We start from the raw sequence: 72089 nt of genomic DNA on the forward strand, positions 1-72089 counted from the left end.
CCAATCCCTTCACTTACTCACTCGCTCACCTTTTCATATTAATTTTGAGCTGAGCCTTTCTGAGAAGAGGCCCATCAAGAACTTCACCCTTGCTGTAGGAGCCATTCCAGGACTGGGACAGGAGCCACCCAGGGTGGAGACAGGATCCACCACAGGGGGGGGGGGACAGGAGCCATCACAGGTGGAGGGGGGGGGACAGGAGCCACCACATGGGGGGACAGGAGCCATCACTGGGGGGGGGGGGCAGGAGCCATCACAGGAGGGTAACAGGATCCACCAGGGTGGGCACAGGGGTGGGCATGCAGTATTCTAGTATCATCTTGGTCTTTTCCAGGATGGGGGAGGGCGCCTCACCCCCTCCTGGACAAGACAACGAGAAGACAGGCTCTCTTTCCAAAATGTTAGTTTTGCCATCCCCCACTGTGATGGACAGTACTTAAAGGAGATACTCCAAGAGAACTGATTAACTGATTGTCCTCCATACTTTGTTAGTCAGTGTGGGTGCGATTGGGTCATTTCTTTATTTTATTACATTATGGACTGCATGTTTGAATAACTGAGGTTTGCTTACAATTTAGTGACAGTAATTAAGCTCTGTGAAGAGAACCACGTGCTGCCTCAGTGTAATCCGGGCCGGTTCTGGGATGTTTGGGGCCCTGGGCAGGAAGGGAATGTGCGAGGCCCCTCTAAATTGCGGAGACATGTCGCATTCAGGGCTGTTTGCATCTGAATAGATGCCCCTGCGCCTGAAGCGTCAGCCCCTCCCTCTCAGTCACCTTCAAACACCTCTTAACAGCTCATCAAGGGCTGAAGGTGTGAGGGTTGCCATCCCGCTGTGCCTCTCCAATGCTGCTGGGTATCTGAGCTTTGGTACAGCATTGGAGTCAAGAAGGGAGGTGGGTGGAAGCTGTGCCGGCTTTAGGGTGGTGCGACCGGTGCCTCGTTAAAATTACGGACAAAAGAATCCGTAAAAGAATCCTTCACGGACAACGGACAGACGTCCTAAATTACGGACTGTCCGTGAAATTTACGGACGGTTGGTCACCCTACCAGAGACTGGTAGGCCAGGACCCTTCACCAGAGGCAAGGTATCCAGAGCAGAGCTGTCACGTTGCCCAAGTCCATCAGTAGCTCATCCAGTCCAGGTGTTTGCTTTGCCTTCTGGTACGTGTAGACCTTGATGTGTAAATGGAATTGCTAGACTACAAGTCCCAGAAGGCAAAGTCAAACCTGGCCTGGGAAAGCTACTCATTCGTGGACTTGGAAAGCTGACTGAGAGCTGCGCAAACACACTAGAACCCTCTTCCGTTGTTGAGGATTGATATATAACGCCAACTCGACCCAAAGATATTGGATCGCTTTGCACGAGCATTAGTTACATTACACAAGGAAGGGCACGTTCGTTTTTTTTAGGCACCGGAAGATTACGTGATTAGCCCAGAATCACAGTATGCTGAGCCGAGGATCGAACCTGGTTCTCCAGCTCCAGAGTCGGTAGGACCAGACACCACCTCCTCTTAAAATTCTCAGAAAATCGAACACCTCATAGGCCCCGGGAGCCCCGAGAGCTACTCATCAAAGGGAAAGGACACGCTGAACAAGAAATGTCCATTCCTTGTGCCCCCTACATCAAGGGGCTCATTGACGGCACCAGCATCAGGAACCCTAACCATTTGGAGGGTATAGCGCCTAGAACCTCTGAATCAAAGCCATAAGTCCCAGAGACCTGTACCTCAAGAACCCCGGCAGCTGCCAGGTCTCCCAGGGCCCTGCCTCGTGCTGCCCCACTCCAGGGTTTATCCTTTGAATTCTGGAACCTGTCCTGTTTTATAATGGAGTATACAAGACTACAAGTCCCAGAATCCTAAGAAAATCCTGGAATGCAGCAGCACATTGCGCATGGACCTGGGAAGCATGGCGGGGAATGATCCTCCCTGGTCAAACAGTTAAGCCCCATCACCGAAGTCCATGTGTGCCTCCAGTGCAGACACTGCACGTGTGTCCTTCAGTGCAGCCACTGCCAGTGTGTGTACTACAGTGCAGCCACTGCATGCATGTGCCCAGTACTGCAGCCACTGCATGTGTATGCAGTTAGTGCAGTCTCTGCATGTGTGTCCCACCGTGCATCCACTGCATGTGTGTACCCTGCAGTGCAGCCATTGTAGGTGTGTGACCTTCAGTGCAACCACTGCATGTGTGTTCCTGCAGTGCATCCACTGCATGTGTGTGCCCAGTAGTGCAGCAACTGCATGTGTGTCCCGCAGTGCAGCCACTACACGTGTGTGCCTGCAGTGCAGTCACTGCATGTGTGTGCCCGGTAGTGCATCCACTACATGTGTATCCTGCAGTGAAGCTACTGCACGTGTGTGTCCTGCTGTGCAGCCACTGCACATGCGTGTCCTGCAGTGCAGGCACTGTATGTGTGTCCTCAGTAGTGCTGTCACTGCTTGTGTATGTCCTGCAGTGCAGCTACTACATTAGTGTCCTTCAGTGCAACCACTGCATGTGTGTACCCTGCAATTCAGCCACTACATGTATGTCCCCTGCAGTGTAGCAACTGCATTTGTGTTCCCAGAAATGCAGTCACTGCATTTGTGTTCCCTGCAATGCATCCAATGCATTTGTGTGCCCTGTAATTCAGCCACTATATGTATGTGTGCTGCAGTGCAGCTACTGCATGTGTGTTCACTGCAATGCATCCACTGCAGTTGTGTGCCCTGCAATTCAGCCACTACATGTATGTGCGCTACAGTGCATCAACTGTATATGTGTTTCCCAGAAATGCAGTCACTGCATTTGTGTGCCCTGTCATTCAGCCACTGCGTGTGTGCCCTGCGATTCAGCCACTGCAGGTGTGCCCTGCAGTGCAGCAACTGCATGTGTGGTCTGGTATGAAAATGCAACAGCTTGATCCGATGACCCTACAAGCTCCGCCCCTATCGGCCAGGATGACGTCAAGGACAAGACGATTTTGAAGCACAACAATCCGCATAGCAGACTGCTCTTCTGTTAAATTGCCTAAGGCGGAAATAGTTTCGTTCACTACTGCTTCAAGGGTTCTAGTTAATCTACGTATCAGCTTACTATTAGTAACGGTACCTATATAGGGAAAGAGACCTTTATTGAAATCTGTGTATTTTTCCCATGCTGTTTCAGTGTAATCGACTATCGGGAGATCTCTCCTTACTCTATTATATACTAAATGAGTATTTCTGTGATAATCAGGAGGAGCTAGGAAAACAGGTGGCAAAAGGAATCCAATGTAGCAAGTACCATCCCAATCTAGAGGCAAACGTACATATGCCGTCTGACCACAGATGAAATAAGAATGGCGGGAAGCTCTAAATGTAGACTTGCCTTGATCACTAAATTCTACTACAGTGGTGCATCTACTATGGCCCATATATATGGAACCATTCTTTCTTACACATAATTCACCTTTTACTGGAAATATTGACATAGCGGGCAAAATTGGAGTAGCTTCGGATTCGACATTTAGGATCATAAGATTAAGCGTAAAATTACCTAATCCATACACTTCATTTTCTAGATCAGTTCCTGTTCTCTGGGGAAGTCCCTCCTTGTTAGGATAGCAGACTTTAAGCAAAACTAAGTTCAAATTTCCCCATACCCAGTTATCTTGATAAACCGCAGAATCCGAATCTAGGGAATTAATTAGACTAAACCATGCTCCACAGGAGCCGTTGTGTGTGAACGGGTATGGAAAGAGAGGTAGAATTCTTTTATAATTCTGATAGGGAGGGAGTCGGCCACATATCCAACAATTTGTAGCATTGTTAACCTGATGGGAATGATGTAACATACTAATAAACGTGTTATTGCGCAGCGCAAATCTATAAGACAACTCAAACGGAGGTAATTCACTAAAAGAATGTTCAGCAGTAACATTGTAAACATGTCTAGAAATAGGATAATATATGTGCAACAATATACTTGCAGTAATTATTAAAAGACTTAGGAAAAACAAAATTAATAACGTCACTATGCAATGACTACGCAGTGATTTACAGTACGCCTGTCGTTTCAGCATTTTTCGGGTGCTATCTCTATTCAGGTCCAAGGGATACATGTCAGAGACAATTCAACCGCTTCACCTCGGAGAGGACTTAAACAATCAAATTGCTTGACTGGTTGGACCTGAGCTTTAGTTTATAATGTTCGGAATTACTCTTTTCAACAAAAGGAAGTTTTGAGTCAATGGGTGAAGACACACGAGGTGTGGTATTCACATCCGCTGATAGTCCATGAAATTTCTTGATATGACTTGAATGAATCCAGCCTTTTCTGCCCTCGATCTTCACGGCTGTCCTTGTGGTGAGCAAGACCAGCTGCGGCGACTTCCACCTGGGATCCAGCTGAGTCTTTCGATCAAAGTTCCTCACGAGGACCAGGTCCCCCGGGACTACGTCATGGGGTTTCACCTCAGTGTTGTCAGGAAAAGCTGCAGCTACCTGTGAACGACAAGATTGTAGTGCAGACATCAAGGAAGCCAAGTAATCTGTCAGCATATTACAGTCAATATCAGTTATTTTACGGGGTATAGGCGTCCCCCACATATTTGGTGGTCTGCCGAAGATCACTTCATACGGGGATAGCCCTGTTCGAGAGTGTGCTACCATTCTCATGTAAAAGAGTGCAACTGGTAATGCTACTACCCAGTCAACACCTTTCTCTCTGCATATTTTGGACAATCTGATTTTCAGGATCTGATTATGTCTTTCTACGAGACCTGCTGCCTCGGGATGTCGGACACAGTGGAATTTCCACTGATAGCCTAACAAAAGTGAAACGTGTTTCATTAATTCGGATGAGAACGGCTGGCCGTTATCTGAGTGAACAACACGTGGTAAACCGTATCGTGGGAAGAATTCTCGAACCAACTGTTTGGCAGTAGTCGGGGCAGTGTAATCTGAAACCGGGTATGCCTCCGTCCAACGGGAAAGAGCACAAACAACTACGAGAACATATTTGAATCCTCGACATCGTTCCATCTGGATATAATCCATCTGGAGGACTTCAAAAGGATGATCAGGAGGCTGAAATCCACCCTGTTCTACGGGAACGCTTTTTCCTGGGTTGAACTGGCAACAGATCATACAGGTACGAACTTTTTGTTTGGCTGCTGCTCGTAAATGTTTATTGAACCAAATGTGTTGAATGCTGTCTAGCATAGCTTTTTCTCCTAGATGTGCGGGACTATGTACAGTGTTAATTATAACTTGGACCATTGAGTCAGGAAGGAACCACACAGACTTTTCCTTCATCATCCATCCTTGATCCGTTTGGATCCCTCCTAATTCAGTCCATTTCTTTATTTCGTCTGGTGTAGCATGTGTCTGTATATCAATTACGTCAAGAGTAGGATCTTTAACCGTCATACAATGTGTTGGCGTCGGGACTATTGTCTTTGTCATGTCGGATGTTTGAGTTTGAGCAGTCTGTTTAGCTGTTCTGTCGGCTAGATCATTGCCTCGAGAAATGATATCAGTAACTTTCGTATGAGCTTTACATTTCATGATTGATATTGCAGTAGGTAGATGTATTGCATCTAATAAGGCATGAATGAGGGGTCCGTGCTGAATGTGGGTACCGTGGGAAGTTAAATAACCTCTCTCTCGCCACAGCACGCCGAAGTCATGTACGACTCCGAATGCATAACGTGAATCAGTGTATATGTTGACTTTTTTATTTGTGGCTTGAATACAGGCTTGTGTCAGAGCGATGAGCTCTGCGGCTTGAGCCGACAAGGTATTTATGCAATTTGTTTCAATGATTTCAGTATCTGTTGTGACTGCGTAAGCGGCCACTAACTCTCCTGTACTTGTTCTCATACATGAACCATCTACATACAACGTCAGGTCTGGGTCTGACAATGGGACATCGGTTAAGTCTTGTCTGGGTTTCGTCGTGATTGTAATAACTTCAATACAGTCATGGGCTAGTGGGTCTGTTCCGATTACAGGTAAAAGTGTGGCAGGATTTAATGTGTTACAACGTCTGTTTTCTATATGTGGCTGAAACAATGTTAATTCGTACCCAGTGAGTCGCGCAATAGTCAAGTGTTGTGTTTGCGTTCTATTTACAAGAACCTCTACTGCATGGGGTACTTGAACTGTCAATGGATGTCCTAACACTATCGCATCGCTTTGTCTGATTGCTAAAGCGGTTGCTGCCACTGATTTTAGGCATGCAGGCAAAGCATGAGCTACTGGATCTAATGTACTAGAAAAATAAGCACATGGTTTGTGTGCTCCTGCTTGTTCCTGTGTGAGTACTGACAAGGCAGTACCTTCGCGTTCTGTAACAAAGAGTGTAAACTGTTTACTGTAACATGGCGTTGCTAAAACAGGTGCTTGACATAAAGCTGTCTTTAAGCTTTCAAAAGCTTGTGTATGTTCCTGAGTCCAAGGGAGAACAGTCGATGTGGCTGCCTCCTGTGTTGTCAACTGAATGAGTGGTTTTGCTAGAAATGCATACTGAGGGATCCACTGTCTACAATATGAAGTGAGGCCTATGAAAGCCCGCACCTCCTTTTGTGTCTTGGGTATTGGCATGTTAGCTATTAACTGAATGCGGTCGGGTGTAAGCTGCCTTCCCTCCTTGGACAGCGAGTGTCCAAGATAAACAACTCGCTGGACACAGAATTGCAGCTTAGAAGGGGACACCTTGTGCCCCTTTTCGGCTAGAAATTGTAAAACTGTCAGTGATGCTTTCTCACATTCGGGTTCGCTTCTCGCGGTGATCAGCAGATCATCGACATATTGAAGCAAAGCAGTGTTAACTGGCATGTGGATACTGTCGAGTTCTCGTTTCAGTGCTTGGCTATAGATGCTGGGGCTTTCTGTAAATCCTTGAGGTGCGCGTGAGAATTTAAAGCTACGTCCATTTAAACTAAATCCGAACAAATATTGGCTTTCCGGATCTATTGGGACGCTGAAAAAAGCATTCTTGAGATCAATTACAGTAAAGAATGTTGCTTCGGAATCAATAGCTGTCAGTAATGATGAGATATCTGGGACCACAGGGAATTGTGGCACAATGCATTTGTTTAATTCGCGCAGATCAATAACCAATCGATATACTGGCGGGGCCTTCGGATCTGTTCGTTTAAGAATCGGAATTATCGGGGAATTACATACATTGGAGTCTGTTTCCACAACCACTCCTTGGGTAATAAGCTCGTCAATGATTTGTAGTAAAGCCACTACAGCATCTGGTGGTAGCTTGTATTGTCGCATTCGTGGTAGTACCACTCCTGCCTTTAGTGTGACTCGATATGGTGTAATATTCATGCAACCAACATCAGTAGGGCCTTGTGCCCATAGATGTGTAGGTAAAGTCTGTAATCGGGGATCCATGTCTCTAGACACATAATGACCTTTGAAATCACGTAAAAACAATCTTACTCCTTCCGGAGAACAACATATTATAGCTCCTAGAGCTTTTAGTGTTTTTATACCTAACAAGTTTTCTGGACATGATTTAGTAAGCAATAAATCTGTAGTTCGGGTCAAAGGTCCTATCGTAAGTGGAAGAGGTTGTGACACTTCATTAACAATAGGTTTTCCTGAGAAACCAAGGGAAATATTCTGTGAGCCTGAGAGGGGTGCCCCTGGAACTTCACTACGTTTTATGGTTGTTCGACTTGCCCCTGTATCGAGTAAAAATTTTCTATCTTGGCCTAATAATTCACTATGTACATAAGGTCCTTCTTGGTCTACAGGGACCTCGATAAGGGGTAAGTCAACTTCCCTCTCTAGGCTGGTTCATGCGTATCGCTGATAATCAGGATAGTCATACTGTGCGGTCTGGTACAGTTGTCGTGTCGTGGTTTGTGTGGCAGCAACAGGCAGCGCTGGTGCAGCTGGCACAAACTGTATAGACTGTGGTGGAACTGGCATGGACTGTGCATGCTGCGGGGCTCCTTGTTCATTCTGATCCTGTCTAGGTGGCCGTGGTCTTTCTTTTGTATTACCTATGGCGATATTATGTTTCAAAACTGGACAATCGTGTACGTAATGACCTGGCTTTTTACAATAGTTGCATATCCCTTTTATAGGTCCTGTTGAATCACCGGAATGTGTCGTACCCTTTTTATGTCCTTCAGCTGGAACTGTCTGGGAGACTAGCATTTTCATTTTCGTGTCCTTCATGCGTCTTTGTTCATGTTCTTGTTCCTCTCTAATTCTATTATGATGGTACTGTAACATTTGTAACATTTGTGATGGAGTGTTACCTTGCCAGGTACTCTCGAATTTTAATACTCTATTCTTCACTTGAGGCAAGGAATTTTCAACTAATTTCGTCACGAACAGATGTGGGTATGATTCGCTACTTGCTTTTATGCCACTATTTATACCAAAACATTTTTCAAATCGGGCATAGAAATCACTAGTGTCTTCATCTTGCTTTTGTTTACAGGCTCTAATTGTACCCCAATCTTCCTTTTTCGTAGTTAATAAACGTGGCAGTACCTGTACTAGTAAACCTGGTAGTGCTTTAGTTTTATCCCCAAGTCCTGCTCCTGCAGTTCGGGCCTTTTCTTCTGCTTCTAATGCTGACCATTCTATCTTTTGGTCGCCTACCTCCCACTCTTTTTCCCTGAGTTTTTCATAAATGCCAGCAGGCATTAATACCTTTAATATTGTCATAATGTCGGGATAGGTATACTCTCCCATGAGTAACATGTCTTTAATTTCTCGGTGAAAACCTGCTGGGTCTTTGTCATGACTGGGTACCACTTTCTTCATTTCTAACAATTCTATTTTTGATATGGGCGTATATACAAATACACGTTTAAACTCATTGTCCTCGCCTTTTATTGGGTGTACTTCTCGTAAGGGATTCTGTCTGTCCATGTAATACGTGGTTCTTTCCTTGATGGGCAATGAGACATGTTCTGGGCATACAAAAAGAATGTACTGCTTTCCTGATTCTAGTATTTCTTTAATTAACTTAGTACCTGAACCTCTCCATCTATTCTTGAGTAATTCAGTCAGTATTTCAGGTAAAGGACCAGGATCTGAATGCTGACTCTGATATAGTAAGTTTATTTATTCTGGGTGGCGTAGAAAAAATATTGGTAGCACCTTCGGTAGCCCCGTCTGGGGTATCGGGTGTGAAAGGGTTCGTTGAACGTGATACAGCAACTATAGGTGTGGGCACAGCTATAGAAGTAGCTGTAGGAACAGATGCAGAAACAGATGTGCTTGCCGGAACTTGTGTCAGGACTTGTTGCTGTAGAGATATGGATACTGGATCTTGGTGTTGAATATCCCTGGCAGGCGGTCTATGTGGGGCGGGATTAGCATACTCGGGAGCTGCGTCATCTAAATATGAGGAAAGAAAAACATCTTCTGCGGTTCTAGGATGCCCCTTAGGATGTACCTTTATTGGAAATAATGGGAGTGGCAAGTCTTTTGGTATCTCCGGAGTAGCCTTAGGTAATCCTTCGGCCAGAAGGGGATACATACCATTCATAAGGGCATTTCTTTGTCTGTCTATTTGTTCTGATTTCACTCGGGTACCTTCTTCAATTAATAGATTTTCTCGGATTTTATTTGAATTCTCTCTATTTTTCTCTTCCTGTCGGAGTGCTTTTTCTGTACGTCTATGAGATTCTTTACGCCATAACTCAATGGCGTCTTTCTGTGACTGTCTGACTTTCCTTTTCCATAACTCTTCCTCGACTTTCATGATGCACTCCGCATCCCAGGTCCCAGCTGCGGGCCACCTCTGACTTTCTGGTAGTTCCTTAGTGTAGTCTACCCATAAATCAAGAAATAATATAGCGTCTAGGCCGTGTTTATGATACATGAAATACCCTGGAGTGTCCCTAGGAGGAATAGGAACAGCTTCTTCGAGTACCCCTTTTCTAGTTGTGATCTGTCTTAATTTCGAAAAGAGCGGCATATTGAAAACTGATCTGATACTTGATTTTGAACAACTTAATACAGTAAACACAATAATGAACAGTCATTCACACCACAATATGCAGAACGTACTAAAACATTTAACGTTTTAACATTTAACTGAGCAACGATGATGATGACGATCTAAGGAAAACTTAATCACTAAACATGATACTCGACTTTAACTGAATTATTCTGAATTTATATACTTGATATACTAGATATACTGCTAAACAGTACAGATACACTGCTGAAACAGTGCAGACCGGATTTGTGTACCCAAACCCGTCTTGACCGGCACAACCTATGTGCACGTCAGAACGCCTCCCCAGTAATGGTACTCACCGGGTAGCTCGGAAACGGAAGGCCTCAGAAACTGAACTGAACTTGAACCAGACTGGACTCGACTCGAACACTTCGGAAAAACTGGACTCGACTCGGGACTTCGGAAACTGGTGGGCCTCTGTATACCTCGGATCTTGCTCTCTCAGCTAGGCTCTGGTCGGGATACTTCGCACTTCTCACCGCCTCGTCTGGGTGTTGATCGCAGCCTCAGTCGCCCCCGCTTGACCGGAGGGAGATACAGGAAATCCTGCTGGTACGCGTTATTGTCCGTCCAGCTGTGGCAGGAGACCGGGCCTGCAACGCACCGCCGGCGCGTGAGATGAGAAAGTGTCCCTGTTCGGGCGCCATTCATGTGGTAAATAATTTAATTACCGGTACTTAATTTGATACAGAAACATAATAAAATAGCTCAGTAAATAAGAGGCAGAATCCGTGGTATTAGAGGTTCGGAATGGGCTTTATTCCAATGGTCGATTATAATCGGTTGCTCCAAGTTCCATCACCACGAAGGTTCAGGAAGTGAAGTACATACGTTATTGACAATCAATTACTTTTATACAATAGGCATTACAGTGAAGCAAATACAAGAGGCGTAACAATTGATAGCAAAGATAACATTTCACATGCGTAGCTGAAGGAGGCGTAATTGGGAGTAACAAGAAAACGTCATTGGTTGTGATGTCACATATGGGTGGACCTATGAAATAATTTCGCAATGTCAGCAGAAATACTTGGCAGAGATGCACGCGCAGCCGCATGACGTGTGATTGACGTGCAACTAGGGGGCGAAGGGGACTTGACATTTAGCTCTACATGTGGCGACAGAAGTCTGGAGGGTCAAGTCAACCTAATCCCAAATCATATCTAACATCCTATGTTTAAAGAACTAAGTTATCCAAAAGAGAGGTCTTCTTAGAGTAGAATCTTATTCTATACTGACTATACTGACTGTTAGTGCGTGTACAAGCGTCTAAGTGTCTACACTAGATGCGTGGGTAGAAAATCTTCCATAGTAATAGGGCTATGAATTACTTGCATAAAGACAGAGAAGCCGGGCCTTTGCTCGGTAGCTGGAAGAATGTTTACTTAAACTACTAGACAGGAATGCATCGGGCAGGGAACGGAGCAGATAATTTCGAAGGTGAAATACAGTTTTTGGCAGGCAGCAGGCTGATGTCAGGCTTCGTGAGCCGCGCAGGGAATGAGACAAAGTTCATGGTCACAGATGCAGGCTCAGACTGGAGCTTTCAGAGGCAGAAGGCAAGAAGAGCTTGATGACAGAATCGGGGCCTACTTGCCTGGACGGAAAAAATGGCATAAATGAACCATATAAAGCCGGTGGCCTTTCATACTTAGGAATGGAATATCCGGCCTATTCATGGCGGATCTGAAAGAGGACAGGTTGACGATGGACGCACATGTGTTTGCGTCTTCATAACTGGAACTGGAGGGAACATACATGTACTTGTGATTCATACATGAAACCGTTGGGGTCCAAGATAGGGGACATAACTGATCAGAAAAATCCATATTTCCACAGCTTGCAGGGCTGTTGTAGATATGAGGCCTCTCTAGGAGCTTGCAGGCCTGTTGTAGATATGAGGCCTCTCTAGGAGCTTGCAGGGCTGTTCTAGATATGGAGGCCTCTGTAGGAGTTTGCAGGGCTGTTCTAGACATGGAGGCCTCTGTAGGAGTTTGCAGGGCTGTTCTAGAAATCAGGTCTCTCTAGGAGCTTGCAGGGCTGTTCTAGATATGGAGGCCTCTCTAGGAGCTTACAGGACTGTTCTAGATATGAGACCTCTCTATGGAGCTTGCGGGCTGTTCTAGATGTGAGGCCTCTCTAAGAGCTTGTAGAACTGTACTAGATGTGAGGCTTCTCTAGGAGCTTGTAGAACTGTTCTAGATGTGAGGCTTCTCTAGGAGCTTTCAGGACTGTCCTAGATATGAGGCCTCTCTAGGAGCTTACAGGGCTGTTGTAGATATGAGGCCTCTCTAGGAGCTTTCAGGACTGTCTTAGATATGAGGCCTCTCTATGAGCTTGCAGGGCTGTTGTAGATATGAGGCTTCTCTAGGAGCTTGCAGGACTGTTGTAGATATGAGGCCTAGCTATGAGCTTTCTGGACTGTCCTAGATATGAGGCCTCTCTAGGAGCTTGCAGGGCTGTTGTAGATATGAGGCTTCTCTAGGAGCTTGCAGGACTGTTGTAGATATGAGGCCTAGCTATGAGCTTTCTGGACTGTCCTAGATATGAGGCCTCTCTAGGATCTTGCAGGGCTGTTGTAGATATGAGGCCTCTCTAGGAGCTTTCAGGACTGTTGTAGATATGAGGCCTCTCTAGGAGCTTGCAGGACTGTTCTATATATGGAGGTCTCTCTAGGAGCTTGATATGGAGGTCTCTCTAGGAGCTTGCAGGACTGTTCTAGATATGGAAGTCTCTCTTGGAGCTTGCAGGACTGTCCTAGATATGAGGTCTCTCTAGGAGCTTGCAGGGCTGTTCTAGATATGGAGGCCTCTGTAGGAGTTTGCAGGGCTGTTCTGGATATGGAGGCCTCTCTTGGAGCATGCAGGGCTGTTCTAGATACGAGACCTCTCTTGGAGCTTCCAGGACTGTTCTAGATATCAGGTCTCTCTAGGAGCTTACAGGGCTGTTCTAGATATGGAGGGCTCTCTAGGAGCTTACAGGACTGTTCTAGATATGAGACCTCTCTATGGAGCTTGCGGGCTGTTCTAGATGTGAGGCCTCTCTAGGAGCTTGTAGAACTGTTCTAGATGTGAGGCTTCTCTAGGAGCTTGCAGAACTGTTCTAGATATGAGGCCTCTCTAGTAGCTTCCAGGACTGTTCTAGATATGAGATCTCTCTATGGAGCTTGCGGGCTGTTCTAGATGTGAGGCCTCTCTAGGAGCTTGCAGGGCTGTTCTAGATGTGAGGCCTCTCTAGGAGCTTGCAGGGCTGTTCTAGATGTGAGGCCTCTCTAGGAGCTTGCAGGGCTGTTCTAGATATGAAGCCTCTATGAGGTTGGAGATCTGCTCTAAATACAGAGACCTATCTAGAAGCTTTGAGGACTGTTGTACATATGGAGGCCTCTCTAGGAGCTTCCAGGAGTGTTCTAGATATGGAGGCCTCTAGGACCTTGCAAGACTGCTCTAGATTTGAATGCCACTGTGGGAGCTTGCAGGGCTGTTCTAGATGTGAAGGCCACTGTAAGAGCTTCCAGGACTGTTCTAGATGTGAAGGCCACTGTAAGAGCTTCCAGGACTGTTCTAGATGTGAAGGTCACTGTAGGATCTTGTAGAGCTGCTCTAGATATAGAGAACCATGGCAGGGCAAGGAACCTCCCTGGTCAAACAGTTATGAGGCCTCTCTTGAAGCTTGCAGAGCTCTTCTAGATATGAGGACTCTCTAGTAACTTCTAGGACTGTTCTAGATATGAGGCCTTTCTAGGAGCTTGCAGGGCTGTCCTAGATAGGCCTCTCTAGGAGCTTGTAGGACTGTTCTAGATATGGAGGCCTCTCTAGAAGCTTGCAGGGATGTTCTAGATATGAGGTCTCTCTAGGCGCTTGCATGGCTGTTCTAGATTTGAGAACTCTCTAGGTGCTTCCAGGACTGTTCTAGATATGTGCTCTCTAGGAACTTACAGGACTGTTCTAGATATGAGGCCTCTCTAGGAGCTTGCAGGACTCTTCTAGATATGAGGCCTCTCTATGAGCTTGCAGGGCTGTTCTAGATGTGAGGCCTCTAAGAGGTTGGAGATCTGCTCTAAATGCAGAGACCTCCCTGGAAGCGTTGAGGACTGTTCTAGTTATGAAGGCCACTGTAGGAGCTTGCAGAGCTGTTCCAGATGTGAAGGCCACTGTAAGAGCATGCAGGTCCACTCGAGATATGAAGGTCACTGTAGGATCTTGTACGGCTTCTCTAGATATGGAGAACCATGGCAAGGCAAGGAACCTCCCTGGTCAAACAGTTAAGCCCCATCATCGAAGTCCTTTACTCTGCCCCAGACTGACCAATGCAGGGCTGTTCTAGATATGGAGGCCTCTAGGAGTTTGGAGGCCTTCTCTGGATACGGAGACCTCTCTATAAGCTTTGAAGACCGTTCTAGATGTAGGGGGTTCTAGGAACTAGAAGGGCAATTCTAGATGTATAGTTCTGTCTAGAGGCTGAAATACTGTTCTAAAAGTAAAATTCTCTGTAGACGCTTGGAGATCTGTTTGTGATATAGAGGGCAGTCCAGGAACTTGGAGCGCTGCTCTTGATTCGGAGGCCTCTCTAGGAGGATGGATGCCTGATCTAAATATGGAGACCTCTTTAGAAGATAGGAAGGCTGTTTTAGATATGGAGGACTCTCTAGAAGCATTGATGCCTGATCTAGATATGGAGACCTCTTTAGAAGATAGGAAGGCTGTTTTAGATATGGAGGCTTCTCAGAAAGGCAGGATAGCTGTTCTAAATGTAGAATCTCACCAGAAGCTTGGAGGGCTGTTCTAGATACGGAAGCCTCTTTAGAAGCTAGGAAGGCTGTTTTACATATGGAGGACTCTTTAGCAGCATTGATGGCTGTTCTAGGTATGGACACCTTTTTAGAAGAAGCTAAAAAGTGTGCTTTAGATATAGAGGACTCTCCAGCAGTGTTGATGGCTGTTCTAGGTATAGAGGCCTTTTTAGAAGCTGAATGGGCGGTACTAGATATGGATGCTTCTATGGAAGCCAGGACAGTTGCTCTAAATGTAGAATCCTCCCTATAAACTAGGGAGGCTGTTTGAGATATGGAGGACTCTCTAGAAACTTTGATGGCTGTTCTAGATTTGAGGCATTTTTAGAAGCTGGATGGGTGGTTCTAGATATGGAGGACTCGTTAGAAGAAGCTAGGAAGGCTGTTTTTGATATGGAGGGCTCTGTAGAAGCTTTGAGTATTGCTCTAGAGATGAGGTTGTACCTCATTAATTGAGGCCTCTCCAGAAGCCTGCAGGGCTGGCCTACATGTGGATGTCCCTCAAGGAGCATGGAGGGGTGTTCTAGATATGGATGCCTCTTTAGAAGCTAAAAGGCTGTTTTAGATATGGAGGACTCTCTAGAAGCTTTGATTATTGCTCTAGATATGAGGTTGTACCTCATTAATTGAAGGGCTGCTCAAGATACAGAGACCACTCCAGAAGCCTGCAGGGCTGGCCTACATGTTGAGGTCCTTCTAGCAGCATGGATGGGTGTTCTAGATATGGAGGCCACTTTAGAAGCTTTGATGGCTCTTCTAGACATTGAGGCCTTTTTAGAAGCTGAGTGGATGGTTCTGGATATGGAGGCCTCTTTAGAAGCTTCGATGGCTCTTCTAGACATTGAGGCCTTTTTAGAAGCTGGGTGGATGGTTCTAGATATGGAGGCCTCTTTAGAAGAAGCTAGGAAGGCATGGAGGGGTGTTCTCGATATGGAGGCATCTCTAGAAGCTTTGACGGATGCTCTAGATGTGTAGGCCAATCTAAGAGTCCTCTCTTGTAGTTTGGAGGTTTGTTAGGTCTGTTCTATGTGTGGAGGTCTTGATCAGATACTGCTGTATTTTTCTGCTAGATAGGGAAGCTTCTCTGGAAACTTGGGTTACTGAGCAAGGAACGGTGGCATCTCTGGAAGTTTGAGGGTCAGAGTAAGGATTCAGTGACCAGAATGGTTTAGCTATACTCCTGGTTCTGGTCTTGTTCTGGGTCTGGTTTCCTATCAAATCTGGCACTAGGGATCTGGCAGAAAAACGTAAAACGTGGCTCCAAAGGGTACCCTTTTGCTCCTTTTGATTGCAGACAAGGCCAAGTCGTTCTTACGATTTGTGGGTGGAACATAGGTACATCATGAAGCCCCCACCCCCGCTTAAGCAGCTGCATTGGGGGTGTTTTTTTATGGGCCTATTTTTTCTGACACGTGGCAGATAAAAGCACATAATTAACACAAGAAGGATGGGCTTATAGAAAAGGTGAATCAGGATGAACAAGTGGATGCATGAGTGGGTGAAAGTATGGATTGATGAGTGGGTGAAAGTATGGGGGATGAAAGGGTGAATGGATGAGTGGGTGAAAAGATGGTTGGGTGAAAGGAGGAATGAGTGGATGAAAGGGTTGGTAGGTGAAAGGATGGATAGATGAGTAGGTGAAAGGATGGTTTGAAAAAATGGATGGATGAGTTAAAGGATGAGTGGGTGAATGGAAGGATGGATGGGTGGGTAAAATGATGGATGGATGGCAGTGTAACCGAAACTTTATTTGAGAGGATGGATGGAGTACAAAGTAAATGGCAATCTGAGAGGATGGATGGATGTAATGATGGAAGTACGGCAGAGGAAATAGAAATATGAGATGATGGATGGATGGGTAAGTGAAAGAATGGCAGAGTGTAGGAAATCGCCTCTCTATACAGTGTTCTAAAATGAAGTACACTATGTAGAGAGTGCGTGAAAGGCAGGTAGAGGTAAAATTAGATAATACTAACTCTCTATTTGTGGTAGTGTGGGCAAGCAGCTAGGCTTATCAGAGGGTAGTGTTAAGCATTTGTTGTACTCACAGAGACAATAAATGAGACACACACACAAGAATAAATCCAACACCAATTTGGAAAACTAATGTAGACTTTTTATAAACGTTTTAGGAACATAAACACAGTTATAAGGTAAGTACCATCAGATTTACAATTTTTCAAGGTTCAATAAATATATCACTTCTATGCTTAATTGTGCACCTGCGGGAACAATGGGGAAAAAGCAGAAAAATGCATAGAAATTCAGGAAATGCTTTCAAGAAGTTCACCTTCTCATTACAGGTTGTTGACAGGACCAGGTCCAACGTTCCAGCAGGAGAAGTGCAGGAGTGTCCCAGATCAGCCAGGAGCAGAGGGGCTGAGGTCTTGGAAGCTGGTGCGAAAAGACGAAGGGGACCACTTGAAAAAGAACTGCACAGAGAGACTTACAGGTACGTCCGGTGGGTCTCTTTGAAGAGACAAGGTTGCAAGGACCTGGGGACCATGAGAGCAGGACTGGTAGGTCAGGGCTGGGGCCGGTAGGACCGGGTGCGAAGCGAACAGGTCAGCGGGCATTTGTGCATCTTGAGGTCCTCGCGGTCAGGAGCAGGCAACTTGGAGAGGTGATCTCGGGACAGCTGGGCTGCTCAGAAAGTGATTCTTGAGTGCCTCGACGTCTCTTGATGGGTGCTTGCTTCGGTAGTCTGTAGTGTGCTTTTCTTCTTGGTGTTTGCCGTAGGGGGTTTGGTACCCCGGGTATTGATACGCCGCAGCTCCAGTAGGTACTAGTGGCTCCAAACTTGGTGGGAAGGCAGATCAAACCCTCCAGAGCTGTTGTACCTTTTCTTGCTTCAGTGCTGCATCGAGGTCGATGGGGAGCAGCCTGTCGACCAACTGGACTTCACAGGTTCAGGGCCTGCGGTGTGCAGGGGAGTGATACGTTCACTCCACTGGAGCTTTACAGCGATTTCTTGAAGGTTGAGGGTGCTCCGGGGTTCTTAGAGTCCTTTCAGGTTTCAGGACGACACAGCAGCAGCAATTGTCGAGTCCTTGGAACATCAGGCATTGTTTGGCGCCTTTTCTTTCTGCAGCAGGACTTCAGTTCTCGTCCAGCAGGTCTTCTTTGTCCTGGTCTTCTTTGATCCAATGAATCTGATGCTCAGGTCTCGGGGTGCCAGCTAAATACTGGATTTAGGGGCGTTACAAGGTGAGACAGGTAGTTGCTAATGTCCTACTTACCTTTAGGGTATCTGCATCCTCTAATGACCACTTCCGTTGGGAAGAGGCACTACCCTAGCCCTGATAGGAGGTTTTCTCACCATCCCAAGATGGTAGTATTTCAAGAGAGGGGTTCACCTTGCATGCCCCACCCTAGAGGTGGCGCTGGCTAAGTGGGGACCCTTCTCCTCATCTAACTAATTTTCCTGCCTTTCGTCCCGCCAAAAGTGGAGCAGGAAAGGGACCTCGCCCACTATCTGGAGGTTCCTGGGTTGGATTTCAAAGGCGTCATTGCCTTTGAAGCTTCCCGTCCAGGAAGGCCATCTTGTCCTGGAGGATGTGTAAAGCACCTCTGCCCAGAGCAGGCTTTATCTCTGTCCTCTGAGAGCACGGGGTCTCACCCCATGAGGTCAGAAACTTGTCTGGTAGTGACAGGCTGGTGAAAACAAGTCAGGAACCACACCAATGCTTGGCAGGTTTTCAGAGGACCCTCCAAAAGGATCTCCTGTCTGGATTTATGAATAAATCCAACACTGGCATCAGTGAGGATTTGTTAGGAAAAGATGTTTGGTACTAAACACCTTTGAAATTAGTGAAGCCATCATGGATGGCATAGTAAATGTAAATCTTAGAGTATGGATGGTAGGAAAACAAAATGGAAATCTGAGAAGATGGAAGGATGGTTAAAATGATGGACAAAGGGATCAATTGATGGATGAAAGATTTTATTGATGGATGGCTACATCAAATCATGGATGTATGGATGAATGGATGTATGGTTAGATGCCTGCATAGATGTTGGATGTGTGAATGGATGGATCGATGAAATGACCAATGGAAATGATGGCATGGTGAAAGATGGAAGATGGATGAAAGAATGAATGGATGGCAGAATGTTAAGGTGAAATGGTGGATATCAGTAGGGGTGGGCGGAATTTGCGAAATTAACTTTCGCAAATTATCGCGAAAATGTTTAAAATTATCGCAAACATGCGGAAATATCGCGAAGATGCGGAAGTTTTTTTCCGGCATGTTCGCGAGATTTTCTGCATGGTTGCGGGTCGCCAACTTACCCATGTGGTTGCTTGCGGGCGCGGCCATCTTGTTTTGAGTTTTCTCGCGGTGCATGATCGCGAGAAGAAAGACGTGATCGCGCGACGCATGACGTCACTGCGGGCGCGAACTGTCGCGAGACAGCGCAAATGGCTAAAAACAATACAACATCTCATGGAGAACGCGACCGGATCAAGAAAACTTGTCGGCGAACGCAGGGATTCAGGTAAGGCGATCGCGCGCGCGCGAGAATGTATTATTTTATAGCGCGAGCAAGAAACAAATTATCGCCAAGCTGCGGAAACCGGAATTTTTGACATTTTCGCGCTCTCCGCGGAACGCGAAAATGTCAAATTATCGCAATTTCCGCGAACGGAACGAAATTTTCACCCAGGCCTAGATATCAGTGGTTAGATGGAATGGCGAAAGGAAGGATGCTTGGATGGAAAAGAAAAGGGAGCTCTTCTCAAGAGGTTGAGGTGTGCTTGCTTCTCTTGCTTGGTGCCATCAGAGCTTTGGTTCCAAGTGGGGGCTATTTTAATTTTCTGGCTACTCACTTGTTGGAACACACAAGTTGAGCAGACATCGTTGCCAAAGGGCATTGCTCTCCTCTCTGGATCTTCATAAGATGGGGCCATGTCAGGATCTCAGGTAGGAGATTGCGGGGTAGGGGGTTAAAAAGTTGGAGTGTGCCACTGTCCCATAGTGCCTTCAGTATGGCAATTATTTTACAGCAGCAGGGCCTCCTTCCCAGTATCCTGCCTCACACTCCAAACCAAGAATAGCTTGTGCCTCCAGAAGGCATCCATCTGCAGGCTGCCGTCGCTATAGGTAATAAGGTTAGTGCGTGAGGACTGCACCAGGTTGCATCTATGCTGTGCACTAGGCAGGTCACGTGTGTGTAACAGGAAGCAGGAAATATAACTTCTCCAAAAGGGAAGACTATTCAAGTGCCATGGGATGATGGGTTCCTGTGTACTTGAGGGTTGTGCTGTGATCTGATTGGCTGTTTGCAAGTTTGTGGTAGAACACTCATGGAGTTTAGAGTTGGTAGGGTAGAGCTTGTCTCTGAGGAGAGTGGAGTGATGCTCTTGATGGCTGCCCAGCATGACGTCTGCTCTTCCTTGCCCCATGGGTGGCTGTTATGACCCAACAAAGACCTAATTCATACAGTAAGCATTGGATTGGGCTGTATATGAAGATAGCAGAGGCAGGAATAAAACAAGCATTGGCAAAGCCAGTAGGTCTCGCCTATGCAAGAGCTATTGTCTTTGCCAATGTGTTTTAGCCATGTTGTACACCAGAGTGGCTGCTGTTCAGCATGGCTAAAAGTTACTGGCATGGAGGAGAGTGGCAGGAGTGGAGTGGAGTGATGTATATGTACAGTAGAGTGGTGAAGAATGGAGTGTGATGGACTGGAGTGGAGTGGAGTGGAGGGGCGTAGAGTGGAATAAAATGCTGTAGGGTGGTGGTGAGTGGTGTAGAGTGGAGTAGAGTCAGAGAGTGGAGTGGCCTAGAGTGGAATGGCCTAGAGTGGAGTGGCCTAGAGTGGTGTGGCGTATAGTGGCACAGAGTGGAGCGGCGTAGAGTTGAGGGGTGTAGAGTGTCATAAAGTGGAGTGGTGTAGAGTGCCATGGAGTGGAAGGGGGAACAACCTTTACAACGCAACTTTTACAACGCACTACACTTACAACGCATTTTTTACAACGCACAATCCATTACAACGCATGACATTACAACGCATGACACTACAACGCATTTTTAAAAACTACCTTTACAACGCATTCCATTACAACGCATACTACCATTACAACGCATACCATTACAACGCATAATATAGTAATTTTTACCCCTATACTATCCAACACTTACCCTACTATTGCACCCCCTGGAGTTAGAATAGTAATTTTTACCCCTATACTATCCAACACTTACCCTACTGTTGCACCCCCTGGAGTTAGAATAGTAATTTTTACCCCTATACTATCCAACACTTACCCTACTGTTGCACCCCCTGGAGTTAGAATAGTAATTTTTACCCCTATACTATCCAACACTTACCCTACTGTTGCACCCCCTGGAGTTAGAATAGCAATTTTTACCCCTATACTATCCAACACTTACCCTACTGTTGCACCCCCTGGAGTTAGAATAGTAATTTTTACCCCTATACTATCCAACACTTACCCTACTGTTGCACCCCCTGGAGTTAGAATAGTAATTTTTAACCCTATACTATCCAACACTTACCCTACTGTTGCACCCCCTGGAGTTAGAATAGTAATTTTTACCCCTATACTATCCAACACTTACCCTACTGTTGCACCCCCTGGAGTTAGAATAGTAATTTTTACCCCTATACTATCCAACACTTACCCTACTGTTGCACCCCCTGGAGTTAGAATAGTAATTTTTACCCCTATACTATCCAACACTTACCCTACTGTTGCACCCCCTGGAGTTAGAATAGTAATTTTTAACCCTATACTATCCAACACTTACCCTACTGTTGCACCCCCTGGAGTTAGAATAGTAATTTGTACCCCTATACTATCCAACACTTAACCTACTGTTGCACCCCCTGGAGTTAGAATAGTAATTTTTACCCCTATACTATCCAACACTTACCCTACTTTTGCACCCCCTGGAGTTAGAATAGTAATTTTTACCCCTATACTATCTAATACTTACCTTAAATGCAATTTAATATTATGCGTTGTAATGGTATGCGTTGTAAAGGTAGTATGCGTTGTAATGGAAATGCGTTGTCAAGGTAGTTTTTAAAAATGCGTTGTAGTGTCCTGCGTTGTAATGTCATGCGTTGTAATGGATTGTGCGTTGTAAAAAATGCGTTGTAAGTGCATGCATTGTAAAAGTGTGCGTTGTAACGACATACATCCAGTGGAAGTGGAGGGGAATGGAGTTGAGGGACATGGAGTGAAGTTGCGTAGCGTTAAGTCGAGTAAAGTCAGCTTGGAGTGACGCATAGTGTTTAAGAGTGGCTTAGAATGGAGTTGATTGTGGTAGAGTGGAGTATGCATGGTGTATTAGCGCACTGCCATTATAAACAACACCTTTTCAATTGAAATGACAATTACATTTGTACTGATAAAACTATACGGCACACAAAAATGTGTGGGAATGGCATCTCCTGATGCACTGATTTGTTTTGATTGTATGAAAATATTTGTTTCCAGCACACTTCTGAATTACAAAAAAGTTCTTCTTTTGTGCTTTCCTTATTCTGATAAATATTCTGAAATATTTGCACCGTTCATTTACAGACATTGAAATTTAGTTGTGTACTGAGAAAAAAAGTTTTCTTTCTCAGTACCCAGCAAGATTGTCTCATAAATCCTCTCACTTTGAAGTCAGAGAAGGAAACATAAACACCAAGCTCCCTTGGAAGACAGAGCCTGACATTTGACCTCTGTGTCTGAATACATAGCACATGTGCGAAGATAAGAACAAAATTTGGAGACCTGTTTACAGAAAGGGAGGACTTGTGGAAGACTACAAGGAACGCCGGTAAACAAGCTCTGCTCCACGGGAGAAACAAAGACATGCTGGACAGCCTAAAACAAATAAAGCCAGCTAATAGAAAGCCAGAAATTGTGAGCCACATACCACAAAGCCAATGGTAAGTAACGAGAAGAGTTCATCCAGGTCAATTTAAGCAGCTGAGAAGTGGGAACAAGTTGCGTCACAACTGTTTAGTTGCATGGTTCCCGTTAGTTAAGTTCACCATTCTGCGAATCCTGCACCTTTCTTTTGTATTCCTTCCCTGTATTATGTTTTTGCTCTTCTCAGTGCTTACCTTGATGATGGCTTCTGTGTTAGTGTCTGAGCGTTTGCAGTATAATTCCACCCCGAAGCAATTCTACTGACTACGGCGGCGCTTGGTGATCCCGAGCTTAGGAAGATCTCCGGGTACTTGCTGTGTTTGTCACTAACATTTCTAAATCGTAGCATTAGGTGAGCCACAAGGGTTAAAGGGCGTGCACTATAATCACATTAAGGGTGCATATCTGTGTCTATTGCTTCCTTATAAAAGGCTCACGATTGTACATGGTACTTGGAGCAGCCGCAATGTGATCAAACAAATGCTTGTATGGGATGGTTATAACTTGTTTTTTTTCTTCTTTTTTAATGCACACTGCTGAGCTGTTTTTATATTTTAAATTGCACATTTATGATCCTGCGGATCGAAATAAAGTTATAATGATGATGATAATATTGGCTCTGTCTGCTTGCTTTGCTAAACATGTCTGCTGTGCTGCCATTGGGAGCATTAACACACCTGCTAGCCCTTCCTATTCAAGTGACAAGTGTTTAGGTCCAACATCCCAGAGATGCAACCAAGAACTACAGTGTGCTTTCTCTTTTCCTCCGAACCCTCATTAGAACATTGGAATGTTGAGCGCTCGATTGACGACAATGGAGTGCTCCGAGCTTCTAATGGCCGGTAGTAGCCGGAGAGCAACATTCCAATGTTTGTTCACACCAACAGCTGTGAACAAAGGCCTCACAGGGCCCGAGGGGATTTCAAACCCCTCAGGCTCCATGAGGCCTTTGTTTTATTTGATAAAAACATTCTGCCCTCTAGGAGCGGAATGCTCTAATAGCCTTAGAGCCCCCCATAGCGGACTCTGCCAGCCATTAAAGGCCCGCTCTCTTGTTAAAGGCCCACGCCTTCGGCACAGGCCTTTCACTCTGGAGCAGGCCTTTAATGACTAGTAGGCTATATGAGATCCTCTTATCATGAACTAAGATTCAGTTTCCTGCTAGGTAGTAAGTGGGCAGGGAGTCCCCACTATGGGTTTCCAGCCTAGCTGGTGAGTTAGTAGGCACCATGACAATCACACAATTCCAGATGGAAGGTTCCTTCCCACAGACTTTCACCCACAGGCTATGCTACACAGGTTTAAACTGCTCAGACAGAGATCCCTGCCACAGACCCATACTTTAGGGGCACGGAGAGCAGCATTAGGAGAAGCTACCTCCGCACCAGCTTGCAAGACAAGTTGTGTCAGTTAGTGCGGTTCACTACCCAGCTTAGGTGTTGGACAAACCTGGGAAGGCAAACCATAGGTGTCGCACACACGTCGGAAGGCAACCATAGGTGTCGGACATACCTGAGAAGACAAGCCATAGGTTTCGGATATACCTGGGAAGGCAAAGCATATGTGTCAGACATACCTGGGAAGACAAACCATTGGTGTAGGACATACCTGGGAAAACAAGCTATAGGTGTCGGACACACCTGGGAGGACAACCCATAGATGTAGGACACACCTGGGGAAAAAATAACATAAGTGTCGGACACACCTGGGAGGACAAATCATAGTTGTAGGACACATTTGGGAAGACAAACTATAAGAGTATGACGCACCTGGGAAGACACACCATAGGTGTCGAACACACCTGCGAAGATGAACCATGGGTGTTCGCCACACAGGCAAACCATAGGTGTAGGACACACCTGAGAGGGCAAACCATAGGTGTAGGGCACATGTGGGAAGACAAACCATAGGAGTTGGATGCACCTCGGAAGACACACCATAAGCGTCAGACACACCTGGAAAGACAAACCATAGATGTCGGACACACCTGGAAGCCAAACCATAGGTGTTGACCAAACCCCGGAAGATGAAACAATCACACTTGGGAAGACGAATCATAGGTGTAGGATACACCCGAGAAGACAACCCGTAGGTGAAGACACACCTGGGAAAAAACACCATAGGTGTCGGACTCACCTGGGAAAACCACCATAGGTGTCAGACACACCTGGAAGGACAAACCATAAGTGTAGGCAGCACCTGGGAGGACAAACCATAGGTGTCAAACACACATGCAAAGATAAACCATAGGTGTCGGCCACACCTGGGAAGACAAACCATAGGTGTCGGCCACACCTCGGAAGACAAACCATAGGTGTCGGCCACACCTCGGAAGACAAACCATAGGTGTCAAACACAGATGAACCATAGGTGTAGGACACACCTGGGAAGACAAACCAAAGGTGTCGGACACACATGGAAGAGAAACCAAAGATGTTGGCCACACCTGGGAAGACAAACCAGCCACATCTGGGAAGATGAACTATAGGTATAGGACACACCTGGGAAGACAAGCCATAGGTGTAAGGCACATCTGGGAAAACATATCATAGGTGTCAGACACAACTGGGAGGACACACCATAAGTGTAGGACAAACCTGGGAGGGTAAACCATAGGTGTAGGCCACGTGTGGGAAGACAAACCTTAGGTGTAAGGCACACCTGGGAAAACATATCATAGGTGTCAGACACACCTGGGAGGACACACCACAAGTGTAGGACAAACCTGGGAGGGCAAACCATATGTGTAGGACACACGTGTCAAGACAAAGCATCTCTCCGAGCACCTGTTGCAAAGGAGACAAAGTATTTTATCAACATCTTAATGAAGCTGTAAGCAGTGCTTACTTTGTTAGAAATAAGTGGTGGGTCCCAAAGTTCTGGCCACAAGCATGCAGCTGGTGCTATCGAAGGTCATGGTGCTGAACACCAAGGCTGCATAGTTTTGATTCCACCTCGTGCCTCTTTCATCCACCACAGGACACTCCCTGTCCCTTTATCTCACTCTGGCGGATTCTCTTTCATCCTTGCCCTCTTTCTTTGTCCCTTTTTTCTGCTTTCTCTTCCTCCTTCTTCCCTCTTTGGTGTTTTTCTCTCTCTTGCTGTTAATCAATGTTTGTTGAGGGAAAAATAAGCGCCTGTCCCCATAAATAAGCGCTGGTGGGCCCCAGCTAAACCACCAGCTCAAATTAAGCACTGGACCCCAGCCAGCAAAGGACGAGCAGGAAAGGAGGCTCCGAAGTGTCCTTCCCATTGGAGGGGCTCCTCTCTGTGGAGCAGGGCCAATTAATGCCCGGCAGCCCGGGCTTGTCGACTTTATTAGTCTAATTGGCACACTTGAATAATCAAAATGGCCGCCCCAAAAGCCTCTCCTTTTCTGAGCCTGTTTTAACTTCCATATCTCTTTTTTTTGTTTCAACGAGAGCGCAATGCATCATCTTAAACACTCAACCGACATGTTTTTCATCACAGCTTTTTCAAAGCTTCTATTTTAGTGCAATGGCGCTTGGCGAGGGTAAAAATATATTGCTCAACGCCCAGAGGGCTTCCCTTCCTAGCGGATTTTCTCTGTGTTTCATCAATTTTCTGTAACCAGCTCCTCATCCTGTGTGATGTGGCTGTGGGGCTGAAATGCAAGCACCTGCTCCAATAGATGCAATCACCAGCCCTTACTTCTTTTCTTCGACTTTCAGGGGGAACTCTGTATTTATTGTTTTGTTTTCTCATGAATCTCAGAGATTAGTCGTGGAATTAAAATATATATATATATGCATTATTTGGTGGTTGGATTTATAATTGTTAGGTCTGGAGCAAACGAATTAAAATGAAAGCAGTGTGGTTAAAGATTGAAGCATACTAATCCTTTTTGGGTTCCGGAGTAGCGTACTATCCCCAAAAAGCACTTCGACGCCTCGTCAAGGGTAGTAAGCGCTATATAAATACAATTTTTATGTACAATTAAAGTGACATCGAATGAAACTGGGTTTTCCATAAAGAAAATGGTTGAAACACGAGGTAAAACCAGTAGAGAAAGAGGTAATCTTTTTGACAGAGCAACCGCTTTTCTTCACCCATGCCCAGTCATATCGCACAGAAACATTGAAAAAGCTGCCGAAGAGCGAAGCAAGTGTCGGCTCACTGTGTAAGATGGCACATAAACTGTTTGGAAAGTGGCATGCTGAGATCAAGAACAAATAAAGCTCGCATGGAAAATCAAGGGCATTTAAATTGATAAACTTGATAACTCAAGTGAACGAGTCTCATTAAAAGAGATGATATTACAAATTATCCACAAGGAAGGGGCACCTAAAACTGGCACCTTAAACCAGGAAGAGGAACCTGTAGGCCATGTAGAACACGAACTGAGGAACACGAAATTCACAGCACGGCTAACAACCTTGCTGCGCCGCTCTGCGTGACAGGATTGTGTTTGTGCAGGAAGGGATACCTTCCTGCAAAAAACAGTCCTCAGGTAGTCTCCTCTTTCTTGCAGCACACATCGAAAGAGAAAAAACGAGGAGAAATCAAGATATTTCTCCTCATTACGCCTCACCTGCGGAAGCATAGCATTTTGACGCCTTCCCAGGTCTACCAGTAATGGTAAATCTAGGAATGTGCTAAAAACCACGGGTGTATGTGTGAAAACACCCACGTTCCACCAATGTAACGCCTCACTGGGGCAGATAATGCAACACAGTGATGTATGCTGCGTTGCGTTACTCTAGGTATATCAAGCCGCGCAGGGCCGCGCACGGTGGCCGTGCGTGGCTTCATTCATCTTACTCAGTAGCTGCGTCGCCCTTGCGTCCCACTGCTTAGCCCAAGGGCCACGCAACTACTTGATAAATGTGCCCCTCTGTGTCACAGGTGGCTAGGGCGCAGTGAGAAGCAGATAATGTCCCTCTGGTGCAGACTGTGAGCCCTGAAGCTGGCATGGGCGTCACTAGCATCCCAGGGACTTGAGGCGGCCACTGAGTTGAGCACCGAGATTCCTCCAGAAGAGACTACCTGCACCATTAGTTAGCGGCCACTGATGCTTAGCACAAAGTCTCTCTTATTTGGGTGCAGAGAGGGAGTCCTTCAGATGATCAGTGATCCTAAGATGAGACTTTCAGTTCTGGCGGCGGGGGTAGCATTCCACCCTTCTAGAGGGGGAGACATGTTCACACTGGCCTAACCCGGTAGACTTTCTACAGCCCTGGCATCACAAAATGGATGCCTCTGCCACAGACACAGGTCTGGCCTCCTGCTGCTGACCGAAACTCCGGCAGGGGATGCCTGGACAATAGGTTTCCTGTCCCAGGGAGGTGTAACCACCTCCCCAGACAGGCAGATGTGAATTGGGGCGGGAGCACTCTCTGGTGCTTTGAAGTCCTGCACTGGGGGCACACTTGGTGTCCCTGTGCATAGTCCAGTTCAAACCGGTTGCAGGGGCTACCTGCCCCTGTTCTGGCGTGAAACTGGACAAAGGAAATGGGTGTAACCACCCCTCTTTCCAAACCCTCCCATAGGTGGGTCCCGAGAGTATGTCCAACCCCCAAACTTAGTATAAGTATGGGAACCCAGTCCTTGCAACTTTAGATTACCCTGGACAAAACTCTGCAATATATATCCTGGACCTTCGACGTTCTACTTTGCTTAGAAGACTGAAGAAATCTCCCTTGGGGTCAAGTAGTGACTCCCCTGCTTCACACCAAAGAAGCAACTGTCTGGTCTGCAATTCTGAAGCTCCCGCCGGACGCCGAAGTCTCTGCATCCCCAGAGGTGGATTTCCAGACTTCCCCAAGGCTACCCTGAGTACACAGCAAAGCTGAGGCCCGTGGCTATCGTGGGTGACGTGGAACCGTGACCCCTGGACACGTGAACTTTTGCAGATCCATCATCTTCCTGGTCTTCCTCGAAGTTGTGCTTTGGGCCCTGAGTAGCCCCAGCCTTGAGCACCTCCTGCACCAAAGATTGCTGGCCTCCACTCCACGATTGACCCGTGGGCCAGTTTCCAGTGCGACCGCTCGAGGCTTCTTCGCGATCTCTAGCCCGTTGGCTAGTAGGTTCCCACGAAGGCAACTCCTCATCTGATTGGGCTTTCCTCGTTGCGCCGGACGTGTCCCGACTTACCCTTGCTGGGTGAGTCCCCCAGACCTTGCTGGTCTGCACCACCGTCCTTTCTCTGATTCCAAGTGACTTGCCATTGCCAAGGCTTGTTGGGTCCAATCTGGTCACCGATACCGCAGCACTCGACAGACTTTGAGGGGCAGCTCGAATCCAGCTCCTGGTTATCATCGGCACCTCCTGGACCTCGTGGCTGAAGAGTTAAGACACCCGTCAACTCACCTGAAGCACCCGACATCTGTGGGCATTGGTCTATCGTGCCCTTGGTCACTGGTAAGTGACCCAGTCTCTGTCCCCTCTGCTTTCAGGTTCCTTCCATCCTAGATCCAGGCTTGGATCGCTTCAGACACTTCTCGTCTTCACGGCAGCAGCAGTTCTTTGCAGGCTTCCATTGAAATCGACGACGCGACCCGACACCAAAAGACACATGTGCACCCGGCTTCCCTGGGTGAGGTAACACGAGTACTCTGGTGCTCTCGCGGGTACTAGCCCTAGAACTTCCTAAGTCCAAAAGGGTTTGGTCCTGACTCATTTCTAAGTGTCCCTAATCTTAAAATTTTCAACCGCGACATTGCCCATAGAAGCTAACTGGAGCTCGCGGCAGTGTTCACACACTGCACACGGTCCCCTTGGGTCCCCTGTGTCACTACCTTGGGTGGTTCCTTGGGGTCCAAGCGATTCTACAGGCTCTAGGCCCTGTGTCTAGTTCAGTCGTGGTTCTTATAGCACTTTATTGGTATATGGTTTGTTACGCCCCTGTGGCCCAAACGTGTATTTGTGCTTTTACTGTTGATTGCTGACTTGTAACTTAAGTACTTCGAACTCCAGCCTCATAAAGAGACTAGAGGGGTGCGTTTTATCTTAAATACATATATTTTAAATATATACCTGGTGTGGTTGTCCTTTCATTTGGTCATTCAAGAGATTATATACTGGTAAAACAAGCTGCTTTACATTCCTTCAAGACTTAGCCCGAAGGCTGCTCTCCATAGCTACCACTAGAATAGCTTTTAATAAAGGTTGTCTTTAGCCTATTCACCTTAAGGGGTTGTTTGGACTGATACAAGGTGCCCGCTAGAACTAGTGAACAGAATATATCAGGCCAACTTCTCGCAAGGGTTAGTCGGTGTTTTGCTGCTGTTATTGGTAGTGCTGGCAGGGCTAGTGAATGGGTGGTGCAAGCTGAGGTTGCCTCCTGACAAGGACCCTGGCACCTATTACTTTACAAATTAAACACTGGATCCGACCCTTCCACCACTCCAGACCATGAGACCCTCAGATCTTCCTCCCACTGCCCTGGTGCACAGTCACACCATCATGCACTAAAGCTGAGCGAACAAGCAGAGGCCAACAGTCCCACCACCCTCACGCCAGCCCACATGCATTCTAGAAGTGACCACAAGCACCCTAAGTTGGCACAACTTCACCACATCAAATGACAGGAAGAAATGTGCAGTCGCTGTCCCCAAGGAGGGACCAGTGGAGGAAGTTTCACTGGCAGAGGGCTTCGCGAACCCCTTCCTCAAGTTAGCCCCTGTACCCCGAGAGGTCCCATTCATTTATCTGCACCATCTGCCCATGGCCACCAGCATACACACTCACTGCACAAGAGTGCCCTGCTCAGCCTCTGTGGGACCCTGGATTCTTATTGTATGATTACAATGGCTCCTGGAAGAAGCAAAACATGTCAAAGTCCAGGATGTAACCCAACTCGCTGGAGGAAACTGGAGAAACAGAACCTTAATGCAAACACGGAAAAATAGCAGAATTGTGCAATTCACTGTGACGCGGAGACCATGCACGAGAGAGGGAGACACACTGTGGGTAGGAGATGTGCTGGCACTGGGACAGGAAAACTGATTATAGTATAAAGTGAAACAGAGAGACGTGTACACTGGGGACAAAGGAACACTGGGACACACACACACACCCACATCCACCACACACACCCCCACCCACATACACACACACACACACACCCACACACACCACACCCCCACACACCTACACACCCCCAACACACCCCCCCACACACACACACATACACACACACCCCACCCACATACACACACACTAACCCCCACCCACACACACACACACATACACACACACATACTAGACACACACACCCAACACACACACACACACACCCCCACCCACATACACACACACACCCACATCCACCACACACACCCCCCACACACATACACACACACACACACACACACCCACACCCACCACACCCCCACACACCTACACACCCCCAACACACCCCCCCCACACACACACACATACACACACACCCCACCCACATACACACACACTAACCCCCACCCACACACACACACATACACACACACATACTAGACACACACACCCAACACACACACACACACACACCCCCACCCACATACACACACAGACACACACACACACCCATACACACTCCTAACACACACACCCACAAACACGCCCACCCACATACACACACACACACACTAGACACACGCACACACCCATATACACACCCAACCCACACACACCCTCACACAAATACACACACACCAGTGGAGTGATGAAACTTGAGGGGGACCGCCTACAAGGTACTTGGACTGGGCCCCCCACCCTCCGGGCCGAGGCAGGAGCTCTAAGTCACTGCCTGTGCACAGTTGCGGAGGGGACCCCCTGGTGCTCGGGACCATCTTACACTGCGGGGGCTTTAGTTACACCACTGAGAGAGCGTCTCTCTCTCTCAAGCTCACTCACGATTACTGACATCATTTTGAGCTCAGGGAGCTGCGGATGGACACTCCTGTCTGCCCACTTCCGCCTGTGGTCGGTGGAATGCAGTGAGCCACCTGCCACAGGCTCACCTCCTGATAGCAAACAACGCACCCCCGCCACGCAAAGGAATACAAGGCAGCGTGTCAGTGCCCTTGCTTTTTTGTTTGCAGAAGCCCACTTCTACTTTCGGAGTTTGTGGAAAAACAAGCAAACTTTGGCAATGCCAATAGGTTTGGCTGTAAAATAGTGTTTTATGGTACTGTGAAGTATTACAAACGGTTGGGGGCGGCTCCTCCAAAATGGTGGTGGAGTGTCACCCCGCCTGCTGCGAGCGCACCAGGCAAACACACATAAATACAATGGCATAATAATGACATTTCATTTTGCCACCAGCTCGCGCTGTGTACAGCACGAGCTTGAGGCAGGGGGCGGGGCTGAATCCTGCGATTGCAGGACGACTGCTGCCCCTGCCAGCGCGCATCGGATTGGCCGGATGGCTTCCTAGGGCCAGTCTGGCATGCGCACTGTAGACCCAGCAATCCCCGGGCTGTGAAACAGCCAGGAGATTGCTGACACAGGCACCCAGTCTCAAAATGAGCGCGCGGTTTGCTCCTGAGCGGCTATCATGCTGAGAGCAGCTCAGGATTGGTCAATAGTCGCGCTCCACTGGGCAGGAAGGGTAGTCCTTACCTTTCCTGCTCGTGGACGTCACACCACCATCGCCGGGAGTGCCGCACCAGGCGGGAGCATCATTCAGGTAAGCTGGGCACATGTCACCCCTCCACATATTTTTGCAGTGCCAGCTGCAGCTGATTACAAGTTCACACTGTGGGGATACCTATCTATTTGTGTAGAAGCAAAAAACTGTAGAGTATTATTGGTGTAGGTTAAAACTTCAGTTGATAGTTGCAGGGTCAAGCCAGACTTAAAATTCCATGTAGGTTAATCAGTGCCCTCCTCCCATCTGTTCAGCTGCTGGAGAAAAATACCATAAATTATCCAGTTATCTAAGACAATTTAATAGCATGCATGTGCCCTTTAAAGTTCAACCTCAGGCAGCTGGATAAATAAAGAAAATAAAAGCAGCTGTGGGGAGAGCAGGAACTTTTTTTGTGGAAGCACATAAATTCTGCCAAATAAAAATATGTACTTCTCACTCCCAACATGTAGGCGAAGCCAAAGCCCCTGTGTTGGCCCAAAAAACATGGCACGCATGTGGCTATCATTTCTGTAGAAAGGGCCCCCACCGTGGCAGGGGCAGCATTTTCGTCAACACCAGGCCACTGATGCCGCAGTCATTTGAAAATAGCGCCCCCAACATGAGGTTGGTGAACCACTAGCACTGAGACAGTGAATATATTATTACTAGGACAAACGGGCTAGTGCACGTGGACAAGGAATGCACCTTCATCAGAGTTGAAATGGTAACAACGTCATCTCAAGGATTTTGAGGGCCCTGGGACAGACATTGTTTTAGGGCCCCTGTGCAGAGCAAATTTGAATTTTATTATCAATTTCCTGCTATTTAAAGCTTGTATGATGCCATACAATGCTAAATTATATGTTAAACTTTAACATGGTACACAAAAACAGTTGAAATATATCTTGTTCGGAACCTCAAAAATTCTGCAAAAGTCAGAGGTAGAAGTAGAAGCAGGCAGAGAGGGAGAGAGGTTTGGATAGAGAAGTAGGATAGGCGGGGGGTATGAAACATTCACTTTCCCGGGGAGGCCCTTAGAAGGTGGGGGCCCTGGGCAACTGTCACTTTACCCACTGCCTTGAAATGTTTCTGAATGTCAAATAGTGCCATGGGATCTAAAGCAAGAACTAAATGACACTGGGCAACAAAAAGACACCGGTACAGGGCGAGGGATACAAAGAATATGAAACAGTGAACACACTGACACTGGGCAACAAAACACCGGTACAGGGCCGGGGATACAAAGAATCTAAAATAGTGAACACACTGGCACTGCGCAACAAATACACCGGTACAGGGCCGGGGATACAAAGAATCTGAAACAGTGAACACACTGGCACTGTGGCAACAAAACACCGGTACAGGGCCGGGGATACAAAGAATCTAAAATAGTGAACACACTGGCACTGCGCAACAAATACACCGGTACAGGGCAGGGGGATACAAAGAATCTGAAATAGGGAACACACTGACACTGGACAACAAATACACTGGTACAGGGCCGGGGGAAACAAAGAATCTGAAACAGTGAACATACTGACACTGCGACAGCGAATACACTGGTACAGGGCCGGGGGATACAAAGAATCTGAAACAGTGAACACACTGACACTGCGACAGCGAATACACTCGTACTGGGCCTGGGGATACAAAGAATCTAAAACAGTGAACATACTGACACTGCGACAGCGAATACACTCGTACTGGGCCTGGGGATACAAAGAATCTAAAACAATGAACATACTGACACTGCGACAGCGAATACACTCGTACTGGGCCTGGGGATACAAAGAATCTAAAACAGTGAACACACTGACACTGCGACAGCGAATAGCCTGGTAAAGAGCCAGGGGATACAAAGAATCTGAAACAGTGAACATACTGACACTGCGACAGCGAATACACGCGTACTGGGCCTGGGGATACAAAGAATCTGAAACAGTAAACATACTAACACTGCAACAGCGAATACACTGGTACAGAGCCAGGGGATACAAAGAATCTGAAACAGTGAACACACTGACACTGCGACAGCGAATACACTGGTACAGAGCCAGGGGATACAAAGAATCTGAAACAGTGAACACACTGACACTGCGACAGCGAATACACTGGTACAGGGCCGGGGGATACAAAGAATCTGAAACAGTGAACATACTAACACTGCGACAGCGAATACACTCGTACTGGGCCTGGGGATACAAAGAATCTGAAACAGTGAACATACTAACACTGCGACAGCGAATACACTCGTACTGGGCCTTGGGATACAAAGGATCTGAAACAGTGAACAGACTGACACTGCGACAGCGAATACAGTCCTACTTGGCCTGGGGATACAAAGGATCTGAAACAGTGAACATACTGACACTGCGACAGCGAATACACTCGTACTAGGCCTGGGGATACAAAGGATCTGAAACAGTGAACATACTGACACTGCGACAGCGAATACACTCGTACTAGGCCTGGGTATACAAAGAATCTGAAACAGTGAACATACTGACACTGCAACAGCGAATACACTCGTACTGGGCCTGGGGATACAAATAATCTGAAACAGTGAACATACTGACACTGCGACAGCAAATACACTGGTACAGAGCCAGGGGATACAAAGAATCTGAAACAGTGCACACACTGACACTGCGACAGCGAATACACTGGTACAGAGCCAGTGGATACAAAGAATCTGAAACAGTGCACACACCGACACTGTGACAGCTAATACACTGGTACAGAGCCATGGGATACAAAGAATCTGAAACAGTGCACACACTGACACTGCGACAGCGAATACACTCGTACTGGGCCTGGGGATACAAAGAATCTAAAACAGTGAACACACTGACACTGTGACAGCGAATAGACTGGTACAGAGCCAGGGGATACAAAGAATCTGAAACAGTGCACAAACTGACACTGCGACAGCGAATACACTCGTACTGGGCCTGGGGATACAAAGAATCTAAAACAGTGAACACACTGACACTGTGACAGCAAATAGACTGGTACAGAGCCAGGGAATACAAAGAATCTGAAACAGTGAACACACTGACACTGCGACAGCGAATACAGTCGTACTGGGCCTGGGGATACAAAGGATCTGAAACAGTGAACATACTGACACTGCGACAGCGAATACAGTCCTACTTGGCCTGTGGATACAAAGGATCTGAAACAGTGAACATACTGACACTGCGACAGCGAATACACTCGTACTAGGCCTGGGGATACAAAGGATCTGAAACAGTGAACATACTGACACTGCGACAGCGAATACACTCGTACTAGGCCTGGGGCTACAAAGAATCTGAAACAGTGAGCATACTGACACTGCGACAGTTAATACACTCGTACTGGGCCTGGGTATACAAAGAATCTGAAACAGTGAGCATACTGACACTGCAACAGTTAATACACTGGTACTGGGCCTTGGGATACAAAGCGTCTGAAACAGTGAACATACTGACACTGCAACAGCGAATACACTCGTACTAGGCCTGGGGATACAAATAATCTGAAACAGTGAACATACTGACACTGCGACAGCGAATACACTCGTACTAGGCCTGGGGATACAAAGGATCTGAAACAGTGAACATACTGACACTGGGACACTGGATACACTGGGAGAGGGCCGGGGGATACAAAGAATATGAAACAGTGAACACACTGGCAGAGGGCAATGGAATACAAAGAATCTGAAATAGTGAACACACTGACACTGCAACAGCGAATACACTGGTACAGAGCCATGGTATATAATGAATTTGAAACCGCGAGCAAACAGATACACAACAGCAAATAGGCGGGTACTGAGCCTGGGGTACAAAGAATCCAAAACAGTGAACACACTGACACTGGGACATTGAATACTCTGATACAGGGCCAGGGGATACAAAGAAGCTGAAATAGTGAATACTCGAACAGGGGGCAGCATATACTCTGCTGTGGGATCAGAGAATACAAAAAATCCTGAATAGTTAATACAAGGATGCTGCAACGAATACTCTGACAGGAAGCTTGGAGTACAAAGAATCTGAAATAAAGAATAGAAGGACACTGGGCAGTGAATACATTGGCACCAGGACATGGAATACACTGGCACCAGGACTGGGAATACACTGACAATACATTGATTCTGGAACAGAGAGTATGCCCGCACTAGGTCTAGCAATTCACGGACTACTCGAACTCTAGGACATGGAATACACTGGCACTAGGACAATAAATACTCAGGCACCAGGGCTAGGAAAACTCTGGCACTAGGACATGGAATACACTAGCAAGAGGACAAGGAATACACTGGCACTGGGAATACATTGATTCTGGAACAGCGAGTATGCCCGCAAGAGGTCTAGATATACATAGACCAGGGACTACATTCTAGGACATGGAATACACTGGCACCAGGACTAGGGCTAAACAGACCAGGGACTAGGAATACCCTGGCACTAGGACAAGGAATACACTAGCACCGGGACATGGAATACACTGCCACTAGGACAAGGAATACACAGGCACCAGGGCTAGGAAAACTCTGGATCTAGCACATGGAATACACTAGCACTAGAATAAGCAATACTCTGGCACAAGGACAAGGAATACACAGGCACCAGGACAATAAATACTCTAACACTAGGACAAGGAATACTCTGATACTCAGACAAGGAATACTCTGGCACTAGGATGAGGAATACTTTGGCACTAGAATAAGAAAAGCACTAGCACATGGTGAAGGAATACTTGATACTAGGATGAAACAATACTCTGGCACTAGGGTGAGGATGACTCTAGCGCTGCGCTAGGAGACAATGACATTGGGCTTCGGCGAAACTCTAACCCTGGGACGGGGAGATATTCATTGGGGCAGGAATGTGCTGGAGTCTTGTCAAGGACATCTGAACTTGAGAGGGTAAAGCAAAGCTCTGGGCCCGGGGGCACACATTTCTTGTCACAGTGAGGCACGTGGCACATGGACTTTGGCATTGGGACAGACACACACCATGTGACATGTAATACTCAGATACTGGCAGACATGGATGCTGAAGCAAGAGGGCAGAAACACTGAGAGCCTTCAAAACATCACTACTCAAAGACAAACACAGACATCATAGAAGGATGGAGGGAGAAAGTGACGCTGGGCAGGGGTCCATGCCCACTGAGCCTGTGCACATGTACAGTGGGACACTAGGTTAGGCCCACCCAGGGACACACACGTATGACACTCACAGCATGGGCAGGGGGCAGCTGTCGCCCAGGTGCCATACCTATTCCATATCCCAATCTGGAAGCCAGTCTGCACCCCACAGCATCCAGATGGCCTGACACAGAAAACACAGGCTTCTGCCACTGTTGCTAAAAACCCCCCAGATGTGGTTGTGTAATGCCTGAGTGCTGTTTATGTAGTCATAGTTGCTTGAGTCATTAATATTGCATTATACATGGTGCCACTTTCGCCCTTGCGCATCCATGCACACCAGCAGCCGGTCACACAGCAAGTCCCATGTACTGCCAATCACGTGCACTGCTCGCCCTGCACGGAACACTGCCCACTGGACCGGCAGCTCTCCTCTAAAGTCAGTCCAACTGTGAACTTGAGCTCTCTGGGAGCACCTTCTGAGGGGCAGCACTGGCTTAGCTCAGGGGCGGACCGAGGGTCACTCAGGCCTTTACCCGGGTGAAAGAGTATTTCGACTCTGATAGGAATACACGTGGATTCTAGAGGAAGAGGGAGGGTGCGCCAATGCAGTGAGGCAGAGGTCGAAGTGAGAAAGAACTAACAGGCTGTGACCCCCATTACTTTTAGTTTTACTCTTGATTCGTTTCTGAAAATAGAGAACCGCATCACCAAGGAACAATCACCAAAATGTGTAGGTTTCCCGTCCAGTCAGCTTTGAGCTGACTGGACCTCTTGTGGACCATACCTAAAACTTACAGTGGCTTAGAGCCCACCCAATGCTCACCACTGGCTGACTTTCTTGTCACTGTCATTAGCTTCTTTCCTATTTGAGGGATTCCGTCCTCGAGTTTGTCCCTCCCCCAGCTTTATTTTTCTTGAAGCACCAGCCCCCCCCCCCCACCCCCCCCCCCAGCATTTTTTACATTTTGTTTATACCCTTCCAACTGCATAAAGCCTGTCCACTGCTCTGCCTACCCCCCGTTACCACCACGTACCTATTGTCCACACTCGACCCCGTTGCTCCCCCATCCCTTGCAGTCTATAGAATACCTTGCGTGGGCGGAGTTCGCTCAACGGAATTCCATAGAGGTACCAAAAAACTGGGTGGAATTTCGCTGAGTTCTGCATGCAGTCGGAGAAAAGGAGTAAGACAAAAAAAATCCCCTAAACTCCACTGACAACTCATACAGCAGTCTGGCAGAAGGCATTTACCCACTCAAAAGTATTTACCCTCTTAAAAGCACCGACATCACCTAATTATAATTACACATTGTCATCAACACCATCTCGGAGACCCTTATAACTGCATTAGAATTTAGAGTCTACCTCTAAACACATCTTCAAATATGAACTCCTAAATCACCATACTCTGGCACTAGGACAAGGAAAATTCTGACACTAGGATGAGGAATGCACTGGCACTAGGACAAGGAATACAACTGCACTAGGATGAGAAATACTCCGGCAATAGCATGAGAAATACTCCGGCACTTGGACGAGGAATACTCTGGGATTAAGACAAGGAATACACTGCCACGAGTATGAGCAATACTCTAACACAAGCTTGAGGAATACTCTGGCACTAGCACAAGAAATACTCTGGGACTAGGAGGAGGAATAATCTGGGATTAAGACAAGGAATACACTGCCACGAGTAAGAGCAATACTCTCACACAAGGTTGAGGAATTACTCTGGCACTAGGACGAGGAATGTTCTGGCACTAGGACGAGGAATACTCTGGCACTAGCACAAGGAATTCCCTGCTACGAGGATGAGGAATATTCTGGCACTAAAAGGAAGAATACTCTGGCACTAGGATGAGTTACACTCTGTGTTGCAAAGTCATCCTGTGCCCTGGGCACCCCCCAACTGTTTGCTGACTGGAACTGGTGGTAACTGACTCTGACTGACCCTGGGCTCTGCCTAACCAGGCCCAGGGCCAGTGCCAAGCTGAAAGGAACACATTAGAATACAGTTAAAACACCCAACATACACTAGGGCTATGATATGGTGGGGCACCCCTGTAATTGGCATGACCTACCCCATAAGCCCCCATTATATAATAGGGCAGGGGATTGAAACTACCTAGAAGTCCCCAGTATCCTGGGGCATGGCAGTTTAGAGGCCCGCAGCTTTTCTGCACTTCACTTGCATGTGTGCTCTGCTGAAGCCTGGGGTCAGTTTAAAATCTCTCAACAAGACCATTTCCTTGTGGGTGATAAGGGGTGGTGAACTTGTAGTTGACACCACACTCATCCTGGTGAACACACCGAGTAGTGCTCTAGCCACTGCAGGAGCATAAATGGTTCTAAGAGGTATGGCCTCAGGATATTTTGTGGCGTGGTCAACTACCACTAAGATATGCCTATTCCCTGATGCAGTAGGTGGGCCCAGGGGACCAACAATGTCCATCCCCACCCTTTCAAAAGGAACCCCAACCACTGGCAGTGGAATTAGGGGAGCCTTTGTTTTGCCCCCTGCCTTGCCACTGGCCTGACAGGTGACACAGGAGCTACAAAAATCCTTTATCTTTTCAGACATATGAGGCCAATAGAAATGATTCACCAACCGGTTCCATGTCTTTGTCTGTCCCAAATGTCCTGCCAAGGGGATATCATGACCCAAAGTCAGGAGGAACTCTCTGTACTTCTGGGGCACCACCAACCTCCTGGTGGCCCCCTCCTTGAGGTTTCTGGCCTCAGTATAAAGCAGTCCATCTTCCCAGTAGAGTTTGTGAAACCCATTGTCATCCCCCTCCTCTTGCTTAGAAGCAATCCGCCTCAAGCTTTCAAGGGTGGGACAGTCACGCTGTCCCTGACTGAACTCCTCTCTGAAGGGTCCACCTGCTCCTGTCAGTTCTGCCAAATCTGACAGCTCTGGCAGGGATGGAGTCCCTCCCTCAGAGGCCAGATCCTCCCCATCAGGGTTAGTTTCTTCCTGCACCTCTGGAGTTCCCATGGCTGGCTCAACAGGCCCAGTGCCCTTGTCCTTGGATGCTTGGCCCTTTGTTTCAGGGTCTAAGTGTCCAGTCCCTCCCTTCTGGCAAGTCTGTGACCTAGTCACAGCACATACCCACTCAGGGAGCTCCAATATTTTCATATGGAGTCCTCTCTCCACCTCTGACCATACAGAGGCTTCAAGATCATTGCTCAGTAAACACTGGACCGAGAGCACCTTTGACACAGCTACCTTCATAGGGCCTGTCACACCTCCCCATTCCAAATCCACCACAGCCATAGGATGGAGTTTGGTAGTGCTGTCTGCATATGTCACCTGGTGAAACTCACCAGGTAATAACCTCCCTAGAGACACCATCTCTTCCAGGACCATAGTTACACTAGCCCCAGTGTCTCTGATTGCCTCAACCTCAGCCCCATTCACTTTAGGCCTCTGCCTGTACTTGTCCATGTTTGGAGGTAAGGCAGCAAGGGTTGCAATATTCACCCCACCCAGGGACACTAAGGTTGCTTCCACCACCTGACTACCCCTCTCTGGGGCACCATTCTCCACCCCTACACTGACACTGGCAATCCCTGTGGATGGCCCCTTAGGGGGTAGCTTCTTGGCGCAGACAGAATCTCCCTGTTTGTGCCCTGGCTGGTTACAGTCAAAGCACTTACCCACCTTTGAGGGATCAAAGAACCTACCATTCTTTCCCTGATGCCCCCTCCCTTTGAATTTGGGTTGGATCGGGCCCCCCCTCCTTGTGCAGGTTTTTGTGGGTCTTTGGAGGACTCCTGGTTTTGACCTTCCTTTCCCTGGGCTTTCCCCTGGGGAGGGACCTGCCCTTTCTTCTGGTCACCCCCCTGGTGCTGAATGGAAACCCAGATTCTCACCCACTCATAAGCTGCTTCTCCCAGCTCTCTGGGGTCTGTCAGCTTAGAGTCCACTAGATACTGGCGTAACTTCTCTTCTGCACAATGAGTCAAAATATGTTCTTTCAAAAACAAATTATACAATCCCTCATATGAGTCAACTGTGTTACCAACAATCCAGCCTTCCAGTGCCTTCACTGAAATGTCCACAAAGTCTACCCAAGACTTTGAACTCAATTTCTGGGTGTCTCTAAATTTCACCCTGCTCTGGAGTTAGACCAAATCTCTTGACTAAGCATGCCTTCATCTGCTGGTATGATTCTGCATTCTCTCCCTTCAGGGTCAGGTCCTATCCCTCCCAGCTACTGGAATCACCTCCCACAGGAGTGCACCCCAATACCTAGAGTGGACCCTACTCATTCTAAGGACCCTCTAAAAAGCTGCTAGCCACTTGTCAATGTCATCCCCCTCAGTGTACTTAGGCACTATACCCTTGGGAAGTTTAGGATCAAATGCACCACCCCTGGGCATTTCACAATCTTCATCATTTTCACTGCCACCATTTCTTTTCAACGCCTTCTCCCTCTCCTATCTCTTCTCAGCCAATTCCAGTTTCCTCTGCTCCAAAGCTATCAAAGCTAATTGAGCCTTAAGTTGTCTCTCTGCAGGGACAGTGGTGCTTCCTGAGTAAGGGACTCTTCCCCCCTCCCACCACCTGGATTCATATGGCTAAGACTAGAAAAAAATGGAAGAAGCATCATCCTCACCTCCCTCTGGGGTGAGATTGGGGGGCTCACCCTCCATCCCCCCTTGCGTCTCCTCAGCTACCCCAGCCCAGGCCATTAGGGACTTAAGCAACGCTGTCTTCTTAATCTTGTTGGAAGCAGGCAGCCCCCTAAGCCTACACTTTACCCTAAGATCACCTACTGCGAACTGGGACAGTTTAGCCAGGTCCAGCTTCATGGTTGCCTAGTTTTGGGTCACAATAACTAGGCACAACAGACTAAGAAAAATTTGGAAAAATTAAAACAATGGATTAAAAACAGTTTAGTCCAAATTCCAAAAATCAAACTCAAAAGTTTTGTTCTAAGGCAATTTTAGAGGATTTTTATAACCCTAAATCATTCACTGAATGGTGTACTTTTCAAACACAAGTCCTCATCCACACCGCTGAACACCATGGTGCCGATTCCGATCCTGTAAAACCCGGGTACGAATGATCGTACGGAGCGTATTCTCCGTACGACTCGTACCCGGGAAATCCACCTTACAAACCAGCAAGTATGATTCGTACAGAAATACCATTTCCGTACGAATCGTAAAAAACACCGTACGGCTAAAAACTACCTACTATTCTGATCCTGGACAGCGCGTATGCGACGTCCGCATGGAGTCAGGCAGCGTATTACAGACCAGCAAGTACGATTCGTACCTACAGCACTCCGCACGGCTATTTTTTTACGGGAGCCAAAAAGTGTCGGAAAAACTAAGTACGCTGCGATGCACGACGAAAAGGGGGCCCGGTACGTGACGTACATGCCATCAACCACATCGTACGTGTCATCATGTACGATGCGTACCCCAACATTGCATATGTACGGTGCGTACATACACGCTGTTGGGGTACGCACCGTACATAGGCCAACAGTGCGTATGTACGGTGCGTATGTCCGCACCGTACCCCCCACCCGCGTATGTCCGCACCGTACCCCAGGCGTACCCCAATCCTTGCGTATGTACGGACCGTACATATGGTGGGGGGTACGGTGCGGACATACGCGAGTGGGGGGGCACCATGCGGACATACGCGGGTGGAGGTACGGTGCGGGCATACGCGGGTGGGGGGGAGGCTGGGGGGGCCGTACGACTTGTACCCCGGGCACAAGTGTACCCGGGGTAGGGGTCGTACAAAGTTCGCTCCGTACGGGACGTTTTCCATATGCTTGTGTATTCGGAACACCGGTACGGATCGGACTTGTGCGCTCGGACTTCAGTTTTACGACTCGTACGTAAAACTGTCCGGGGACGTCTCGTAGACCTTTTCCCGATACGATTCGTATGTATTTTTTAAAGTACGAATCGTACTTCACCGGTTGTACGGGACTTGTACGATTCGTACGTAAAAAAATACAGATACGAGTTGTACGGAATCGGCACCCAAATGTTGGAAAGTGGGTTATTGGTAGGGGCAAATGTAGGTCTGCCACTGGCAATAAGGCCACTAACACATGGTAGGACCCAGCATAGGTCTTAGAAAATTATTCCTATGCTCAACCCTTGGTAACGTGGCTGCGAGCAGACAGGCTTAACTTCAAAGACAGGTATGTAAAGCATTCAAAAACACAATTTCAGTAAATAATTAAGACACAACACAAAATAAAAATCCAACACCAATTTATAAAAATAGGTAATATTTTTATCTTTTAAATGACACCAAAACAAAAAAAAATCACTGTAGGGAACCAGAGATATGAATTTTTAAAGATTAGTCACTTTCTAGTGCTAAGACACCAACAGTGCCCCTTTTAGTCATTTTGTTTTCTCTGACAGGGACACACCTTTAGAAGTTGTTTTGGATACTTTTGGACCCGCAAGCAGAACTTCAGGAAGGAGTTCTAACGGGACCTAGCCTGCTGAAGAAGGCTTCACAACACAGTGGTGAGAAAATTCTCAAGGAATACTATGGCACTTGGATGAGGAATACTCCGGCACTAGGAAGAGGAATACTCTGGCACTGGGATGAGGAATACTCCAAAACTAGGATGAGGAATGCTCTAGCACTAGGATGTTGAATACTCCGGGCACTTGGATGAGAAATACTCCTGCACTAGGAAGAGGAATACTCCTGCACTAGGATGAGGAATACTCTGACACTAGGATGAGGAATACTCTGGCACTAGGATGAGGAATACTCCAGCACTAGGATGAGGAAAACTCCGATACTAGGATGAGAAATACTCCGACACTAGGACGAGGAACACTCCTGCACTAGGACAAGGAATACTCCAGCACTAGGATGATGAATACTCTTGCACCAGGACAAGAATACACCCGCACATGGAGAAGTAATAGACCAGCACCAGGAGAAGAATTACTCTGGCACCAGGACAAGGAATACACATTACATTAGAATCAGGAATACTCTGGAGTACTCTGGCACTAAGATGAGGAGTACACTGCCACTAGGACATGGAATACATTGACACCAGGGCAAGGAATACTCTAGCCTCTAGACTCAGGAGTACTATAGCACTAAGATGAGGAAAACATTTCCACTAGTACAAGGAATTGTCTGGCGTCAGGACAAGGAACATACTGGCACTACGGCAGGGAAAACTCTGGCACTGGGATGAATAATACTCAGGCACTAGGATGAGGAAAATGCCGGCACATGGAGAAGGAATATACAGGCACTATGATGAAAAATACTCCAGCACTAGGCCAAGGAATACTCCGGCACTTGGATGAGGAATACACGGGCACATACAGAAGGACTGCACTGGCAATAGGATGAGGAAAAACCTGGCACTAGGACAAGGAATACTCTGGAGTTAGGATGAGGAATACTCTGGCACTAGAATAAGGAATGCACTGGCACATGAAGAAGGAATACACTGACACTAGGGTGAGGAATACTGCGGCACTAGGATGAGGAATACTTTGACAATAGGACAAAGAATACTCTAACACCAGGTCAAGGATTACTCTGACACGAGGACAAAGAATACTCTAACACTAGGATAAGGAAAGCTCAGGCACTAGGATGAGGAGAGGAATACACTGGCACTAGGACAAGCAATACACTGCCGCGAGGATGAGGAATACTCTGGCACTAGGACAAGGACATCTCCGACCCTCGGATGAGGAATACTATGGAGGGAGAAAGTGACGCTGGGCAGGGATCCATGCCCACTGAGCCTGTGCACATGTACAGTGGGACACTAGGTTAGGCCCACCCAGGGACACACGCGTATGCCACTCACAGCATGGGCAGGGGGCAGCTGTAGCCCAAGTGCCATACCTATTCCATATCCCAATCTGGAAGCCAGTCTGCACCCCACAGCATCCAGATGGCCTGGCACAGAAAACACAGGCTTCTGCTGCTGTTGCTAAAAAAACCCCAGATGTGGTTGTGTAATGCCTGAGTGCTGTTTATGTAGTCATAGTTGCTTGAGTCATTAATATTGCATTATACATGGTGCCACTTTCTCCCTTGTGCATCCATGCACACCAGCAGCCGGTCACACAGCAAGTCCCGTGTACTGCCAATCACGTGCACTGCTCACCCTGCACGGAACACTGCCCACTGGACCGGCCGCTCTCCTCTAAAGTCAGTCCTACTGTGCACTTGAGCTCTCTAGGAGCACCTTCTGAGGGGCAGCACTGGCTTACCTCAGGGGCGGACCGAGGGTCACTCAGGCCTTTACCCGGGTGGAAGGGGGCGGGAACGACTGCACACCTGATGTGTCGTGCACGGCTCAGCATTCACAGCACTTTTATCTTTGTGCATGCAAAAAACACCAGAGTATTTCGACTCTGATAGGAATACACGTAGATTCTAGAGGAAGAGGGAGGGTGCGCCAATGCAGCGAGGCAGAGGTCGAAGTGAGGAAGAACTAACAAGCTGTGACCCCCATTACTTTTAGTTTTACTCTTGATTCGTTTCTGAAAATAGAGAACCGAATCACCAAGGAACAATCACCAAAATGTGTAGGTTTCCCTTTCAGTCAGCTTTGAGCTGACTGGACCTCTTGTGGACCATACCTAAAACTTACAGTGGCTTAGAGCCCACCCAATGCTCACCACTGGCTGACTTTCTTGTCACTGTCATTAGCTTCTTTCCTATTTGAGGGATTCCGTCCTCGTGTTTGTCCCTCCCCCAGACCATGGCTTCTTTACCATCCTTTTCATTTGATGACTAGTATCCTTCCACAGCTCACATTCAGGGAACTACAGTTTTATTTTTCTTGAAACACCCCCCCCCCCCCCCCCCCCCCGGCATTTTTTATTTTGGTTATCCCCTTCCCACTGCATGAAGCCTCTACATTGTTCTGCCATCTCCCCGTTACCAACACCCACCCACTATCCATACTCGCCCCCGATGCTTCCCCATCCCTTGCAGTCTATGAAATATCTTGGGTGGGAGGAGCTCGCAGAGTTTCACTCTGCGGAGTTGCCCAAAAACTCAGTGGAATTTCGCTGAGTTCTGCATGCAGGCGGAGAAAAGGAGTAAAACAAAAAAATCCCCTAAACTTCGGCGACAACTCATACAGCAGTCTGGCACAAGGCATTTACCCTCTTAAAAGCATTTACCCTCTCAAAAGCATTTACCCTCTCAAAAGCATTTACCCTCTTAAAAGCACCGACATCACCTAATTATAATTACACATTGTCATCAACACCATCTCGTAGACCCTTATAACCGCATTAGAATTTAGAGTCCACCTCTAAACATATCTTCAAATATGAATTCCTAAATCACCATACTCTGGCACTAGGACAAGGAATACTTTTGCACTAGAATGAGGAATGCACCTGCACTAGGATGAGAAATACTCTGGAATTAAGAAAAGTTATACACTGCAATGTGTATGAGGAATGCTCTATCACAAGGTTGAGGAATACTCCGGCACTAGGAAAAGGAATACTCTGGCACTAGGACGAGTAATACTCTAGCACTAGGATGAGGAATACTCTGGAACTAAAAGGAGGAATACAATGGCACTTGTGAAAGGATACTCGGGCACTAGGATGAGGAATACTCTGGCACTAGGATGAGGAATACTCCGGCACTAGGACAAGTAATAATCTAGCACTAGGATGAGGAATACTCCGGCACTAGGACGAGGAATACTCCGGCACTAGGATGAGCAATACTCTAGCACTAGGATGAGGAATACTCTGGAACTAAAAGGAGTAATACAATGGCACTAGTGAAAGGATACTCAGGCACTAGGATGAGTAATACTCTAGCACTAGGAAGAGGAATACTCTGGAACTAAAAGGGCGAATACAATGGCACTAGTGAAAGGATACTCGGGCACTAGGATGAGGAATACTTTGGCACTAGGATGAGAAATACTCTAGCACTAGGATGATTACTACTCTAGCACTAGGATGAGGAATACTCTGGCACTAGGATGATTAATACTCTAGCACTAGGATGAGGAATACTCTGGCAGCAGGACAATAAATCACTGACACTAGAATGAGGAAGACACTGGCACTAGGACAAGAAATACTCCGACACTAGAACGAAAATACTCTGGCACTAGGGCAAGGAAAACTCTGCTCTAGAACGAGGCATACACTGGCACTATGACATGGAATACACTGGTGTTAGGACAAGGAATACTCTGGCATCAGGACAAGGAACACACAGGAACATGGACAAAGAATACACTCACACTTGAATGAGGAATACTCTGACACTCGGATGAGGAATGCTCTGGCACTAGGATGAGGAATACACTGGCACTAGGAGGAGGAATACACTGGCACTAGGATGAGGAAGACACTGGCAGTAGGATGAGGAATACTCTAGCATAGGATGAAGAATACTCCAACCCTAGGACGAGGAATACTCCAGCACTAGGATGAGGAATACTCTAATACGAGGCAAGGAATACTCCTGCAATAGGACAAGGAATACTCCGACACTAGGGCAAGGAATACTCCTGCATAGGACAAGGAATACTCCTGCACTAGGATGAGGAATACTCTTGTAAAAGGACAAGGAATACACCCGCACATGGAGAAGGAATACACCAGCACCAAGAGAAGAAATACTCTGGCACCAGGGCAAGGAATACACATGACATTAGAATCAGGAGTACTCTGGAGTACTCTAGCACTAAGATGAGGAATACACTGCCAGTAGGACATGGAATACATTGACACCAGGACAAGGAATACACTGGCACTAGGATGGGAAATATTCTGACACTAGGAAGAGGAATACACTGGTGTTAGTGCAAGGAATTCTCTGGGGTCAGGACAAGGAACATACTGGCACTAGGGAGTTAAGGAGTAAGACAAAATTCATCCCCTAAACTTCAATGGCAACTCATACAGCAGTCTAGCAGAAGGCATTTACCCACTTAAAAGCATTTACCCTCTTAAAAGCCCCAACATCACCTAATTATAATTACACATTGTCATCAACACCATCTCGTAGACCCTTATAACCGCATTAGAATTTAGAGTCTACCTCTAAACGCATCTTCAAATATGAACTCCTAAATCACCATACTCTGGAACTAGGACAAGGAATTCTTTTGCACTCGAATGAGGAATGCGCCAGCACTAGGATGAGAAATACTCTGGCATTAAGACAAGTTATACACTGCAACAAGTATGATGAATGCTCTATCACAAGGTGGAGGAATACTCTGGCACTAAGATGTGGGATACTCCGGCACTAGGATGAGGAATACTCCGGCACTAGGAAAAGTAATACTCTGGCACTACGAAGAGTAATACTCTAGCACTAGGATGAGGAATACTCTGGAACTAAAAGGAGGAATACAATGGCACTGGTGAAAGGATACTCGGGCACTAGGATGAGGAATACTTTGGCACTAGGATGAGAAATACTCTGGCACTAGTATGATTAATAATCTAGCACTAGGATGAGGAATACTCTGGCAGCAGGACAATGAATACACTGACACTAGAATGTGGAAGACACTGGCACTAGGACAAGAAAAACTCAGACACTAGAACGAAAATACTCTGGCACTAGGGCAAGGAAAACTCTGCTCTAGAACGAGGCATACACTGGCACTATGGAATACACTGGTGTTAGGACAAGGAATACTCTGGCATCAGGACAAGGAACACATAGGAACAGGGACAAAGAATACACTCACACTTGAATGAGGAATACTCTGACACTCGGATGAGGAATGCTCTGGCACTAGGAGGAGGAATACACTCGCACTAGGATGAGGCATACACTGGCACTAGGATGAGGAATACTCTAGCATAGCATGAAGAATACTCCAACCCTAGGACGAGGAATACTCCTGCACTAGGATGAGGAATACTCTGTTATGAGGGCAAGGTATATTCCTGCAATAGGACGAGGAATACTCCGACACTAGGGCAAGGAATACCCCTGCATAGGATGAGGAATACTCCTGCACTAGGAGGAAGAATACTGTGACATGAGGGCAAGGAATACTCCTGCAATAGGACGAGGAATACTTCGACACTAGGATGAGGAATACTCTTGCAAAAGGACAAGGAATACACCCGCACATGGAGAAGGAATACGCCAGCACCAAGTGAAGAAATACTCTGGCACCAGGGCAAGGAATACACTGACACACGGACAAGGAATACTCTGGCACTAGAATGGGGAATACTCTGATACTAGGATGAGGAATACTCTGACACTAAGAGGACGAATACACTGGCACTAGAGCAAGGAATACACTGGTGTTAGGACAAGGAATTCTCTGGCGTCAGGACAAGGAACATACTGGCACTAGGGATTTAAGGAGTAAGACAAAATTCATCCCCTAAACTTCACTGACAACTCATACAGCAGTCTGGCAGAAGGCATTTACCCACTTAAAAGCATTTACCCTCTTAAAAGCCCCAACATTACCTAATTATAATTACACATTGTAATCAACACCATCTCGGAGACCCATATAACCGCATTCGAATTTAGAGTCTACCTCTAAACGCATCTTCAAATATGAACTCCTAAATCACCATATTCTGGCACTAGGCTGAGGAATACTCTGGCACTAGGACAAGGACTACTTTTGCACTCAAATGAGGAATGCACCAGCACTAGGATGAGAAATACTCTGGCATTAAGACAAGTTGTACACTGCAACGAGTATGAGGAATGCTCTATCACAAGGTTGAGGAATACTCCGGCACTAGGAAAAGGAATACTCTGGCACTAGGACGAGTAATACTCTAGCACTAGGATGAGGAATACTCTGGAACTAAAAGGAGGAATACAATGGCACTTGTGAAAGGATACTCGGGCACTAGGATGAGGAATACTCTGGCACTAGGATGAGGAATACTCCGGCACTAGGACAAGTAATAATCTAGCACTAGGATGAGGAATACTCCGGCACTAGGACGAGGAATACTCCGGCACTAGGACGAGTAATACTCCAGCACTAGGACGAGCAATACTCTAGCACTAGGATGAGGAATACTCTGGAACTAAAAGGAGTAATACAATGGCACTAGTGAAAGGATACTCAGGCACTAGGATGAGTAATACTCTAACACTAGGAAGAGGAATACTCTGGAACTAAAAGGGCGAATACAATGGCACTAGTGAAAGGATACTCGGGCACTAGGATGAGGAATACTTTGGCACTAGGATGAGAAATACTCTAGCACTAGGATGACTACTACTCTAGCACTAGGATGAGGAATACTCTGGCACTAGGATGATTAATACTCTAGCACTAGGATGAGGAATACTCTGGCAGCAGGACAATAAATACACTGACACTAGAATGAGGAAGACACTGGCACTAGGAAAAGAAATACTCTGACACTAGAACGAAAATACTCTGGCACTAGAGCAAGGAAAACTCTGCTCTAGAACGAGGCATACACTGGCACTATGACATGGAATACATTGGTGTTAGGACAAGGAATACTCTGGCATTAGGACAAGGAACACACAGGAACATGGACAAAGAATACACTCACACTTGAATGAGGAATACTCTGACACTCGGATGAGGAATGCTCTGGCACTAGGATGCGGAATACACTGGCACTAGGAGGATGAATACACTGGCACTAGGATGAGGAATACACTGGCACTAGGATGAGGAATACTCTAGCATAGGATGAAGAATACTCCAACCCTAGGACGAGGAATACTCCAGCACTAGGATGAGGAATACTCTGATATAAGGCAAGGAATACTCCTGCAATAGGACGAGGAATACTCCGACACTAGGGCAAGGAATACTCCTGCATAGGACGAGGAATACTCCTGCACTAGGATGAGGAACACTCTTGCAAAAGGACAAGGAATACACCCGCACATGGAGAAGGAATACACCAGCACCAAGAGAAGAAATACTCTGGCACCAGGGCAAGGAATACACATGACATTAGAATCAGGAGTACTCTGGAGTACTCTAGCACTAAGATGAGGAATACACTGCCAGTAGGACATGGAATACATTGACACCAGGACAAGGAATACACTGACACAAGGACAAGGAATACACTGGCACTAGGATGGGGAATACTCTGACACTAGGAAGAGGAATACACTGGTGTTAGTGCAAGGAATTCTCTGGTGTCAGGACAAGGAACATACTGGCACTAGGGAGTTAAGGAGTAAGACAAAATGAATCCCCTAAACTTCAATGACAACTCATACAGCAGTCTGGCAGAAGGCATTTACCCACTTAAAAGCATTTACCCTCTTATAAGCATTTACCCTTTTAAAAAGTCCCAACTTACCTAAGTATAATTAAACATTGTCATCAACATCATCTCGTAGACCCTTATAACCGCATTAGAATTTAGAGTCCACCTCTAAACATATCTTCAAATATGAACTCCTAAATCACCATATTCTTGCACTAGGACAAGAAATACTTTTGAACTCGAATGAGGAATGCACCTGCACTAGGATGAGAAATACTCTGGCATTAAGACAAGTTATACACTGCAACAAGTATGATGAATGCTCTATCACAAGGTGGAGGAATACTCTGGCACTAAGATGAGGGATACTCCGGCACTAGGATGAGGAATACTCCGGCACTAGGAAAAGTAATGCTCTGGCACTAGGACGAGTAATACTCTAGCACTAGGATGAGGAATACTCTGGAACTAAAAGGAGGAATACAATGGCACTAGTGAAAGGATACTTGGGCACTAGGATGAGGAATACTTTGGCACTAGGATGAGAAATACTCTGGCACTAGTATGATTAATACTCTAGCACTAGGATGAGGAATACTCTGGCAGCAGGACAATGAATACACTGACACTAGAATGTGGAAGACACTGGCACTAGGACAAGAAAAACTCAGACACTAGAACGAAAATACTCTGGCACTAGGGCAAGGAAAATTCTGCTCTAGAACGAGGCATACACTGGCACTATGAAATGGAATACACTGGTGTTAGGACAAGGAATACTCTGGCATCAGCACAAGGAACACATAGGAACGGACAAAGAATACACTCACACTTGAATGAGGAATACTCTGACACTCGGATGAGGAATGCTCTGGCACTAGGAGGAGGAATACCCCCGCACTAGGATGAGGCATACACTGGCACTAGGATGAGGAATACTCTAGCATAGCATGAAGAATACTCCAACCCTAGGACGAGGAATACTCCTGCACTAGGATGAGGAATACTCTGTTATGAGGGCAAGGTATATTCCTGCAATAGGACGAGGAATACTCCGACACTAGGGCAAGGAATACCCCTGCATAGGATGAGGAATACTCCTGCACTAGGATGAAGAATACTGTGACATGAGGGCAAGGAATACTTCTGCAATAGGACGAGGAATACTTCGACACTAGGATGAGGAATACTCTTGCAAAAGGACAAGGAATACACCCGCACATGGAGAAGGAATACGCCAGCACCAAGAGAAGAAATACTCTGGCACCAAGGCAAGGAATACACTGACACACGGACAAGGAATACTCTGGCACTAGAATGGGGAATACTCTGATACTAGGATGAGGAATACTCTGACACTAAGAGGAGGAATACACTGGCACTAGAACAAGGAATACACTGGTGTTAGGACAAGGAATTCTCTGGCGTCAGGACAAGGAACATACTGGCACTAGGGATTTAAGGAGTAAGACAAAATTCATCCCCTAAACTTCACTGACAACTCATACAGCAGTCTGGCAGAAGGCATTTACCCTCTTAAAAGCATTTACCCTCTTAAAAGCCCCAACATCACCTAATTATAATTACACATTGTCATCAACACAATCTCGGAGACCCTTATAACCGCATTAGAATTTAGAGTCTACCTCTAAACGCATCTTCAAATATGAACTCCTAAATCACCATACTCTGGAACTAGGACAAGGAATACTTTTCCACTAGAATGAGGAATGCACCTGCACTAGGATGAGAAATACTCTGGAATTAAGACAAGTTATACACTGCAACGTGTATGAGGAATGCTCTATCACAAGGTTGAGGAATACTCCGGCACTAGGAAAAGGAATACTCTGGCACTAGGACGAGTAATACTCTAGCACTAGGATGAGGAATACTCTGGAACTAAAAGGAGGAATACAATGGCACTTGTGAAAGGATACTCGGGCATTAGGATGAGGAATACTCTGGCACTAGGATGAGGAATACTCCGGCACTAGGACAAGTAATAATCTAGCACTAGGATGAGGAATACTCTGGCACTAGGCCGAGGAATACTCCGGCACTAGGATGAGGAATACTCCAGCACTAGGACGAGCAAAACTCTAGCACTAGGATGAGGAATACTCTGGAACTAAAAGGAGTAATACAATGGCACTAGTGAAAGGATACTCAGGCACTAGGATGAGTAATACTCTAGCACTAGGAAGAGGAATACTCTGGAACTAAAAGGGTGAATACAATGGCACTAGTTAAAGGATACTCGGGCACTAGGATGAGGAATACTTTGGCACTAGGATGAGAAATACTCTAGCACTAGGATGACTACTACTCTAGCACTAGGATGAGGAATACTCTGGCACTAGGATGATTAATACTCTAGCACTAGGATGAGGAATACTCTGGCAGCAGGACAATAAATACACTGACACTAGAATGTGGAAGACACTGGCACTAGGACAAGAAAAACTCAGACACTAGAACGAAAATACTCTGGCACTAGGGCAAGGAAAACTCTGCTCTAGAACGAGGCATACACTGGCACTATGACATGGAATACACTGGTGTTAGGACAAGGAATAATCTGGCATCAGGACAAGGAACACATAGGAACAGGGACAAAGAATACACTCACACTTGAATGAGGAATACTCTGACACTCGGATGAGGAATGCTCTGGCACTAGGAGGAGGAATACACTCGCACTAGGATGAGGCATACACTGGCACTAGGATGAGGAATACTCTAGCATAGCATGAAGAATACTCCAACCCTAGGACGAGGAATACTCCTGCACTAGGGTGAGGAATACTCTGTTATGAGGGCAAGGTATATTCCTGCAATAGGACGAGGAATACTCCGACACTAGGGCAAGGAATACCCCTGCATAGGATGAGGAATACTCCTGCACTAGGAGGAAGAATACTGTGACATGAGGGCAAGGAATACTCCTGCAATAGGACGAGGAATACTTCGACACTAGGATGAGGAATACTCTTGCAAAAGGACAAGGAATACACCCGCACATGGAGAAGGAATACGCCAGCACCAAGTGAAGAAATACTCTGGCACCAGGGCAAGGAATACACTGACACACGGACAAGGAATACTCTGGCACTAGAATGGGGAATACTCTGATACTAGGATGAGGAATACTCTGACACTAAGAGGAGGAATACACTGGCACTAGAGCAAGGAATACACTGGTGTTAGGACAAGGAATTCTCTGGCGTCAGGACAAGGAACATACTGGCACTAGGGATTTAAGGAGTAAGACAAAATTCATCCCCTAAACTTCACTGACAACTCATACAGCAGTCTGGCAGAAGGCATTTACCCACTTAAAAGCATTTACCCTCTTAAAAGCCTCAACATCACCTAATTATAATTACACATTGTAATCAACACCATCTCGGAGACCCATATAACCGCATTCGAATTTAGAGTCTACCTCTAAACGCATCTTCAAATATGAACTCCTAAATCACCATATTCTGGCACTAGGCTGAGGAATACTATGGCACTAGGACAAGGACTACTTTTGCACACAAATGAGGAATGCACCAGCACTAGGATGAGAAATACTCTGGCATTAAGACAAGTTGTACACTGCAACGAGTATGAGGAATGCTCTATCACAAGGTTGAGGAATACTCCGGCACTAGGAAAAGGAATACTCTGGCACTAGGACGAGTAATACTCTAGCACTAGGATGAGGAATACTCTGGAACTAAAAGGAGGAATACAATGGCACTTGTGAAAGGATACTCGGGCACTAGGATGAGGAATACTCTGGCACTAGGATGAGGAATACTCCGGCACTAGGACAAGTAATAATCTAGCACTAGGATGAGGAATACTCCGGCACTAGGACGAGGAATACTCCGGCACTAGGACGAGTAATACTCCAGCACTAGGACGAGCAATACTCTAGCACTAGGATGAGGAATACTCTGGAACTAAAAGGAGTAATACAATGGCACTAGTGAAAGGATACTCAGGCACTAGGATGAGTAATACTCTAACACTAGGAAGAGGAATACTCTGGAACTAAAAGGGCGAATACAATGGCACTAGTGAAAGGATACTCGGGCACTAGGATGAGGAATACTTTGGCACTAGGATGAGAAATACTCTAGCACTAGGATGACTACTACTCTAGCACTAGGATGAGGAATACTCTGGCACTAGGATGATTAATACTCTAGCACTAGGATGAGGAATACTCTGGCAGCAGGACAATAAATACACTGACACTAGAATGAGGAAGACACTGGCATTAGGAAAAGAAATACTCTGACACTAGAACGAAAATACTCTGGCACTAGAGCAAGGAAAACTCTGCTCTAGAACGAGGCATACACTGGCACTATGACATGGAATACATTGGTGTTAGGACAAGGAATACTCTGGCATTAGGACAAGGAACACACAGGAACATGGACAAAGAATACACTCACACTTGAATGAGGAATACTCTGACACTCGGATGAGGAATGCTCTGGCACTAGGATGCGGAATACACTGGCACTAGGAGGATGAATACACTGGCACTAGGATGAGGAATACACTGGCACTAGGATGAGGAATACTCTAGCATAGGATGAAGAATACTCCAACCCTAGGACGAGGAATACTCCAGCACTAGGATGAGGAATACTCTGATATAAGGCAAGGAATACTCCTGCAATAGGACGAGGAATACTCCGACACTAGGGCAAGGAATACTCCTGCATAGGACGAGGAATACTCCTGCACTAGGATGAGGAACACTCTTGCAAAAGGACAAGGAATACACCCGCACATGGAGAAGGAATACACCAGCACCAAGAGAAGAAATACTCTGGCACCAGGGCAAGGAATACACATGACATTAGAATCAGGAGTACTCTGGAGTACTCTAGCACTAAGATGAGGAATACACTGCCAGTAGGACATGGAATACATTGACACCAGGACAAGGAATACACTGACACAAGGACAAGGAATACACTGGCACTAGGATGGGGAATACTCTGACACTAGGAAGAGGAATACACTGGTGTTAGTGCAAGGAATTCTCTGGTGTCAGGACAAGGAACATACTGGCACTAGGGAGTTAAGGAGTAAGACAAAATTAATCCCCTAAACTTCAATGACAACTCATACAGCAGTCTGGCAGAAGGCATTTACCCACTTAAAAGCATTTACCCTCTTATAAGCATTTACCCTTTTAAAAAGTCCCAACTTACCTAAGTATAATTAAACATTGTCATCAACATCATCTCGTAGACCCTTATAACCGCATTAGAATTTAGAGTCCACCTCTAAACATATCTTCAAATATGAACTCCTAAATCACCATATTCTTGCACTAGGACAAGAAATACTTTTGAACTCGAATGAGGAATGCACCTGCACTAGGATGAGAAATACTCTGGCATTAAGACAAGTTATACACTGCAACAAGTATGATGAATGCTCTATCACAAGGTGGAGGAATACTCTGGCACTAAGATGAGGGATACTCCGGCACTAGGATGAGGAATACTCCGGCACTAGGAAAAGTAATGCTCTGGCACTAGGACGAGTAATACTCTAGCACTAGGATGAGGAATACTCTGGAACTAAAAGGAGGAATACAATGGCACTAGTGAAAGGATACTCGGGCACTAGGATGAGGAATACTTTGGCACTAGGATGAGAAATACTCTGGCACTAGTATGATTAATACTCTAGCACTAGGATGAGGAATACTCTGGCAGCAGGACAATGAATACACTGACACTAGAATGTGGAAGACACTGGCACTAGGACAAGAAAAACTCAGACACTAGAACGAAAATACTCTGGCACTAGGGCAAGGAAAACTCTGCTCTAGAACGAGGCATACACTGGCACTATGAAATGGAATACACTGGTGTTAGGACAAGGAATACTCTGGCATCAGCACAAGGAACACATAGGAACGGACAAAGAATACACTCACACTTGAATGAGGAATACTCTGACACTCGGATGAGGAATGCTCTGGCACTAGGAGGAGGAATACCCCCGCACTAGGATGAGGCATACACTGGCACTAGGATGAGGAATACTCTAGCATAGCATGAAGAATACTCCAACCCTAGGACGAGGAATACTCCTGCACTAGGATGAGGAATACTCTGTTATGAGGGCAAGGTATATTCCTGCAATAGGACGAGGAATACTCCGACACTAGGGCAAGGAATACCCCTGCATAGGATGAGGAATACTCCTGCACTAGGATGAAGAATACTGTGACATGAGGGCAAGGAATACTTCTGCAATAGGACGAGGAATACTTCGACACTAGGATGAGGAATACTCTTGCAAAAGGACAAGGAATACACCCGCACATGGAGAAGGAATACGCCAGCACCAAGAGAAGAAATACTCTGGCACCAGGGCAAGGAATACACTGACACACGGACAAGGAATACTCTGGCACTAGAATGGGGAATACTCTGATACTAGGATGAGGAATACTCTGACACTAAGAGGCGGAATACACTGGCACTAGAACAAGGAATACACTGGTGTTAGGACAAGGAATTCTCTGGCGTCAGGACAAGGAACATACTGGCACTAGGGATTTAAGGAAAGAGACAAAATTCATCCCCTAAACTTCACTGACAACTCATACAGCAGTCTGGAAGAAGGCATTTACCCTCTTAAAAGCATTTACCCTCTTAAAAGCCCCAACATCACCTAATTATAATTACACATTGTCATCAACACAATCTCGGAGACCCTTATAACCGCATTAGAATTTAGAGTCTACCTCTAAACGCATCTTCAAATATGAACTCCTAAATCACCATACTCTGGAACTAGGACAAGGAATACTTTTCCACTAGAATGAGGAATGCACCTGCACTAGGATGAGAAATACTCTGGAATTAAGACAAGTTATACACTGCAACGTGTATGAGGAATGCTCTATCACAAGGTTGAGGAATACTCCGGCACTAGGAAAAGGAATACTCTGGCACTAGGACGAGTAATACTCTAGCACTAGGATGAGGAATACTCTGGAACTAAAAGGAGGAATACAATGGCACTTGTGAAAGGATACTCGGGCATTAGGATGAGGAATACTCTGGCACTAGGATGAGGAATACTCCGGCACTAGGACAAGTAATAATCTAGCACTAGGATGAGGAATACTCCGGCACTAGGCCGAGGAATACTCCGGCACTAGGACGAGGAATACTCCAGCACTAGGACGAGCAAAACTCTAGCACTAGGATGAGGAATACTCTGGAACTAAAAGGAGTAATACAATGGCACTAGTGAAAGGATACTCAGGCACTAGGATGAGTAATACTCTAGCACTAGGAAGAGGAATACTCTGGAACTAAAAGGGTGAATACAATGGCACTAGTTAAAGGATACTCGGGCACTAGGATGAGGAATACTTTGGCACTAGGATGAGAAATACTCTAGCACTAGGATGACTACTACTCTAGCACTAGGATGAGGAATACTCTGGCACTAGGATGATTAATACTCTAGCACTAGGATGAGGAATACTCTGGCAGCAGGACAATAAATACACTGACACTAGAATGAGGAAGACACTGGCACTAGGACAAGAAATACTCTGACACTAGAACGAAAATACTCTGGCACTAGGGCAAGGAAAACTCTGCTCTAGAACGAGGCATACACTGGCACTATGACATGGAATACATTGGTGTTAGGACAAGGAATACTCTGGCATTAGGACAAGGAACACACAGGAACATGGACAAAGAATACACTCACACTTGAATGAGGAATACTCTGACACTCAGATGAGGAATGCTCTGGCACTAGGATGCGGAATACACTTGCACTAGGAGGATTAATACACTGGCACTAGGATGAGGAATACACTGGCACTAGGATGAGGAATACTCTAGCATAGGATGAAGAATACTCCAACCCTAGGACGAGGAATACTCCAGCACTAGGATGAGGAATACTCTGATATAAGGCAAGGAATACTCCTGCAATAGGACGAGGAATACTCCGACACTAGGGCAAGGAATACTCCTGCATAGGACGAGGAATACTCCTGCACTAGGATGAGGAACACTCTTGCAAAAGGACAAGGAATACACCCGCACATGGAGAAGGAATACACCAGCACCAAGAGAAGAAATACTCTGGCACCAGGGCAAGGAATACACATGACATTAGAATCAGGAGTACTCTGGAGTACTTTAGCACTAAGATGAGGAATACACTGCCAGTAGGACATGGAATACATTGACACCAGGACAAGGAAGACACTGACACAAGTACAAGGAATACACTGGCACTAGGATGGGGAATACTCTGACACTAGGAAGAGGAATACACTGGTGTTAGTGCAAGGAATTCTCTGGTGTCAGGACAAGGAACATACTGGCACTAGGGAGTTAAGGAGTAAGACAAAATTAATCCCCTAAACTTCAATGACAACTCATACAGCAGTCTGGCAGAAGGCATTTACCCACTTAAAAGCATTTACCCTCTTATAAGCATTTACCCTTTTGAAAAGTCCCAACTTACCTAAGTATAATTAAACATTGTCATCAACACCATGTCGTAGACCCTTATAACCGCATTAGAATTTAGAGTCCACCTCTAAACATATCTTCAAATATGAACTCCTAAATCACCATACTCTGGCACTAGGACAAGGAATACTTTTGCACTCGAATGAGGAATGCACCTGCACTAGGATGAGAAATACTCTGGCATTAAGACAAGTTATACACTGCAACAAGTATGATGAATGCTCTATCACAAGGTGGAGGAATACTCTGCCACTAAGATGAGGGATACTCCGGCACTAGGATGAGGAATACTCCGGCACTAGGAAAAGTAATGCTCTGGCACTAGGACGAGTAATACTCTAGCACTAGGATGAGGAATACTCTGGAACTAAAAGGAGGAATACAATGGCACTAGTGAAAGGATACTCGGGCACTAGGATGAGGAATACTTTGGCACTAGGATGAGAAATACTCTGGCACTAGGATGATTAATACTCTAGCACTAGGATGAGGAATACTCTGGCAGCAGGACAATGAATACACTGACACTAGAATGTGGAAGACACTGGCACTAGGACAAGAAATACTCAGACACTAGAACGAAAATACTCTGGCACTAGGGCAAGGAAAACTCTGCTCTAGAACGAGGCATACACTGGCCATATGACTTGGAATACACTGGTGTTAGTACAAGGAATACTCTGGCATCAGGACAAGGAACACATAGGAACGGACAAAGAATACACTCACACTTGAATGAGGAATACTCTGACACTCAGATGAGGAATGCTCTGGCACTAGGAGGAGGAATACACTCGCACTAGGATGAGGCATACACGGGCACTAGGATGAGGAATACTCTAGCATAGCATGAAGAATACTCCAACTCTAGGGCGAGAAATACTCCTGCACTAAGATGAGAAATACTCTGTTATGAGGGCAAGGTATATTCCTGCAATAGGATGAGGAATACTCCGACACTAGGGCAAGGAATACTCCTGCATAGGACGAGGAATACTCCTGCACTAGGATTAAGAATACTGTGACATGAGGGCAAGGAATACTCCTGCAATAGGACGAGGAATACTTCGACACTAGGGCAAGGAATACTCCTGCATAGGACGAGGAATACTCCTGCACTAGGATGAGGAACACTCTTGCAAAAGGGCAAGGAATACACCCGCACATGGAGAAGGAATACACCAGCACCAAGAGAAGAAATACTCTGGCACCATGGCAAGGAATACACATGACATTAGAATCAGGAGTACTCTGGAGTACTCTAGCACTAAGATGAGGAATACACTGCCACTAGGGCATGGAATACACTGGCACTATAATGGGGAATACTCTGACTCTAGGATGAGGAATATTCTGACACTAAGAGGGGGACTACACTGGCACTAGGACATGGAATACACTGGAACTAGTGCAAGGAACACACAACCACAAGGACAAGGAATACTCTGCACTAAAATGAGGAATACACTGGAACTAGGACAAGGAATACACTGGTGTTAGGACAAGGAATTCTCTGGCGTCAGGACAAGGAACATACTGGCACTAGGGCAAGGAATATTTTGGCGCTAGGATTGGGAATACTCTGGCACTAGGGAAATGAACAAACTGATATAAGGACAAGGAATACTCTGACACAAGGACAAGGAATACTCTGCACTAGGGGAAGGAATTCTCAGGCACTAGGGTGAGGAATACTCTGGCACTGGGGTGAGGAATACTCTGGCACTGGGATGAGGAATACTCTGGCACTAGGGTGAGTAATACACGAGCACATGGAGAAGGACTACACCGGCAATAGGATGAGGAATACTCTGGCACTAGGACAAGGAAATCTCCGACACTAGGACGAGGAATACTGGCATTAGGAGGTGGAATACTCTGACACTTAGAGAAGGAATACCATGGCACTAGAATGAGGAACGCACCAGCACTAGGACAAGGAATACTCTGATACTGAGACAAGGAATACTCTGATACTGAGATAAGGAATACTCTGGCACTAGGATGAGGAATACTCTGGCACTAGGACAAGGAAATCTCCGACACTAGGACGAGGAATACTGGCATTAGGAGGTGGAATACTCTGACACTTAGAGAAGGAATACCATGGCACTAGAATGAGGAACGCACCAGCACTAGGACAAGGAATACTCTGATACTGAGACAAGGAATACTCTGATACTGAGACAAGGAATACTCTGATACTGAGACAAGGAATACTCTGATACTGAGATAAGGAATACTCTGGCACTAGGATGAGGAATACTCTGGCACTAGGACAAGGAAATCTCCGACACTAGGACGAGGAATACTGGCATTAGGAGGTGGAATACTCTGACACTTAGAGAAGGAATACCATGGCACTAGAATGAGGAACGCACCAGCACTAGGACAAGGAATACTCTGATACTGAGACAAGGAATACTCTGATACTGAGACAAGGAATACTCTGATACTGAGACAAGGAATACTCTGATACTGAGACAAGGAATACTCTGGCACTAGGATGAGGAATACTTTGGCACTAGAATAAGAAAAGCACTAGCACATGGTGAAGGAATACTTGATACTAGGATGAAACAATACTCTGGCACTAGGGTGAGGATTACTCTAGCGCTGCGCTAGGAGACAATGACATTGGGCTTCGGCGAAACTCTAACCCTGGGACGGGGAGATATTCATTGGGGCAGGGATGTGCTGGAGTCTTGTCAAGGACATCTGAACTTGAGAGGCTACAGCAAAGCTCTGGGCCCGGGGGCACACATTGCTTGAGACAGTGAGGCACGAGGGACATGGACATTGGCATTGGGACAAATACACACCATGTGACATGTAATACTCAGACACTGACAGACATGTATGCTGAAGCAAGAGGGCAGAAACACTGAGAGCCTTGACGACATCACTACTCAAAGACAAACACAGACATCATAGAAGGATGGAGGGAGAAAGTGATGCTGGGCAGGGATCCATGCCCACTGAGCCTGTGCACATGTACAGTGGGACACTAGGTTAGGCCCACCCAGGGACACACGCGTATGCCACCCACAGCATGGGCAGGTGGCAGCTGGCGCCCAAGTGCCATACCTATTCCATATCCCAATCTGGAAGCCAGTCTGCACCCCACAGCATCCAGATGGCCTGGCACAGAAAACACAGGCTTCTGCCACTGTTGCTAAAAAAAACCCAGATGTGGTTGTGTAATGCCTGAGTGCTGTTTATGTAGTCATAGTTGCTTGAGTCATTAATATTGCATTATACATGGTGCCACTTTCGCCCTTGCGCATCCATGCACACCAGCAGCCGGTCACACAGCAAGTCCCGTGTACTGCCAATCACGTGCACTGCTCGCCCTGCACGGAACACTGCCCACTGGACCGACAGCTCTCCTCTAAAGTCAGTCCTACTGTGCACTTGAGCTCTCTAGGAGCACCTTCTGAGGGGCAGCACTGGTTTACCTCAGGGGCGGGAACGGCTGCAGACCTGATGTGTCGTGCACGGCTCAGCATTCGCAGCGCTTTTATCAATTTGCATGTAAACAACAGTCCCACACAGCCAGGAGTGTAATAACATCACCGTGGAGGAAAAGACACAGGTACCAGGGCAGTTACCATTCCCACACTGAGCCAGGAGTGTAATAACATCACTGGGGCAGGAAAGACACAGACACCAGGACAGTGACCATTCCCTCACTGAACCAGGAGTGTAATAACATCACTGAGGCAGGAAAGACACAGGCACAAGGACAGTGCTTTTCCACACTTACCCAGGAGTGTGATAACATCACTGAGGCACGAAAGACACGGACACTAAGGCAGTGACCAGTCCCACACTGAGCCAGGGGTGTGATGACATCACTGAGGCTGGAAAGATACAGTCACCAGGGCAGTGACCAGTCTCACGGTGAGCCAGGAGTGTAAAAACATCACTGAGGCTGGAAAGACACAGACACCGGGACAGTGAACTTCCCCAACCACAGTGAGCCAGGAGTGTAATAACATCAATGAGGCAGGAAAAACACAGACACCAGGGCAGTGACCAGTCCCAAACTGAGCCAGGAGTGTAATGACATTACTGAGGCTGGAAAGACGCAGACACCAGAACAGTGATCTCTCCCACAGTGAGCCAGGAGTGTAATAACATCACTGAAGCAGGAAAGACACAGACACCAGGACAGTGATCTCCCCCCACCCACAGTGAGCCAGGAGTGTAATAAGATCACCGAGGCAGGAAAGACACAGACCCTAGGGCTGTGACCAGTCCCACACTGAGCCATGAGTGTATTAACATCACTGAGGCAGGAAAGACACAGACACCAGGGCAGTGACCATTTCCACACTGAGCCAGGAGTGTAATAACATCACGGAAGCAGGAAAGACACAGACACCAGGATAGTGACCATTCTCACACTGAGCCAGGGGTGTAATGCCATTACTGAGGCTGGAAAGACGCAGACACCAGAACAGTGATCTCTCCCACAGTGAGCCAGGAGTGTAATAACATCACTGAGGCAGGAAAACACAGACACCAGGACAGTGATCTCCCCCCACCCACAGTGAGCCAGGAGTGTAATAAGATCACCGAGGCAGGAAAGACACAGACACCAGGATAGTGATCTCCCCCCACCCACAGTGAGCCAGGATTGTAATAAGATCACCGAGGCAGGAAAGACACAGACACTAGGGCTGTGACCAGTCCCACACTGAGCCATGAGTGTAATAACATCACAGAGGCAGGAAAGACACAGACACCAGGATAGTGATCTCTCCCACACTGAGCCAGGAGTGTAATAACTTCATTGGGGCATGGAGTACACAGGCAGTGGGGAGTAAGCACACTGATATTACACACAGGAAAATAAAGGTACTGGACGGGGTGCCACTGGGTCAGAGAGTGAAGGAACACAGGATCACCACACAAGAATAAAGACAGTGGGAGCATGCCCAATGGGGCAGGAAGAAACTGATCCAATCCTAGTTCAGAAAGGCACTAATACACACCAAGGCAAGGAAACACTGACAAAAGGACATGCAGACCCGAAAACAGACACTAGGAGAGCAAGACATAGACAGTTCCACTGGGACAGAGGGACATGGGAGTACCAGAAAATGATAACGCCTCAACTTTGAACCACACCTCTAATGGCACCACGCGAGGGATACCTGCATCTACCTAAAACACGCACTTTTAGCCTTCCATCGAAATATCCACCTATCAAATCCATCCATTTATTCACCTATCCATCTGTGGGTCCACCCACCGATGCACACATTAATCCATTCACCCACATATACATGTTTTTATTCTTCCACTAATCAATCATTTTACCAATCCATCCACCCACTCATCCGCTCTGTTACTTTTCCATTCGTTAATGCGTCCATCTTGTCACTTTCATATATCCTCTAACCCAAGAGTAATTTCATCCATCAATCCATTATTTAATGAATCCATTCTTTGGCCTCCCATCTATCCATCCATCTACTTATCAATTCATCCATCCACCTGTTCACCTAATCATCCTTTGATCTTTCCTCTAACTTTGCTTCGTCCTATGATTTTCACCCTTCCATCCATCCTTCCAACATCAATCTATCTATCCTTTCTTCCATCACTCATCCAATCCACCCTTCTAGACATTCGATTATTTTACCCAGGATACCCTCCAGGGTGATAGGGCGCTCTACAAATCTACATAACATGACATGACATCACATAACACAACCCTCCCAGCCATCCATCTTTTCGTCCATGCATCGTTTTAATCTACCATTCATCCTATCACCTATCCATCCTTTCATCCCCCTTTTAACCACCCATTTAGCACTACTTGCACTCACCATTTTACAATTTCCAACTATCCTCCACCCTTCCACCCCTCATGTTACTGTTCCTTCCACCATTTCTTCCTTAATTTCACTATTACCACTCACTCTCCCCTTTCTTTCACAATCCCTTTTAACCATTTCTTGTTGCCATGCTTCCTTTTCACCCTCGCTTCCTGCCACAGTTCCTTTTCACCCTTTATTCCTGTCACACTTCCTCTTCACCTGTTAAGCCTGTCACACGTTATTTTCACCCTTTATTCCTGTCACACTTCCTTTACACCCGTTCTTCCTGTCACACTTCCTCTTCACCTGTTCTTCCTGTCACACTTCATTTTCACCCTTTCTTCCTGTCTCACTTCCTCTTCACCCTTTCTTCCTGTCACACTTCCTTAACACCCTTTCTTCCTGTCACACTTCCTCTTCACCTGTTCTTCCTGTCACACTTCATTTTCACACTTTCTTCCTGTCACATTTCCTTTACACCCGTTCTTCCTGTCACACACCCTTTCTTCCTGTCACACTTCCTTTTCACCCTTTCTTCCTGCCACACTTCCTTAACACCCTTTCTTCCTGTCACACTTCCTCTTCACCCTTTCTTCCTGTCACACTTCCTCTTCACCTGTTCTTCCTATCACACTTCATTTTCACCCTTTATTCCTGGCACACTTCCTTAACACCCGTTCTTCCTGTCACACTTCCTCTTCACCTGTTCTTCCTATCACACTTCATTTTCACCCTTTCTTCCTGCCACACTTCCTTTTCACCCTTACTTCCTGTCACACTTCCTCTTCACCTGTTCTTCCTATCACACTTCATTTCACCCTTTCTTGCTGTCACACTTCACTTTCACCCTTTATTCCTGTCACACTTCCTTTACACCCTTTCTTCCTGACACACTGAGACAAGTGAGCACTGACTCACACACTGAGACAAGTGAGCACTGACTCACATACTGAGACAAGTGAGCACTGACTGAAGCAATGACACAAGTAAACACTGACTGACGGAATGAGACAAGTGAACACTGACTCACACTGAGACAAGCGAACACTGAGTCACACACTGAAACAATGGAACCCAGACACATTCTGAGATACGTGAGCACTGACTTACACAATGAGATAAGTGAACACTGACTAACATACTGAGACAAGCGAACACTGACTCACACACTGAGACAAGCGAACACTGACTCACACACTGAGACAAGCGAACACTGACTCACACACTGAGACAAGCGAACACTGACTCACACACTGAGACAAGTGAGCACTGACTTGCACACTGAGGCAAGTGAGCTCTGACTCGTGCACTCTGACAAGTGGACACTGACTCACACACTGAGACAAGTCGACACTGGCTCAAGCACTGAGACAAGTCGACACTGACTAACACACTGCGACAGCTAAACATGACCTACAAACTGAAGGAAGGAAACACTGACACACTGAGACAAGTGAACACAGCCTCATACACTGATTCAATTGAACACTGACTGACACATTAAGACAAGTGCACACTGACTTACACACTGACACGAGTAAACACTGACTGACACATTGATGCCATAGAACACTGACGGACACAATAAGACAAGTACACACTGACTGACACACTGGCACGAGTGAACACTGACTGACACACTGAGACAAGAGAACATTGACTCACACTGAGAGAAGTGAACACTAACAGATGAACATGCAGACGTGGAGAAGTGTAGCTCACTGGTTAGAGGAGGCATACCCTGAAGCAGAGGTCAGACCAGGGTTCGATTCCCAACGCGGCAGGGTTCGGAGCCCAATTGTCCACGGACTCGATAATTCTCGCTTCGGTGCCCACTCTAAGCATGAGTTCACACTATGCAGCTCTGGGCAACAAGCTTGCTTAATCTCCACAACGGCCCCCCACGGCGGGATGCCTGGCTTTCACCTTGGGGATACCCAGTACGGGTTATCTCACAGGGAAAAACCAGGATGGGTTCCCAATGCAAGCGCCGATATGCCCAAGGGTAAGTCGAGCGCTATATAATACATACATGAGCATTAAGACAGTGAGATGTGGACACCTGAAAGCAGTGAGTGCTCATTTTACAGAGAGGCAAACACTCACAGCCATAAGCTGCACAGCGAGGCCTCGCAGCAGCCCGGGGTGTTGAGAGTGGCATGTTGTTGTCATCCCCAGGAGCCAGGGGTGGCGAGCACAGCATGGAGACCTCTCTGGTAGCCCAGGGTGCTGAATTAGCCATGGAGCCCTCTCCTGAAAGCTAGGGCGCAGGGATAGGTGTAAAGGCCTCTTGGGGACCTGCGGTGCTGGCCTGGGTTGTGGGGCCAGGTATTAAGGCCTCTCGCTGAGCCTCTCTGGTGGCCTGGGTCCTGGAGCTGCTGTCCCGGTACCTCTAGTAGGAGTGGGTGGAACTCGCGGAGTTTTACTCTGTGGAATTCAGCGGTGTTACATAAAAACTCTGCGAGATTCCGTGGAGTTTCATGAGCGGAAGTATTTCAGCACATCGCACTGATTTTTAGCACCAGGAGCTTGTTCGGTGCCAAGGGTGCCACAGGCAGAGGGCGCTGCTTATTTATGCCCCTCGAGTAGATTTCCTACTCCAGCTGCAGCTTTCTCAATGCGAACAGGACTTGTACTAGCTCTTGATTTTCTAGCTCATGCTCACTCCGCCACGCAGTGGTTTGTGGAGTTTCTCTGGAACTCCGTGCTCCGAGCGGAGTGGGCAAAACTCTGTGAATTCCACCGGCGGAGCAGAATTAACCGCCCAGCCCAATCTTTAGGTGTGTAAAATGCCAAGCTACGCGTGAAAGGCTCCCTGGGAGAATTCGCTGCTGAACTAGGGGTGAAGAACTCTCTCGGAGCGGAAGCCTGGGGTGCTATGTTAAGTGTTCCGACATACCTAGGACAGGAGCTTAGCTATGACTGGTGCAGCTGGTGCAGTGGCACCGGTCGTCCGTAGGTAGGAGGTAGGCCCCTCTGCCCTGAACAGGTTGCATTTATTTTAGAAGCCACCGGTTCTGAGTTTTTTAAAACAGCCTGTCTTGGCTCTGTGTTCACTCCTCGGGGAGGGTGGGTGGAGGGACAGAAGAAGGAGAGGATAAGTGAGAAATAGAGAATAGAGGAAAAAGGGATGAAAGAAAAAGAGAGTGAGAAAAATAGGAAGGAGAAGAAAAAGTGCCAGAATGGTAGAAGGAGAGAGAGAAAGGCGAAAGAAGATGAGAAGTAAAAGGGGCACGGGATGAGGAGGAGTGAGGGAAAACATGAGGATATAAGGGAGTGAAGGGAGAAAGGAGATAAGGATGAGTGACAGAGAGATGAGGTAAAGAGACTGAAAGAGGAAGTGTATAAGGAGGAAGGAGTGAAATGGGGGAAGGAAAGGATGGAAGAATGCCGATAGGAGAAGGAAAGGCAGACCTAAAAGCAGGACCACAGTTATCATTAGTGCAGCAGGTGCAGTGACACCTGGGTCCAGGGTTGTGAGGAATCCACTGAACACCAATTATATTTGTATTTTAATACTGTTCCGTGGGCCTACCTTCCTTTCTTGCGCTGGGATCCTTGATTCACAGACAATGCCACTTGTCTTGGAGCCTGTGGTTTGGACCCGTGGCCTCTCTAGGAGCCTGTGGTGTGGACCTATGGCCTCTCTAGGAGCCTGTGATCTCAATCTATGGCCTCTCTAGGAGCCTGTGGTCTCAATCTATGGCCTCTCTAGGAGCCTGTGGTGCAGGCCTATGGTCTCTATAGAAGCCTGTGGTGTGGATCTATGGCCTCTCTAGGAGCCTGCGGTGTGGACCTATGGCTTCTCTAGGATCTAACAGTGTGGACCTATGGCCTTCCTAGGAGCCTGCATTGTGGACCTATGGCCTCTCTAGGAGCCTGTGGTCTTGACCTATGGCCTCTCTAGGAGCTTGTGGTGTGGGCCTATGGCCTCTCTAGGAGCCTGCGGTGTGGGCCTATGGCCTCTCTAGGATCCTGCAGTGTGGACCTATGGCCTCTCTAGGAGCCTGTGGTCTTGACCTATGGCCTCTCTAGGAGGCTGTGTCTTGACCTATGACCTCTCTAGGAGCCTGTGGTCTGGGCCTATGGCCTCTCTAGAAGGCTGTGGTCTGGACCTATGGCCTGTCTAGGAGCCTGTACTGTTGACCTATGACCTCTCTAGGACCCTGTGGTGTGGACCTATGGACTTTCTAGGAGTCTGCGGTGTGGGTCTATGCCCTCTTCAGGAGCCTGTGGGGTGGACCTATGGCCTCTCTAGGAGCCTGTGGTGTGGGTCTATGATCTCTCCAGTAGCCTACGGTGTGGACCTATGGCCTCTCTAGAAGCCTGTGGTGTGGGTCTATGACCTCTCCAGGAGCCTATGGTGTGGACCTATGGCCACTCTAGGAGCCTGTGGTACAGACCTATAGCCTCTATAGGAGCCTTTGGTACAGACCAATGGCCTCTCCAGGAGCCTGCGGTCTGGACCTATGGCCTCTATAGGAGCCTGTGGTACAGACCTATGGCCTCTCTAGGAGCCTGTGGTAAAGACCAATCACCTCTCTAGAAGCCTGCGGTGTGGGTCTATGGCCTCTCTAGAAGGCTGTGGTGTGGACCTATAGCTTCTCTAGGAGCCTGTGGTGTGGACCTATGACCTCTCTAGGAGCCTGTGGTTTGGACCTATGGCCGCTCTAGAAGCCTATGGTCTGGACCTATGGCCTCTCTAGGAGCCTGTGCTGTTGACCTGTGACCTCTCTAGGAGCCTGTGTTGCGGGCCTATGACCTTTCTAGGAGCCTGTGCTGTTGACCTATGGCCTCTCTAGGACCCTGTGATGTGGGTCTATGGCCCCTCTAGGAGCCTGTGGTGTGGACCTATGCCCTCTCTAGGAGCCTGTGATGTGGGTCAATGACCTCTCTAGGAGCCTGTGATGTGGGCCTATGACCTTTTCAGGAGCCTATGGTGTGGACATATGGCCTCTCTAGAAGGGTGTGATCTGGACCTATGGCCTCTCTAGAAGCCTGTCGTCTGGACCTATGGCCTCTCTAGGAGCCTGTGGTCTGGACCTATGGCCTTTCTAGGAGCCTGCGGTGTGGGTCTATGGCCTCTCTAGGAACCTGTCGTGTGGGTCTATGACCTCTCTAGGAGCCTGTGGTGTGGGTCTATGCCCTCTTCAGGAGCCTGTGGTATGGGTCTATGGCCTCTCTAGGAGCTTGTAATGCGGGCCTATGACCTCTCCAGGAGCCTGCGGTGTGGACATATGCCCTCTCTAGAAGCCTGTGGTCTGAACCTATGACCTCTTTAGGAGTCTGTGGTCTGGACCTATGCCCTTTTCAGAAACTTGTGGTCTGGACCTATGGCCTCTCTAGGAGCCTGCGGTGTGGACCTATGGCCTCTCTAGGAGCCCGTGGTCTGGACCTATGGCCTCTCTAGGAGCCTGTGATGCGGGCCTATGATCTCTCTAGGAGCCTATATTGTGGGTCTATGGCCTCTCTAGGAGCCTGTGGTCTGGACCTATGGCCTCTCTAGGAGCCTGTGGTGTGGACCTAGCGCCTCTCTAGGAGCCTGTGTCCTAGAACTATGACCTCTCTAGGAGCCTGTGGTGTGGACATATGCCCTCTTCAGGAGCCTGTGGTGTGGACCTATGGCCTCTCTAAAAGCCTGTGGTCTGGACCTATGGCCTCTCTAGGAGCCTGTGGTAAAGACCAATCACCTCTCTAGAAGCCTGCGGTGTGGGTCTATGGCCTCTCTAGAAGGCTGTGGTGTGGACCTATAGCTTCTCTAGGAGCCTGTGGTGTGGACCTATGACCTCTCTAGGAGCCTGTGGTTTGGACCTATGGCCGCTCTAGAAGCCTATGGTCTGGACCTATGGCCTCTCTAGGAGCCTGTGCTGTTGACCTGTGACCTCTCTAGGAGCCTGTGTTGCGGGCCTATGACCTTTCTAGGAGCCTGTGCTGTTGACCTATGGCCTCTCTAGGACCCTGTGATGTGGGTCTATGGCCCCTCTAGGAGCCTGTGGTGTGGACCTATGCCCTCTCTAGGAGCCTGTGATGTGGGTCAATGACCTCTCTAGGAGCCTGTGATGTGGGCCTATGACCTTTTCAGGA

The sequence above is a fragment of the Triturus cristatus genome, chromosome 12 (assembly GCF_964204655.1).
Source record: "Triturus cristatus chromosome 12, aTriCri1.1, whole genome shotgun sequence".
Lineage (NCBI taxonomy): Eukaryota > Metazoa > Chordata > Amphibia > Caudata > Salamandridae > Triturus > Triturus cristatus.